The sequence below is a fragment of the Oryx dammah genome, unplaced genomic scaffold (assembly GCF_014754425.2).
Source record: "Oryx dammah isolate SB20612 unplaced genomic scaffold, SCBI_Odam_1.1 HiC_scaffold_22, whole genome shotgun sequence".
Classification (NCBI taxonomy): domain Eukaryota; kingdom Metazoa; phylum Chordata; class Mammalia; order Artiodactyla; family Bovidae; genus Oryx; species Oryx dammah.
In genome coordinates, this window is record NW_024070206.1 from 22,415,132 (window position 1) to 22,487,220 (window position 72,089).

General features: G+C 45.5%; 1 protein-coding gene and 1 long non-coding RNA gene across 2 annotated transcripts; one reads left to right on the forward strand and one right to left on the reverse strand.

The window, feature by feature from the left end:
- Nucleotides 1-3,709: 3,709 nt before the first annotated feature.
- Nucleotides 3,710-58,844, reverse strand: LOC120881084. The gene is made up of 4 exons (XR_005725209.1): nucleotides 58,486-58,844; nucleotides 14,910-15,177; nucleotides 13,617-13,715; nucleotides 3,710-4,990 (listed from the first exon to the last, which is right to left on the reverse strand). It is a non-coding gene; the product is annotated as an uncharacterized LOC120881084 (long non-coding RNA).
- Nucleotides 58,845-61,324: 2,480 nt separating this feature from the next.
- Nucleotides 61,325-65,001, forward strand: TMEM200C (transmembrane protein 200C). Its single transcript, XM_040264655.1, has one exon. The coding sequence runs from the start codon at nucleotides 62,478-62,480 to the stop codon at nucleotides 64,266-64,268; it is 1,791 nt and encodes a 596-aa protein (XP_040120589.1). The 5' UTR covers nucleotides 61,325-62,477; the 3' UTR covers nucleotides 64,269-65,001.
- Nucleotides 65,002-72,089: the final 7,088 nt, after the last annotated feature.

Here is a 72,089-nt window from a genome sequence, read left to right on the forward strand (position 1 = left end):
CTGAGTAGCAATATTGAGTGATGATGCCAAATGATGATCCAAGCTTTTGGATATTTTAAATGCTAGTCAGAAAAGTCTGCCTCATTAGATTTCATTGAACTTGTTCTTTCCTTTGGAAAAAGGTAGGTTGAGTAGCATCAGAATCTCTGTCCAGAAAGAGAGAATTTCAGACGCAAGAAAGATGGGAAGGAGAGCGTGAGGCTGTGCAGGCTGGGCCACCTGCCTGCAGTGAGGCTCTGTTTACTCTTTGCTTCAGCACATCATTTATACCCATTTAAAAACCCAATCTACCTCTGACATGGACAGTGCTTTCTTGGCTCACAGTACTAAGAACAGGGAATGTGATCCTTTTTTTAAATATGTATTTGTTTGTCCAGAAGAGGACATTTTAACCTCTGAAAACCATCACAGCAATACTTCAGCTCCTTTTGGAGAACAGTAGTTGCTGGAGCGTGTGTTTACAAGAGACTGTCTCTGGGGCACATCCTTAAGCCTGGGGTGAGTGCCCAGGGACCCTGGTGCTAGCGTGGCTTCCCCAGGCAGCCAGGAATTGAGACACAACCAGGGTGTGTCTTAGCTAATTCCTGGTCCCGCTTTTCTATGTATATTTCCCTACTGTGGCCCCAGCCCTCACCTGGCACAGAGCCTTCCCGGGAGAGCCCTCCTTCCTCGCCATGGCTCTTACCCACTGACATCGGCAACACCTGGACTCATTTCTCGTTGTCACAGTTGTGCGTGTTTGGGGTGTTCCTGTCACTTAGCTGGCAGAAGGCAGGGATGTCGCTGAACATCCTGCAGTTGGCAGGGCAGCCCCACAGCAGGAAGGATCAGCCCAGTGTGGGAGTAACGCTGGGGTAGGAAGGCGGTCCTTGAGCATTGTCCCGCGGTCAGCAACATCTCCTTCAGCCCCACCCCCAGTCTATGGGTGGAGCCTCAGGATTCACCCCCAGCATCTCCTGCCTCCAGCTCTGGGCTCAGCCCCAGTGGAATGTCCAGCCCCCAGAATTCTCTGAGGGGGAGAGGCTGCAGGCTGCCCCCCAGAGACACCCAGGTCTCCTCCTCCCAGACGTCCTCTCACCTAGAGTCCCTGGCCCTGACTGCACATTAGGATCAACCTGGGAGTCTAATCCGTGCCCAACTCTTGGGCAGATCCAGCACCGCTGATTTGGAATCTGCAGCATGAGCCTGGCCTGAGATGGTGTTTAAAGCTCTCCAGGTGGCTCTGCAAGCTCCAGGAGTTGGTGACGGACAGGGAGGCCTGGCTTGCTGCAGTCCATGGGGTCACAAAGAGTCGGACACAACTGAGTGACTGAATGACTGATTGGGCTTCAGCTTCCTCCTTATTTTCCTGGGAATTCTCTCAGCAGAGAGTTCCCAAGTCCCTGTTGCTGGCCAGGCCCCAGAGGAGGCCCTGGAGACTCAGGTGAGAGAGAGGGGTCTGGAAAGGGCAGGCGGGCAGCCCTCAGCTCCTGACTGTCCCTTCATTACTGATGTGTGCGGCCACTGCCCCCTGCCCTCCTGACCATGCAGGCCAGATGATAGAAGGTTCTAGAATGCCAGGGCCCCACCGAGATGGAGGCTGCCATTGCACCATGGTGACTGTCACCCTACGTAGGTCGGCCTAGAACAAGAAGCCAGAAAAGACAGTAGGAGCTGGTGCCACTTCCGAGCTGGCGCGAACTAATGTGGCTGGATGGTTACTGTTTAAACCCCCAGCGTGTGAGGGATGTGAAGTGTGTTTTACTCAAACATCAAAGGACTACAACCCAAGGTGTTATTTCCAGTGAGTGTTTTGAATCAGGCTTTTCACGTCACGCTGCGGGTGGCTGAGTTTGTGGCATCTCTGCTGGGCGGTTAGGAGCGTGCCTAGTACTTCAGGAGGGAGGTAGGAAACGGGAAAATTATATGTATCCAGCCCAGACCCAGGAGTTCTCTGCTTCCGTTTACTTAAGTGTAAATAAGAGCGGTGTGGAGGGGGCAAGAGGAGGAGGTGCAGGCAGGAGGGGTCTCAGGGCAGCCTCTGTCTGGGCTGCTGACGTGAGCTGTGCTTTGTGACTTGCACCTGGAGCTGGTGGCCTCGGCTCTGCAGCCACTCGAGGAAGGGACAGTTGGAACACATCCCTCAGTCACTCCCTGGGGTGCCCCTGAGCCCCTGTACCCTGGGGTCAGGGGGGCCTGCAACGGACCTGCATCCAGGAAACGAGATACACTTTTCTGCTCCAAAGTGGAAGTAGGGCCATCCTGTTTGTCCCCACCCAGCCTCTGCTCAGAGGGTCACAGAGAAGCCGCACGCTCCATCTACAGGGCTTCCCCTTCCAGACCCAGAGGGCAGGGCAGTTTGCCAATGGGTGAGCAGGGGCCTCGTGAGCAAAGGTTCATCCCGTACCAGTCTGATCCCTGAGCCTCTGCCATTGATCTAGAACTCTTGAGAAAACCATGCTCATGGACAGGGTGCAGCTCACACTCCGTTTCTGGGTTCAGGGCACCCGTGGGGCAGGGGAGGTGCTCTCTGAGTTGTGGGTCCCCAGCCCCTCTGATCCCCCCAGGCCCTCCACCTGCAAGGAGCTCAGCATCAGGGCCACGGTCTGGAGCTGCTGCTGGGAATGTGGAAGGGGGAGCCCCTACCCCCCAGCCCAGCCTCACATGAATAGGTGTCCTCTGTCTGCCACGTCCAGGACCTCCTTGTCCACAGGCTCCTTGAGGTCCAGCTGCTCCAGTGTGCCTGTTAAGACCTGCAGTCACCATGAGCAGCTTGCCTCGCTTCTCTCCTCCCCACTCTGGAAACACAGACTGATGGGAGAGGACCTGCAAGGGTTACGGTTAGTGTGTCTATAGCGCTGGCCCAGGCTTGTCCCAGGGCAGGGGCTCCATGACTGGCACCGATGCAGAGCAGAGGGGCCCCTGCTGGAGGTCAGCAACTTGCCCACAGCCACAGTGTGGCCCTCTATGACCTGCGGCAGGTTGTGCATGCGTGCAGTCACTTCAATCATGTCTGACTCTTTGTGACCCTATGGACTATAGCCCACCAGGCTCCTCTGTCCATGGGATTCTTCAGGCTAGAATACTGGAGTGGGTTGCCATGCCCTCCTCCAGGGGATCTTCCTGACCTAGGGATCAAAACTGTGTCTCTTATGTCTTCTGCATTGGCAAGCAGATTCTTTACCATCTGAGCCACCAGGGAAGCCCATGGAAGCTTTTAAAACTAACACCCTATCTGGGGTCCTCGGGGATCTCTCCTTCCTCAGGGGGACACTGACACGGGGGTTGTGTTGTGAACTAAAAGGGTTAGAACCACAGGGCTGGGTTCCTGGATGGGTATTACTCCAGCAAACTCCATTCTGTCTTCTTGGTTCTGGACCCAGGACTCCTCCTGGGCCCGCCCATGTGAATAGGTAGTGTGGCTATGGGCCTGTCCACGTCCCTGAGACTCGAACTCTGAAACCATCCTGGGGCTTCTAGAAGCTGGAAACACAACCTGCACAGTGGCTCCAGCCATCATGCAGTCTCAGGAAAGCCAAGACATTCCAGACCACGACATGTTTTCAAAGTTAATAAATAGCACATTCGTTTTGAATGTACTTCTGCTTATAATGGTGTTTGTCACAAAAAGCATTTTAAGTAAGGTTAAAGGAAAAAACACAAACCAAACATCTGGCCAAAGATCACTTCACATTTGCTGTAAAGACTTCAAATATTTCAACTCCGTGTATGTTTACAGCGATCACACACATTTAATTTTACAAATGAAAAGAAATCTTTCTAGGTCATCAGCTCATGTTCCCTTGCTTCACAGCTCACAAAAAGTTTCCCAAGTCATTACCTATTACACTGAGACGTGAATTTTGGTGACTGCTGGTCCCCCATCCTCGGTGACACCGTAATTTCTTTCCTTCTGCTGTTCCTGGTATGTCCAGTTGTTTGCAGTATTTCACTGCATAAATAACACCAGCGTGTCCTCACCACTCATCATGTTCATGTGAAGTATTCCTGGAGATTCACTTGGTATATGAAAGCAGGTTATTTTTAAGGCCCTTGATACAAATTCAGTCCAAAAATTTTAAAATGTAACAGTAGAAATTTAGCCTAATTTGTGTACGCTGAGTTCACATTTAACAGAATGAACACCTTTTAATGTAACTTAGCTTCAGGGTTCTGGGGAGAACTTACTGTCGAGAGCAGTTGGACTAAGATGCCGCTGTGCTCCGTGGTCCCCCGAGCTCTGCACCCAGGGGCTCCTGGCAGTGGGGGGGGAGGTTGGAGGGGGGCAAACAGACTGGAGGAGTAGGCTATGTTTATTTGTGTGCATTTATTTACTGACAGCACATCGACGGCAGAGTCTTCCTGCTGCTAACAGACGGACATTGTCCAGGTGAATGAAGGTCGAGCTGGGTCCAGCCCTGAAGGTTTACAACTCCATCCTCGTGTTCAGGAGCTCCCAGGACCTCACAGGGGAGGACGCCGTCTCAGGCCAGGAAGCCATGGGAGGACGCTGTACCTGAGGGACCAAGGCCACGGCCGCGCCTTGTTCTTTCAGCAGGAACCTCAGCCAAGGAACTTGATTTCAGTGTTTCCATGGTCATGCCCAAGTATGAACGGGACCTGGTAAAGCAGCCGTGGCTTTTACGGTTGGAAGATTTGATGGCTGATCCAGCGCCAGCGATGCAGAAGCCCCTAGGCCCAGCAGGACGCTGACCGTCACCACCGCAGCTCTGATGTATGACAGGAACAGACCCAAGAAGCCGACGGCATGCATCTTTATCCTTGTCCCTCGCCGTCCAAGAAGCCACTTTTCATTTTGCAAGAACAAAACTCTCTAGTGTGGGATATGAGAAACACGGTTTTCAGACACACACTGTTAATGTTTTCGTCAGCACAGCATCTGAGCTTGGCTGTGATTTGCCCTCTGGGTGTAGGGAGTCTAAGAGGCAGAGGCCTGGTGCTTTAATGACTTCATATGAGACATGTGTGCTTTACTCAGGAAAGTGCAGATCTTAAAAAAAAAAAAATTAGTAATAAGCACATGTTTTCATGATCCATTCATTCTTATCTAGGTTCCACAAACCGTTTCTCAGCTGTGCCGCCAGGTCTCCGGGAGCATGCCTGGGTCCCATGAGGACAGCCAGCAGGATACTTGGCAGAAACTGGGAGGACCCTCCTGAGGACCCTCTGCCTGTGGTGCCATTACTGCCAGGGACCCAAGTCCTGACACAAACGCCCCCCCATCCCCCCATCCACATCCTCACAGCTTCCACTCGGGGCCACCTGGGAGGCTGACATCCCGCCGGCCACCTGCTTGTCAGGAGGAGCCGTGTTCACCGGGGCCCTGGGTACCTGTCTACAGACAGAGGCTTCATCAAGGGATGAGGTCTAGAGCTGGGTGTCTAGTACTCATTTAAACAAGTCTTTTTTTGTTATGAGAGCGTATTTGTTTTGTGTAAGTGACTATATTTGAGGCTGAACCTATGCAAAGTCAGCCTCACAGTTTTGAAAGACAAGCACCTCCTTTCTTATACCAAACAGTAAGAGCTACCCACGCCCTGTGGAATGGAGGCGCCACTGTTTTGGTTGGGTTTAGGGGGCGGTGCGGTTTGTTTTTTATTTTTGCTGGTGGGAGAGAAAAGAAATAAATAGAATCAATCCTATGGTATCCATTTGCTTCAATTAAGAGTCTTAGGGTTTAAGAAAGTTGCTTGGAGAGTTTATCAAACTTCAAGTCACTGAAGAAAAGAGAAATTCTTCTCTCAGAGATGTGCTTAGATTCCATTTAGAGTCTCACTTTGTCTACATGGCGTTTTACTATATTATTGGTTAATGTGCATTTTTTCTGTTTGGTTTTTCTTTTTTAAATTGCCACATACAGTTAAAATTCCTGCTTCTGCTTCGTCACAACTGTAATATATTTTAAATGATAGTAAACAGATAAAATAAAAACCCCTGCCTCACTGCCTTCATGAATATGATAGCCTGGAGCCTGCCCTCCTCCCATCCCCTGAAGGACCGCACAGAATAACCCTGCACCCTGGAGCCAGCAGAGAAGACAGCCCTTATTGAACGGTGGAGGTGTGTTTCCTCAGGGATGGTGTTAATGATTTGAGAGGTTATTTAATTAAAAAGCATCTCAAAATGGCTTTTATGTAGGCTCCATGGAAGACAGGAGATTTGCAGTTTGCGTATTTAATACGTGTCATTTCCACAGAAGGACTGAGAACAGGACAGAAGATTCCAAGCCAGATTAGGGTTGAACTTTGTGTCCCTCTAAGACGGAACGGACGTGGGGTAGCTCCTCTCGGGCCGGCCGTCGCAGCCGCTTGCGCTGAGTGCGACGCTGAGTGCACCGGCTGTCGCAGCCGTTTGCGATGCAGAGTACATCAGGAGAAACGCTGGACTGGAAGAAACAAGCTGGAATCAAGATTGCCTAGAGAAATATCAATAACTTCAGATATGCAGATGACACCACTCTTATGGCAGAAAGTGAAGAGGAGCTAAAAAGCCTCTTGATGAATGTGAAAGAGGAGAGTGAAAAAGCTGGCTTAAAGCTCAACATTAAGAAAACGAAGATCAGGGCATCTGGTCCCATCACTTCATGGCAAATAGATGGGAAACAGTGGAAACAGTGGCAGACTTTATTTTTTGGGGCTCCAAAATCACTGCAGATGGGGATTGCAGCCATGAAATTCAAAGACGCTTACTCCTTGGAAGAAAAGTTATGACCAACCTAGACAGCATATTCAAAAGCAGAGACTAAGGTCCGTCTAGTCAAGGCTATGGTTTTTCCAGTGGTCATGTATGGATGTGAGAGTTGGACTGTGAAGAAGGCTGAGCGCTGAAGAATTGATGCTTTTGAACTGTGGTGTTGGAGAAGACTCTTGAGAGTCCCTTGGACTGCAAGGAGATCCAACCAGTCCATTCTGAAGGAGATCAGCCCTGGGATTTCTTTGGAAGGAATGATGCTAAAGCTGAAGCTCCAGTACTTTGGCCACCTCATGCGAAGAGTTCACTCATTGGAAAAGACTCTGATGCTGGCAGGGATTGGGGGCAGGAGGAGAAGGGGACGAGTGAGGATGAGATGGCTGGATGGCATCACTGACTCGACGGACGTGAGTCTGAGTGAACTCCGGGAGTTGGTGATGGACAGGGAGGCCTGATGTGCTGCAGTTCATGGGGTCGCAAAGAGTCGGACATGACTGAGCAACTGAACTGAACTGAACTGAAGACAGAACGATTAGACAGAACGAACCTGATCCAAGCTCAACTTGAATCAAGCTGTTTTAAATTTGGTTTTGAGCATGTGCGCATGCGTGAATGTAACCGACGCAACACATGTGTAAGCTGCCGGACACCTAACAGTAGCCATTAAATAGGTCTCAGAAAAGCAACCGCAATCCATTTTCTGAACAATCCCGCAGGAATCTCCCACATATATACTCAAGTTTGCACCAAACCTGACCCCAAGGGACCCACTCTTAGCGTGGCTCATGTCGGGGGCCCAGGAGCAGGTGTGGCAGACCCTAGGATTGTCCTGGACATGAGTCCACCATGCCCAGAACCAGCTCTAGCCAGCTCCCTCCCCTGTCCCTGTGGTCTCCCGAAGGGCTTGGAACGGGAATGTTAGGAAGTGAGCTCCTCTGCTCTGCCAGGAACCACCCCCTACCTTCACCACCCTTAGCTGTCAGGCAGCATCCAGAAATATCCAGATGCTGTGAAGGCCTCCACCGCCCTGGGTACCAGCCTCACCCTCACTCCCCTTTTCTCTTCCTGAGTCCCACCCGGAACATGAGTGAGTCGAGGACAAAGCAAACACCTGCCACCAGGGCATCAAGAGATACAGGCTTCTAGGATGTTAGAGTTCCCACAAAGGAGCCCTCATATGTATTGCAATGCTGGAAACTAGATCATTAGCAAGAATCCTAAGGGGGCTGGCACTTCTGAGACCACGGTCTTTAAACATCTGTAGTTTGAGGTAATTTCTGCAAAAATAAAATTTTCCTCCCTCTGGGATTAGATGCTAACCTTGTATAACCAGGAGTTTGGAATGGATATGTATCCTCTACTATATTTAAAATGGATAGCCGACAAGGACCTATTGTATTAGACAAGGAACTCTGCTCAATGTTATCTAGCAGTCTGGATGGGAGGGGAGTTTGCGGGAGAATGGATGCATGTATATATATGGCTGAGTCCCTTCGCTGTTCACTTGAAATTATCACAACATTGTTCATTAATCAGTTATGCCCCAATACAAAATAAAAAATGTAAAAAGAAAATTGATTAATACATAATGGATGTGTTAATTAAAAAAAAAGAAATGAACTTATTTACAAAATAAATACATTCACAGGCATAGAAAACAAATTTATGGTTCCCAGAGGGGAAGAATGGGGGGAAGGGATAGTTAGGGAATTTGGGATGGACATGTACACTCTGCTATATTTAAAATGGATCACCAACAAGAACCTACTGTACATAGCACATGGAACTCTGCTCAATGTTATGTGGCAGCTTGGATGGGAGGGGAGTTTGGATACATGTAAATCCCTTCGCTGTTCACCTGAAACTATCACAACATTGTTAACTGGCTATGAAGTGAAAAAGTGAAAGTGTTAGTCACTCAGTCATGTCCAACTCTTTGTAATCCCACGGACTGCTGTAGGCCACCAGCCTCCTCGGTCCATGGGATTTTCCAGGCAAGAATACTGGAGTGGGTAGCCATCCCTTTCACCAGGGGATCTTCATGACCTAGGGACTGAACCTGGGTCTTCTGCATTTCAGGCAGGTTCTTTAAGTTAAAAAAAAAAAAGTGACAATGCAGGAAATTGACTCCTATTTAGGACAGGGCTCTGAGCTGAGACTGCCTCCCCTGGCTGACGTTGACTCTCAGACATCCTTGGGATTCCTTGGTTGAATCACCTTGGTCTATGGAATCTCCATCTGTTGGGTGAGGGCTGGAAGCAGGGACATAGAGGGAAAAGTACTTGGGCTTTGGAGCCAGACCCAGGCTTGAATCCTGAGTCCTGTATCTAACCAGGTGCCTGCTCTGGAAACATTTCTCAAACACCCAGCATGTAACCAACTTCCACACTCACTCGTTCCTTTTGAAATACTGTGTTTTGATTGCATTACATTTTGCTCCATATCATTTTGAAGAATATTCAGTTTGTCTTTCCAACTCCTAGGGCATAAAAATGTATTCTTGAATACGAAGTGTTCCTATGAATACATTCTTAATATTCAAGAATATATTCATCATGAATATATTTTCTTATAAATACATTCTTCTTAAAAACTGATTTCTCCTTGTAAATATATTCATGAAGAATCTATTTGTTAATAGATTTTTGAATATTCAGAATCCTTATAAATATATTCTCCCTATGAATAAACATATTAATGAATAATATATTCACAGGAAATCTTTCTTCAAAAATACATACTGCTCTACACTCTGTCTCTATCTTTCTCTGCCCTTCAGTTTCTAGCTGTGGCAGGAAGCTAGCACAGCCCAGCTCCTTAATATACTGCTGGGAAGACAGAGTGAAAACTGATCAAATAGAATTCAAGAGTTAAACAAGTGGGCTTCCCTGGTAGTCCAGGGGATAAGAATCCACCTAACCAACATGGATGGACCTTGAGATTGTCATACCGAGTGAAGTCAGACAGAGAAGGAGAAATATCATATGACATCCCTTGTATGTGGAATCTAAAAAGAAATGATACAAGTGAACTTACTTACAAAACTGAAACAGACTCATAGAGAAGGAACTTATGGTTGCCAGGGGGAAGGATGAGGGGAAGAGATAGGGATCTGGGGATGAACATATACACACTGCTGTATTTATTATAGAATAGCTAAACCAACAAGGACCTACTGCACAGCACAGGGAACTGATCAATGTTATGTGGCAGCCTGCATGGGAGGGGAGTTTGGGGGAGAGTGGGTACATGTATATGTATGGCAGAGTCCATTCTCTGTTCACCTGAAATTGTCACAACGTTTTTAATCAGCTATACACCAACACAAAATAAAAAGGGTTTTTTGTTGTTGTTGTTGTTTTTAAAGAATCTGCCTGCTGATGCAGGGGACACAGGTTTAATCCCTGGTCTGGAAAGATTCCACATGCCTCAAAGGAGCTAAGGCTGTGTACCACAGCTACTAAAGCCTGTGCTGTCTAGGGCCCATGTTCTGCAACAAGAGAAACCATCCCAGTGAGAGGCCCACACATCACAACTGGAGAATGGCCTCCACTCATCACAACTCAAGAAAGCTGGTGCAGCAACCAAGACCCAGCAGAGCTAAACAGAGTAATTAAAAAAAAAAAAATCAAACAAGTAACCATTGATGAGCCACTTGGTGAACTGGTGCTTACACTTGGATTTCTCGGTGAGACTGCCTGCACATGTACCCCTTCAGGCAGATGACGGATGTTGAATCTGGTGATCAATAAAACACAGCCCAGCCACTCCCACCAAAAGCCCAGGGGCCCAGGCTAAGGCTAGGATGCACCAGGAGGTCCTTAAAGGCAGCAGTGAAACTTGGTGATGGGCGCAGGGGGCGGCGGGCAGGCAGACGCCATGTGGACACCTTGGGCTGTCCCTCCCTCAGGACCTCAGAACTTTTAGGGGCAAAGCGCTGCATTGGATCACTGTCTGTTGATGGCGGTTGCAGGCGTGACACAGAGATGGAGAAAATTCAGGGAAAAGGGATATGGGGTTAAAAAAGAACAAGCCAAAACCACCATTTAAAAGAAAAGGCAAACTCAAAGGTTGGAGAAATGAGACTGAGTTTAAAATAGTAAGTTTTTCTCCAAATGGTTCTGGGAGTCAGGCTGAGTTGTTCTGTGCAATTTTGCTTACAGGCACCACCCATCTATTTCCCCATTTACTTCAGCTTGAAATCAGATCTTGTTCCCTTTGATTGCGGAATCCAGCATCAAGGCAAATTGATTCGTGATGTATACAAAGTAGTAAGAAATCCCAGGTCAAACTTGGAAAAATTTGAGTCTAAAATTCTTAAAAAATGTTTTTAGTTTAAAATTCTTAAAAAAAATTTTTTTTTTTTTAAAGAATGTGCCCACAATGGCTTTTTCACAATCCTTGAACTGCAACTGATAGCAACTATGTTAAACACACGGGGCCTATTTGGACATGTAGGAGTTAGTGGTTTACTGTGAAATGCTGGGTCCTCAAGGGTCTTTTAGTAGGAAAAAAAAAAAATCAAGAACTACAGGCTAATACTAGTTTCATTTAAAAAAATAAAGAAATAGGAAGCATGTTTATAGGATCTGGTTCCCAAAGATGCGTGAGTAGCTTCACCAGCTTGTGGTGAGAAGGGTCAGGTGTGAGTGACATGTGCTTCCACTAATGCGGTTGTTTTTTCTATAAACTGGTTCAGGATTTGTTCTGAAGATGCTTGCAAACACTGTACTTCAGAGAGCAGCCCAGGTTTTATTTGTCCAAGAAGAAGCAATTCGAATTTCATTTGGCCTGGCCTCTCCAACAAAGAGAGTGAAGCCAGTCAAAAAATACTTTACCAAAGGAAGCTTGGGACTTCCCTGGTGATCCAGTGGCTAAGACTCCACACTCCCCAATGCAGGAAGCCCAGGTTCGATCCCTAGTCAGGGAACTAGATCCTGCATGCCGCAACTAAAAGTCCACACATTTCAACGAAGACCCAGTGCAGCCAATTAAATAAATAGTTCTTTTACAAAAGCAAGTGCACTCAGACAGATTCCTTGGTGTTAGTGACTGAATATTTTTCTTTCATTTTTTTTCAACGAGTTTGTACAGTTTTCCTCCAGAATCGTCAGCTTACTCTTTTTTTCCTTTTCATTTCTCTCCTTAAGAATAGATCTGTTTTTCTCTAGCCTTATCAGTTTGAAATTTGAGGTTGTCCTTCTGGGTTTCTAGAAAGTTTTACTGCCAAGCCTTTGAAAATGAAGTCAAAGAATAGAAGGAAATATCCCAGAATTGCATCAACATTGATTCAGAAATTTTCTTTAAATGAATCAACAAATGCACCTGAACAGAGAGGCCCTTATCTTCATCCACTGTGGAAATGACTGCGTTCATTCATTCAACAATTATTTATTGGAAGCCTTATATGTGCCTGGGTTGGGAAGATCCTCTAGAGGAAGAAAGGGCAACCCACTGCAGTATTCTTGCCTGGGAAATCCCATGGACGGAGGAGCCTGGTGGGCTACAGTTCATGTAGTCACAAAGTCAGATGGGACCTGAGCAACTGAGCACACACACCATGACGTCCCAGGTGGAATGAGCACTGGAAATGTATCTGCAGACAAATAAATAAAAATCTCTCCTTCCGTGGACTTTAAATTCAAGTGGGTGGAGACAGACAGTAAAAATATGAGGAGGAGGGAAGAAAAGGAGAAAGGTCTAGGGTCTCGTGTAATGGAAATGGTACCTTGCTGGTCCACGGATCTCATGGACATGCTATCAGGCAGCACCAGTGGATGGAGGCCCCTGGCACCCAGGTCCACATGGCATCCACACGACACACACCTGCACAGACCCAGGTGTTGCTGTTTTTCTGCCTAGGCCTTTCTTCTTGTTCTGCTGTAGTAAATAGCAGACATGCCCTCATATCTCCCCACAGGATCTAAAACAATTTTCCACCAGAGGTGCCATCGCCCACACACATTGCTGACTGGCTGGGTCAAGGAAGGCAATGTTATTTTGAGTGCCAGGTTGATGTTAGCAATTAAGTAATCTGTTACTTGGAAATTTCTGGACCTTTTTCCCTCCAGAATGGAAGTAGCAATTAACAAGAAGTAATCAGAGATACTTGTAATGTGATTAAGCAAAATTGTCATCAGGCAGGTAATTTTAAATACAGCCATGCTTCAAATACAGACTCATTAATTTCAGCTCAGTGGTGTTCTAGTATTTATTATGCATACAGAAGCATTTAAAATGTGAATATGTTTTCATATCGCTATGCTCAGTGGTTCTGCCACTCCCCACCAAAAAAATTATCCAACCAATTAATTTCCTCCCGGGGGGAAGCTAAAGGTTAATAATGTGATTGTCGAGTGCAATGCTAAAATAAAAAGGATAACAATTCTTGATGAAACGGGTCTAATAAGAAGGTGGAAGGACTTGACCTTCTATGGATGCCAACACAACATTCCAAGAGTAGGTCCTATGTCACAGCGGTTTTCAGTGTCCCCACTTATCAAATTAATCATTTGGGTGCATGTTAATTTGAAAACTGATTAGCCTTAGAGGATGTGCCATTTTAGGAAAAGCAATATTTAGTGATTTATTTCATTCTAGGCAAGTTCTCTTAACCTGAAAATTCTGAAACTGTGTGTTAAGATCTGAATTGGAATCATGAACTTTGTGGGGGAAAGATCAGTTTTTCCACCTCTGGGTAGCTGTTGGACACTTGAAGAGTCCTTTGAAACTTGGGATCACTCTCAGTCAACTTGGGTTATAGAAACTTCTTTCAAAATCCTGTCTACATTCTGGGCAGACATTGGAAATATCTGTCTTCAAGAGGAAACAATAAAGAACTTGCTGATTTCAAAAGCTCAAGCTCAAAGTTTCAAAGATCCATTTTTTTACTGGTATACTGGTAACAGGTATTTGATTCCACAAACCTGGTTAGCCCCATTTCCATTTCTTCAGAGACAGGAAACCATCACACGCACACCCATCCTCAGCAGCAACTTCATGACTTTCTAGACTTCAGTGAGAATCTGAAAATAAAGTAATAGATGAATGGAATACAGAACCATGGAACAGAACAGAACAATTGGGTCATGCAACTACTCTTTCCTTCATTATCTCCTTCCCAAAACTCCCTAGTAAAGCAAGTATCTAATATGCTGCATAGCCTCACTCGAGACCTCTTTGGAAAAAATGATGACTCCTATAAAATCCTCCACACCTCTCAAGGCTTACCCAGAGCCCTACATACACAGGTCAATTGAATTTAATATTTAACAACTGGAAGGTGAGGAAGAGGCATTCGAGAACTAAAAGTAGAAACAAAGATGCACTTTTTCAGAAGGAGCCTCAATGATGCAAAGTTCAGCTTAAGATTTAAAACAGCTAGTTCTCCAGTCCCTATAAAATCATTTTTCGTATATTTTTGAAGATCCTAATGAGATCACTCGTCAGTCTTCTCTTTGGGGGATTAAATCCTCCCTGCTTCTGGTCTGTTTTCATAGATTAATTTTGAAATGTTCAAGTTTCGCTTCTACTATTAATTCTGTTTTTTTCTAATCTTCGTCCATGTACCTTCTCAGCTGTTTGCTTCTAGAAAGGCCTTCCCTTTAGTATCTCTGGATGGTTATTGAGAAGCCAGCTGATGTCACTCTGACCTGTGATTCATTTCTGCTAAAGTTAACCATGACGTAGATCTATTCAACCTCCTCCCTGTCAACCCTCAAAATAGTGTGACCTGGGAGGCACAAGGTGGAACAGCCCAGAAATCCATTGAGTCATGGAGTGATGCATTGACTCCTGGAATGAGTGAAGGAGGCCTGCCATCCTGGAAAAGAATTCCTGGAGGCTGTCATCTCGCTAATGGTTTATAAAACATTACACAACACAAGCACCTAATGAAGAGGCCTTAGGCAAATTAGAATCAGTTTTCAGGCTTCAGGATGTTACCTGAGCACTTCTCTTGTGCTTCCTACAGTTCCTGTCCTATATGTCTTGCTGTTCGATCTACAGACTTTCTTGTTCGGTGCATTTCATTTGGTTTCTGCCCAACCTGAATTTCCTTCTCACTTAAAATTGTCATCTCCTGGTTAAAACAACTCTGATACTGTCTCATATTTCTTGCAGCACCTTGCTCAGGGCTGAGACTGTGGTCACATGATGCCTTTCTCAGTTACGTGAGGTCAGTTGTATAGTGAATTGGAACTTTTTCCCAAAGACCTCACCTTCAGAAGACACAATTTGTTTTGAATAAAGCACATCCATTTCAGCCAAATTCTTCCTGGTTCTGTCTTTTATGAATATCTATGTCCTGCCCACAGATCCAGGCTTTGATTGTGATAAGATGGATGTGACCACGGTCCCCGTGGTCAGGGTGGTCCAGTGCAAGCCAAGCACTGTCCTCACTTGGGTGAGTGTGTCAGCAAAGAACGAAGTCCCACCTCAGCCTTCACGTTGAACTTGGGATGTCTGCCCAAGTATTCCTGGTTTATTCTATCCAGAAAAAATTATTTAGGAGCATGTGGTTAGAAGGGAGAAGAGAAACAAGTTTATAAAAAAATAACTGGAAAGATGAGGCAAAGCATTACCTAATAATTCATTATAATTCAATGAATAATTTCATTCATTCTTCCATTTTCATATTTTTTTAGCATCTACTTAAGTCAGACACTGTGTTCATCATATAAGCACCAGTGTTATATATAGAATTTTTTATCTTTGGACTGTCATCAATGAATGACTGAATCAATGAACAAAAGCCAGAATTAGAGTATAATTTTTAGGCTGTGGAAAGCCTTTAATATTAGTTCACACCAACTCTGATACAGTGTTTTAGAAGGTCTGAAGTGTTTGAGTCACATGTGGCAGTAGCTTTCTGAATTTTTAAAATTTCATTCCACAGAAAGAGATGCTTTAGATCACAGCCCAGTGTGTAAACACACACACACATTTCTGTCAATAGCAGGTTTTTTTTAAAAAATTGTTGATCCCAGCCCACTGAGCCTCTTGATAAAAGTGAAAGAGGACAGTAAAAAAGTTAGCTTAAAACTCAACATTCAGAAAACTAAGATCATGACATCCGGTCCCATCACTTCATGACAAATAGATGGGGAAACAATGGAAACAGTGTGAAACTTTATTTTGGGGGGCCCCAAAATCACTGCAGATGGTGACTGCAGCCATGAAATTAAAAGACGCTTGTACCTTAGAAGAAAAGTTACGACCAACCTAGACAGCATATTAAAAAGTAGAGACATTACTTTGCCAACAAAGGTCCGTCTAGTCAAGGCAATGGTTTTTCCAGTAGTCATGTATGGATGTGAGAGTTGGACTATAAAGAAAGCTAAACACTGAAGAACTGATGCTTTTTAACTGTGGTATTGGAGAAGACTCTTGAGAGTCCCTTGGACTGCAAGGAGATCCAACCAGTCCATCCTAAAGGAAACCAGTCCTGAATATTTATTGCAAGGACTGATGCTGAAGCTGAAACTCCAATACTTTGGCCACCTGATGCAAAAAACTGACTCATTGGAAAAGACCCTGATGCTGGGAAAGATTGAAGGTGGGAGGAGAAGGAGACAACAGAGGATGAGATGGTTGGATGGCATCACCGACTCAATAGGCATGAGTTGGATAAACTCTGAGAGTTGGCGATGGACAGGGAGGCCTGGCATGCTGCAGTCCATTGGGTCGCAAAGAGTCAGACATGACTGAGTGACTGAACTGAACTAAACCCATTAAATTGGTCTCATGACCTTGGGTTGTGACCACAGCTGGCATGACACCACTGTGGGCCACCAAAGCAGCAACCCTCTGCCCTGGCTTCACAGGGGAGTCACTGGGAGCTTTCTAAAAAAAAAATACAGGGAATTCCCTGGTGGTCCACTGGTTAAGAACTTACCTTCCAATCCTGGGGACATGGATTTGATCCCTGGTTAGGGAACTAAGATCCCACATGCCTCAGGACAACTAAGCCTGCTCACCACAACTAGAGAGAAGCTCAAGTGCCTCATCTAAGACCCAACAGAGCCACATAAATAAACAAATAAAATACACATATAATGATAAATAAAAATTTAAAAATACAGATGCCTGGTCCCCTAACCCCAGACCAACTGAACCCAAATCTGGAGGTGAGATCTGAGCTTTGCTATTAAACTCCCTGTCTGATTCCCATGAGCAGGAAGGGTTAGTATCACCACTCTGCATCATGGAAAATGTCCTTTTAAAATACACAATTACCACCTTAATCATACAAGTGACACATGGGCCTACTGAAAATTTCAATAGCATAGATGTTTATGAAATAAAAACTGAGGTGCTGGATCAATGCCTTACCTCTCACTTCTGCTGTCTATAGATAAACATTATTAACACTTCCTTCCCCAAAACTCTTGTTGCATATTCGGGAATTCATTGAGATATAGTTTCCACACGTTTACATTTCCAAATAACTTTAATAATAGGTTTCCAAGTTATAAAAGTTACTGATGGTATTTTGATGAAGATTACTTTGGATTTATGAATTAGTTCAGTTCAGTTCAGTTCAGCCACTTAGTCATATCCAATTCTTGGACTGCAGCACACCAGGCTTCCTCATCCACCACCAACTCCCAGAGCTTGCTCAAACTCATGTCCATTGAGTAGGCAATGCCATCCAACCATTTAATCCTCTGTCATCCCTTTCTCCTCCTGCCTTCAATCTTTCCCAGCATTAGGGTCTTTTGCAATGAGTCAGTTCTTCACATCAGGTGGCCAAAGTATTGGAGTTTCAGCTTCAGCATCAGTCCTTCCAATGAATACTCAGGACTGGTTTCCTTTAGGATGGACTGGTTGGATCTCCTTGCAGTCCAAGGGACTCTCAATAGTGTTCTCCAACACCACAGTTCAAAAGCATCAATTCTTTGGCACTCAGTTTTCTTTATAATCCAGTTCTCACATCCACAATCCACACATGACTACTGGAAAAATCATAGCTTTGATTAGATGGACCTTTGTTGGTAAAGCAATGTCTCTACTTTTTAATATGCTATCTAGGTTGGTCATAACTTTTCTTCCAAGGTGCAAATGTCCTTTAATTTCATGGCTGCAGTCATCATCTGCAGTGATTTGGGGAGCCCCCCAAAATAAAGTTTCTCACTGTTTCCATTGTTTCCCCATCTATTTGCCATGAAGTGATGGGTCTGGATGCCATGATCTTAGTTTTCTGAATGTTGAGCTTTAAGCCAACTGTTTCACTCTCCTCTTTCATTTTCATCAAGAGGCTCTTTAGTTCTTCTTCACTTTCTGCCATAAGCGTGGTGTCATCTGCATATCTGAGGTTATTGATATTTCTCCCGGCAATCTTGATTCCAGCTTCTGCTTCCTCCAGCCCAGCATTTCTCATGATGTATTCTGCATATAAGTTAAATAAGTAGGGTGACAATATACAGACTTGACGTACTCCTTTCCAGATTTGGAACCAGTCTGTTGTTCCATGTCCAGAATAATTTCGGGTAAATTGATCTGTTTACAGTATTAAGAAAAAAAATAGATCTTTTTATTTATTCAATTATATTTTTATGTCCTTCAAGAAAATATTACAGTTTTAAAAATATATCAGTGTACATATTTCTTATTAAGTTCATTCTAGGTGTTCTTTTTTTTTACACTCTTACTAATGAGGTAGATTGCCTCATTACATTTTATAGCTAAATACTGCCTGTTTATTGAAATGCTGCTGAATGTAGATATTAATTTTGAAATCAGTCCACCTAGCTGAATTACCATCTGTTGTTACAGAATTTCACCCAATTGATTCTTTTGCACTTTCTATGTAAACAACTACATTGTCTGAAAATAGTAATAACTTTTTATCCTCAATTGAGATATCGATGCCTCATATTTTTCTCTAATTACATGACCAATGTTTTCAAAACAACAAATTTTAATTTGAGATGATTCCAGAAAGTAACATCTATTATAATGACCTATTATTTAATGACATAGCAAAGAATTATATACACTATATATATATATATATATATATATAGGCATATTGAGACTGAAGAAAGATAAAACTTGGTAAAATCACTTTCAATAATTTTTTTCAGTTACCTTTTTCTTTAAAAGACTGTCAACTTTAAAGAAAAATATTATCATTTTCCCATATTTGTTATTATCACAGCTGAGATTTTATCATATATCCATATAACAGGGGCTTCCCAAGTGGCTCAATGGTAACAAATGTACCTGTCAATGCAGGAGACTTGGGTTTGATCCCTGAATAGGGAAGATCTCCTGGAAAAGGGAGTGGCTACTCACTCCAGTATTCTGGCCTGGAGAATCCCATAGATAGAGGAGCCTGGTGGGCTACCGTCCATGGGTCACAAAGAGTTGGACACGACTGAGCAACTAACACTTTCACACCTGCAACTAATATAATGTGACAAGTCAGTGAAAGTCACTCAGTCGTGTCCAACTCTTGGTGACACCATGGACTATACAGTCCATGGAATTCTCCAGGCCAGAATACTGGAGTGGATAGCTTTTCCCTTCTCCAGGGAATCTTCCCAACCCAGGGATCGAACCCAGGTCTTCCGCATTGCAGGCAAATTCTTTACCAGCTGAGCCATGTTAATTATGCCTCAAAACAAAACCCAAACCAACAACTCAGCTTCTCACTAGCCACAGGGCTGGTCGCTGCTGTGGGCTCAGCATGGATCCCACACCACTTGCATCGCTGCAGAAAGTTCTACTGGGCAGCAGTGGCCGAGCCATCACTTCCGCCACAGAGCCTAGAACTTGACACAGTCACCCTCAGAAAAGCAAAGTCAGGCAGACTTGACTCCACCTCTTCCCGGGCCGGCGCTCCCTATTTCCAGGAGTGACAGCAGTTCTCTGCTGCTGGAGATGGACAGCCTCAAGGTGCCAATCCAGGAAACAGTCTTTTATGCAACATATTTCCATGACAAAAGGAAGCAGTCATGTGGCTGGAGTTGTCCACACTATGGGTTCAGGGGTCTTTTTATATTTTGTAAAGACAAAACGAAAGAGGCAATAACTGTTTTCCCTTCCATTCAGTTCCTTCAGGGTCCTTGAGCTCCAAGGCAGTATGGGAACCATGCCATTCTCCTTGCATCCAGCCCACCACCCAGCAGCTCCCAGGATGGGAGGGGAAGAAAATGACACTGTCACCTTGGCAGGCTGGAGTGCACCAGCTGGCCAGGTGAGGGCCCATGAAGCCAAGGGCCACAGGTGCAAAGGTGGGGGCAACTCAGCTACCCGTCCCCGCTCCTCACACACCCCACCCCCCTTCTCTTCTGCAGATGGAGAGCTGGCCAAGATCCTTCCCTAGGAACACTGAACTCCTGGGCTCAGCCTCCAGCTCCTGCTCAGAGCCCAGTGTCATCACTGAACTGAGGTCTGAGGGCAACCCAGCAGCCACTTGCTCTGTCCCTTAAAGAAAACAAAAATAGCAGAGACTTCCACTCCAGAACCTATGCGTGGAGCCGAGCCACTGCCTACCTTGGGCCTGGGATGAAGCCGTGGGGAAAAGTCCTGATTGCATGACTGCCCAGAGCTTCTGGAGACCAGAGCTGTGACCTCCTGGAGTTCACAGGACCATCTTCCTTCCATGGAGGCTCTTAGGAAGGAGAATTAGCCTAGTATAAGCTGCAGCTGCTGCTGCTTACAGTAACAACAACAATAATAATATAGTGGTACTTTTCACTTTTCCTTCATCAGCTTCCTTAATTCTCACAGCAACCCTCCCTGGAAGTTCTTCTCCTACCTTCATCCTGCAGATGGGGAGACTGGCTTTGTTGTTGTTTAGTCACTCGGTCGTGTCCAACTCTTTGGGACCCCATGGACTGTAGATCACCAGGCTCCTGTGCCCGTGGGATTCTCCAGGCAAGAATACTGGAGTGAGTTGCCATTTCCCCCTCCAGGGGATCTTCCTGACCCAGGGATTGAACCTGCATCTCCTGTGACTCCAGCATTGGCAGGTGGATTCTTTACCACTGAGCCACCTGGGAAGCCCCCTATAAATAATTGCTCGATATTTATTTGAAGGTAAGGTTTTCATGGCCCAAACAAAAGAACCAAAACCCATACAGTTGAGCAGACAATCCTCTTCAGAAAGCAGACTGTTAATTGTATGGGAAATTTTTTACCACTGTTTCCCCCCCAAATTTATCTATGTCAAAGAAACCGTAATAATGTGCCATGATGACAATACTACTTGAATTTGGGGGCAACGTAAGAGAAGCTCGGAGAAAATGAATAATCATGTTAAGAAAACCCCCAATGCTTTTGCATGTCACTCATCCTAAAAATGCTACAAAAGATACCTGAGAACTGACCTTGAAAGCCAGCTCCTGGGGGCAGCATGTGATTCACTGTGGTCTTACTATTCTCATCAGCCAGGAGGATCTAAGTTATTAATACACTGGAGGGAGCTTTCTGGCTTCCAAGTGATGTCTTCGGTATTAGCTAATCTGGATGTTCAGAAAAGCCTGGGAAGATGCGCGATGTGACCTTAGTTCAATCAGAAGGTGATAAAACAGGTTCAGGAGAGCGTTAAACAACTCACTCAAGGTCATGTGGTCGGGAGGAGCTGCTGCTGCGGATAGAAAAAGCATCCAGAATCCAGATAAGCCAACCATCCCTGACGCCCTGGTGAGATGCGGTTCAATGACTCAAGTGTCTTTGATGCTGTCAGAAAGTGAGAGTGCTTCTGAGCTGATTGTTAGCAGGAAAGAGGCTATTTAGATTATTACAGATGTTCAGGCCTGAAAATGAAGGAAATCAGGTAGCTGTGAATTTAACGACTGCATACAGAAATTCCATAATGCCTCAGACTCCCTAGGTCCCAGGCTCACAACTCTTATCATCACAAAGACAAAGGAAGGTGTGAGATTCACCAAGAATCTTTGGGTCCTCATAACTATGGGTCCTCATAATGACTCACAGGGCTTCCCTGGTGGCTCAGACAGTAAAGAATCTGGCAAGAGACCTGGGCTTGATTCCTGGGTCGGGAAGATTCTCTGAAAGAGTAAGTGGCAACCCGCTCCAGTATTCTTGCCTAGAGGATCTCATGGACAGAGGAGCCCAGTGGGCTACAGTCCATGGGATTGCAAAGAGCAACTAACACTTTCACTTTTCAATGACTCATAACTGTGGAGTGAGATTCCATAACAAATCAACCAGGCTGGAAGGAGGAGGCTGAAAATTCTCAAGCCAGGAACTTTGCAAACTTGCTGACAACAAAGTTCACGGCCAAGTTCCCTCTTTACCCCAAAGTCACTGGAGTCTGCATGGACAAGAAGAGCAAACACTGATCTAAAACGTTTTCTAGTCAATTGACTAAACAAAGAAAAGTACCATTGAATTTGGTAGCTGACATTTTGTGACCTGAACAGGCTGGTGGCACCACTGCCCGGCCAGTTCCTGAGGTTTGTTTGTAAAACTGGGCACAGCAGAGGAGAAGACACTGCGACCCTAATGCTATTTGGAAAACCTCTTCCACTCAGTACATGAGCACTTGAAAGTGAAGTCGCTCAGTCATGTCCAACTCTTTGTGACCCCATGGACTACAACCTACCAGGCTTCTCCACCCATGGGATTCTCCAGGCAAGAGTACCGGAGTGGGTTGCCGTTTCATTCTCCAGGAGATCTTCCCAACCCAGGGATCGAAGCCGGGTCTCCCGCATTGTTGCTGCTGCTGCTAAGTTGCTTCAGTCGTGTCCAACTCTGTGCGACCCCATAGACGGCAGCCCACCAAGCTCCCCCGTCCCTGGGATTCTCCAGACAAGAACACTGGAGTGGGTTGCCATTTCCTTCTCCAGTGCATGAAAGTGAAAAGTGAAAGGGAAGTCGCTCAGTCGTATCCGACTCTTAGCGACCCCATGGACTGCAGCCCACCAGGCTCCTCCATCCATGGGATTTTCCAGGCAAGAGTACTGGAGTGGGGTGCCATTGCCTTCTCCGCTCCCACATTGCAGGCAGACGCTTTACCATCTGAGCCACCAGGGAAGACTCGAGTGAAAGTGAAATCACTCAGTCATGTCCGACTCTTTGTGACCCCATGGACTGTAGCCTACCAGTCTCCTCAGTCTATGGAATTTTCCAGGCAAGAATACTGGAGTGTGCTGCCACACCCTCCTCCAGGGGATCTTCCTGACCCAGGGATCAAACCCACGTCTCTTCTGTCTCCTGCATTGGCAGGGGGTTCTTTACCACTCGTGCCAGTTGTGTGGCCTGGGAGGAGGAGAAAAAGAAAGGCAGAGAAGGAAGGGGAGGAGAAGACATAGATGGATCTCTAGGGGTCATTTTTGGGGAAAGAGGAAAAATATTCAAAGAAGAATTTTAGAAATCTTTGCTTTATAATGTAAGATGCAATTCCCACCTTTGTCTTCTGGCATCCAAACTTTTTTATAAGAATCTTCAATGGGATCTTGTGTGTGTGTGTGTGTGTGTGTGTGTGTCTGTGTGTTGATATAACAATGTACTGAGACTGACCTTGAGATGAAGACTTAGTGGATACATTCAAATTATATGTGTTGTAGAAGTTCTCTTACATAATTTTCACATGTGTGTGTCTTGTCTTACTCTAAATTATGTATCCATACTTCCTGAGAGGATAACTGAGGCCACATAATTATCCTTTGTATCTAGCATATAGCCTATCAGCGTCTTACATATGAGAAAGTGAAAAGTTAAAGTGTCAGTAGCTCAATCATGTCCAACTCTTTGTGACCCCTGGACTCTAGCCCGCCAGGCTCCTCTGTCCATGGAATTCTCCAGGCAAGAATACTGGAGTGGGTAAGCCATTCCCTTCTCCAGGGGATCTTCCCAACTCAGGGATCAAACCTGGGTCTCCTGCAGAGCAGACAGATTCTTTACTGTCTGAGCCACCAGGGAAGCCCCTTATATATGAGAAATACCCATTAAATATTTCATTGCTTGATTGATAGGAAGAGCATGTTTGCCAAGTACTTTATTTATAATATATAATTATAATTATTACAATTATTCTGAAATGACAATGAGGAGCCAATATTTTACAACAGAAGAGAATCAAGGATGTCAGCAAAAGGAAACATTTTGGTTGGGATTTTTTAAAAAGATACTCTATTTGGTGAGGCATAACCACGTTCCTATTAACTTTGGAAAGAAACACTTCATACTCAGTCTTAAGCTAAGAGAAACAGGACTGCCTCTAAGCCACTGGGTGCAATTGCTGGCATGACTTTCCAGTCAAATTTCCAAGCAGAACAGTCTCTAAGAGGACCCTACCTCAGGCTTTGGAAGGTTATCTTAGGGGAAATGAACTGTGGTCTAAGAGGACACTGAGCAGATGGATGCTGGTAAATCTTTAACAACTGACTTCAGGAAAAAAAAAAAAAAAAAGTCCTGGTCTGCACTGTGTACGAACCCCCTGATGTTCAAGCTGGTTTTAGAAAAGGCAGAGGAACCAGAGATCAAATTGCCAGCATCCGCTGGATCATGGAAAAAGCAAGAGAGTTCCAGAAAAACATCTATTTCTGCTTTGTTGACTATGCCAAAGCCTTTGACTGTGTGGATCACAATAAACTGTGGGAAATTCTGAAAGAGATGGGAATACCAGACCACCTGACCTGCCTCTTGAGAAATCTGTATGCAGATCAGGAAGCAACGGTTAGAACTGGACATGGAACAACAGACTGGTTCCAAATAGGAAAAGGAGTACGTCAAGGCTGTATATTGTCACCCTGCTTATTTAACTTCTACGCAGAGTACATCATGAGAAACGCTGGACTGGAAAAAACACAAGCTGGAATCAAGACTGCCAGAAGAAATATCAATAACCTCAGGTATGCAGATGATACCACCCTTATGGCAGAAAGTGAAGAGGAACTAAAAAGCCTCTTGATGAAAGTGAAAGAGGAGAGTGAAAAAGTTGGCTTAAAGCTCAACATTCAGAAAATGAAGATCATGGCATCCGGTCCCATCACTTCATGGGAAATAGACGGGGAAACAGTGGAAACAGTGGCAGACTTTATTTTTGGGGGCTCCAAAATCACTGCAGATGGTGATTGCAGCCATGAAATTAAAAGACGCTTACTCCTTGGAAGAAAAGTTACGAGCAACCTAGATAGCATATTCAAAAGCAGAGACATTACTTTGCCAACTAAGGTCCGTCTAGTCAAGGCTATGGTTTTTCCAGTGGTCATGTATGGATGTGAGAGTTGGACTGTGAAGAAGGCTGAGCACCGAAGAATTGATGCTTTTGAACTGTGGTGTTGGAGAAGACTGTTAAGAGTCCCTTGGACTGCAAGGAGATCCAACCAGTCCATTCTGAAGGAGATCAACCCTGGGATTTCTTTGGAAGGACTGATGCTGAAGCTGAAGCTCCAGTACTTTGGCCACCTCATGCGAAGAGTTGACTCACTGGAAAAGACTCTGATGCTGGGAAGGATTGGGGGCAGGAGGAGAAGGGGACAACAGAGGATGAGATGGCTGGATGGCATCACGGACTCGATGGACGTGAGTCTGAGTGAACTCCGGGAGATGGTGATGGACAGGGAGGCCTGGCGTGCTGCGATTCATGGGGTCGCAAAGAGTCGGACACGACTGAGCGACTGAACTGAACTGAATTGAAGAACTGTCAAAATGGCAGATCTCAAGCTGCCCACATGGCATCGCCGAGTATAGAACTAGAAAGAAAACAGGCAAAATGAGCTCTCGGATCCAGTACAAGCGAGCTCCAGGGCCCACCAATTCTGAGGCTGTCCCCACGGGGATGACCAAAGAGCAGTTCTACAAACTACAGAGGAAGGTGGGGATTTTGTGTGTGTGTGTGTGTTTTCTTTCAGAAACATGAGACTGAGATCAGAAAAGTTACACAAGCCACCAAGAACTATTTTCAAAGCATTACAGAAAGAAAAAAATATATGAATACACACACCAGGCCATTCAGCCAGCTGACAAAGCATCCTTTCATACAGTATTAGGGGTTGCAAAAACGTCTCAAATTTCATTACTGCACCGGGCTAATATGAGTACTAGGAGAGCCAGAACAGCACAATTACACATGGTTAAGACCTTGCAGGTCGTCCACTGGCTCCTTCGAGGCAGGAGGTTTTATTCTGATGAGCATAGAATGAGGCGTGCGCCAGCATCTGCACTTAGGTCAATCATCTGAAGATTTCTCATCCGCCTCGCCACATCCTTTTGCATCTGACATGCCGTTAGAGCATTGGAATGCTCTTCTGTGCCGGTTCCCCCAGGGCCCAACTAAGCTGTGCTGACATGTGTGTGCCCGGTGACCCGCAAATCGGTGAACAAGCTTCAAACAACAAAGAGCTTGTTGTAAATCACCGCAGTTTGTTTAAAGCAATCTCCTCGTTTCAAGTGGTGTGACTGCGTGAGCAGGCACGCACCTGCACACCTGCTCTCCATCCCCAAAGCCCACCCCCATCTACTGCCTGAAACCACAGAGAGGAGAGAAACAGATGGGGGCCCCCAAAGGGCTCCTCTTCATTTCCATCAACTGATCTTCTTTTCCTAAATCTTAAGAACAATATTCCCCAGGAATCTGAAAACAAAGACTAGATTCCAAAATAATTACTGTGAATGTATATGGCAAACCTCTCTCTTTCAATGAAGCCCAAAGAATTTCATGATGTGAAATATGCTGTGCTACTGGAAATTACATATATTTTACTTGGGGGAAACTTTACAGAGCAGGATGTTGCAGCTTCCTGGTGTCAACTATTTTCTCTTTTAAAATTCTGTGTGTGTGTGCGTGCGTGTGCAGTGCCAGCTTTATTTGTGTGTGTGTGCAGGCTCTGACTCTTTGAGACCACATGGACTGTAGCCCACCAGGCTCCTCTGTCCATGGGATTCTCCAGGCAAGCATACTGGAGTGGGTAGCCATTCCCTTCTCCAGGGGATCCTCCCGACCCAGGAATCGAACCCACGTCATCGCTTACGTGTCCTGCATTAACAGGTAGGTTCTTCACCACTGAGCCACCTGGGAAACCCTTATGAAGGTGAAAAAAAACCTAATCAAAAACCACGTTTAAAAAATATGAAATACATATTTTATCATATTTTATATTGATTCTAAGCTTCTTTTCTTATATTGAAACCAAGAGGTATCATAAGCCAAGTTTATATTATTTCCGCTGAATATACTGCTTTAACTCACCCACGTTAGAGCTCATTTGCTATTTCTCTACCCACTCATGAAATCTCCCAAGATCGTACTACGGTTTATCCCTGTCAGTTTGACATTTCACTTCCATCTTTAATTTCAGAGATGTCACTGTGTACTTTCTGATCCAAATCACTCATAGAACTATTAAATAAACTCGTAACATGTTTCCATCTGGAGGAGCAAATATTTTCCCATGCTTTTGATTTCCTATTAAGCCAATTCTTTATTTACAGCAAAACAAAATACGACCCCCATTTGCCCTCTGACTGGTGGCAAATGACTCTTCTACGGTTTTTCATCAGCATTCTTTCTCTTATAAAGAGAGAAACATCATGTAGTGGAAAGACTAGCTTATGAAGCTAAACCACATGTGTGGGTGTTCACCAGAGGCCTGACCCAGCATCACTGAGCTGCAGTTTCCTCATCTGTAAAGTAAAGGTAACATACCAATCCTTAGAAAGGAGACAATGATCCTTTAAGATCAAGCATAATCAATATCGGTTTCCCAGGTGGCGCTAGTGGTCAAGAGCCTGCTTGCCAATGCAGGAGACTTTAGAGACGCAGGTTCCATCCCTGGGTCAGGAAGATCCCCTGGAGAAGGAAATGGCAACCCACTCCAGTGTTCTTGCCAGGAGAATCCCATGGGCAGAGGGGCTTGGCAGGCTACAGTCCAAAGGGTCCCAAAGAGCTGGACGCAACTGAAGTGACTTAGCACAGCACGGCACATAATGAATGTCAAGCTGTGTATCTTACGGTGCATTTTCTACATCTTACAGTAGATTTTCAATACATACAAACTATCCTTATAAATATCTGAAGCCCGGAAGCATTAATTTGCTGCAGACTTCTTGGAAATAAAATACATGGACAATGTTAACCATACTCCAAATGTTAAAAAAAGTAAAAACCATGCTCCAGCGACCCAAATAACTTGCTTCTTTTTTTCACTTTTATTGCACTGTCAGATTCGATAAAGCAGCAACATACTTTAAAGTTCAAAACTGGTAGATAATGATGGCACGTTTCAAACTCCAACAAACATGCAGGCTTCATTCTCCACAGGAGCAGTGGTCCCTTTTAGGGAGTCTTTGAGATCTTTGATAGGAAAGAAGTGTGGGGTCCCGAGTGGTGATGGTGAGGGTGATGAAGCCGGCAGGAGGGTCCATTCCAAGCCTGCACACCATCAGCGTTGTCCTTTACAAACCACAGACAAGCTGTTGGTGTGACTCGGTGGTGACAACGTGCCGTCTGACGTGCGGATCTGTCTCAGGGAACGCACTGCCCGGCTCCAGTGGAGATCAGCTACTGGTCTGGAAGGAGTTTCACATTCTTTGCGATCATGGGTCATAACCTGAAAAGAGCTTTAGACGTTCTCTGGCTGGGGATTTCTTAAGCGGAGTAAATGCGTGTGTGGCGTGGAGGGTCGCAGGGGGCGAGGGGCGGGGGGGGCATCCAATTAATCAGGGAAAATGGAACTAACTAGGGGAAGGGAGGGTTTCCCTAATAGCTCAGCAGTAAAGAATCTACCTGCAGTGTAGGAGACACAGGAGACTCAGGTTCAATCCCCGGGTCAGGAATATCCCCCGGGGGAGAGAATGGCAACCCACTCCAGTATTCCTGCCTGGGAATCCCATGGACAGAGAGTAGCCTGGCGGGCTGCAGTCCATGGTCGCAAAGAGTCAGATGTGACTAAGCACATGCACCCAGGGGAAGGGGAAGACTGATGTGAGAGAAGGAGGGGCGGCGGTGTGTGTGGTGTGTTAGTCAATCAGTCGTGTCTCTTGGGACTACATGGACTGTAGCCTGCCAGGCTCCTCTGTCCATGGGATTCTCTAGGCAAGAATACTGGAGTGGGTTGCCACTGCCTTCTCCAAAAGATCTTCTGGACCCAGGGATCGAGTCCAGAAGATAACCCGGGTCTCTTGTATTAAAGGCAGATTCTTTACCATCTGAGACACCAGAGAAGCCCTAGGTGGGACGGAGGAACCAAGGGAATGTCATCACTATCTCCTTTCTCTTCCTCTTTTTTTTTGTTTTAATTTTTCACTATTTTTTAAAAGATTTTTTTGATGTGGACCATTTAAAAAATCTTTATTGGATTTGTGACAATATTGCTTCTGCTTTATGTTTTGGCTTTTTAGCCACAAGGTATGGCGGATCTTAGCTCCCCGATCCAGAGAAGGCAATGGCACTCCACTCCAGCACTCTTGCCTGGAAAATCCCATGGATGGAGGAGCCTGGTGGGCTGCAGTCCATGGGGTCACTAAAAGTCGGACACGACTGAGCGACTTCACTTTCACTTTTCACTTTCATGCATTGGAGAAGGAAATGGCAACCCACTCCAGTGTTCTTGCCTGGAGAATCCCAGGGACAGGGGAGCCTGGTGGGCTGCCGTCTATGGGGTCGCACAGAGTTGGACACAAGTGAAGCAATTTAGCAGCAGCAGCAGCTCCCCAGCCAGGGACTGAACGCTCACCCCCTGCACTGGAAGGCAAAGTATTAGCCACTGGACTGCCAGGGAAGTCCCCACTCTCCCTTCCTCTTGAAGAAGTTTCCCATCATCACTTATGTGCTATCTTGCTAGCTGCCTATTTCCAGAAAGTTGCACTGTCAGGTTTGATAAAGTAACAGCATTCTCTAATTTTCACTGTTGATAGAAGATGATGACTCATTTCAAACTCCAACCAACACGCAAGCTTCATTCTCCATATAGGCGATGGTCCCTTTTAAGGCTAACGTGCCAGCTGCATATTTCTGCCTATTTTCAGACCCTTGCACAGACTCCTATAATTGTCATCAGATCCTAAAGGACATAGAAGGATTTCTTCCTAGAGGAAAGGAGATAGAACTGCAGCCAGTTCTTTCAGGACTATATTTGTTTGCGCAGCAGTAGATTTCTCTCCAAGTCACTGAGTCATCTTCCCAGACACAGAACTGAAACCTTCTTTTCTTTTTATTTGGAGATTGACATTCTCATATACCGTTTCATAATAATGTGTTCAAAGGGCACATTTAAAATATATGAAATGTGTATGAAATAAAGTCACTGAGAACTGGAGATATTAGGAGCCTCAAGCCAACAGCCTGGCTTAATAAAGAATTTACAATAACTTGCAAAATAGAAATTCAGACTAGAGCCCAAAAGGAGTCCCTCTCTCACTCTTATCCGCCTGAGTTCTAATATTTTCAGGTGCTGCCACAGGGAAGAATCTTTAACTAGATCATTTCAAAATTATTTTTCCCCTCTTAAAAATGTGCTGTGTGGCATAAACTGCATCGAATTCAAAATAACAGTGACTTCATATCTGTGGTGGCTGCCTCTTTTACCACGCTGAGGCTGGCACAGCATCAACAATTCTGATGGCTTCTTGGAAGACCAACATTTCTCTTCGAGGCACTTACTGTTACTTTTCGAATGTTTGTGAAACCATTAGCCTATCATGCGTGCTAAGTCGCTTCAGTCGTGTCCAACTCTTTGCGCCCCATGGACTGTAGTCTGCCAGGATGCTCTGTCCGTGGGATTCTCCAGGCGAGAACACTGCACCTTAGGGAATTTTCTTCAGTGAAACTAAATTTATGTTTCTATTATCCCCAAACATGTGCCTTGGTAGGAATCCACGAAAAGGAGAATGAAAAGTGTTCCAGGGGTGGTGTGCAGCATGGGAGTCTGTCCTCCAAATGCTGTTGTTCCGTCACTAAGTGGTTTCGACTCTTTGCGACCCCATGGACTGAAGTACACCAGGCTTCCCTGTCCTTCACTATCTCCTGGAGCTTGCTCAAACTCATGTCCGTCAAGTTGGTGATGCCATCCAACCATCTCATCCTCTGTCGTCCCCTTCTCCTCCCGCCTTCAATCTTTCCCAGAATCAGGGTCTTCTCCAATGAGTCGACTCTCTGCATCAGGTGGCCAAATCATTGGAGCTGCAGCTTCAGCATCAGTCCTTCCAACAAATATTCAGGGTTGATTTCCTTTAGGATTAACTGGTTAGATCTCCTTGCAGTCCAAGGAACGCTTGAGAATCTTCTCCAGCACCACAATTTGAAAGCGTCTATTCTTCGGCACTCAACCTTCTTTATGGTCCAACTCTCACAAATAAAGATTTGTAAACAATAAGAAAAAAGCTCTGACTTTCCAGTTAAAAATTACAATCGGTGAAGCACCCACAGCTTTCATTACAAGGAGGCACTAAAATGAATCCTTCACTGCTTTTTCCCACCCACAAGCCCCTGGAAGCTTTAAAGGGGTCATAACACAGAGGTCACTGTGGCTTCCTAAACTCTTAGGAACCACATCAGACCAAGCTAAACTCTTGATGGAAGTTAACCTTGAATTTCTGTTTTCGTGGCCACTTTTTCACTCAGTGTCTTGAGAAACGGATGAGAAATTCAGCTTCTGACTCAACACTCACACACACACACACCACTATACAAAGCCAGCCCTATTGAAGGCTGGAGGATCATAAGAAAAGGTCACATATTCAACATACGTCAAGTGACAGAGCATCCCACAGTACATGTTCCTGTCCTTAAATACGCTTTTGGCCATTCTTTGTCCAGCATCTCCACTGAGGAGGCTTCTCACCACCCTTTCCTCATGTCTTACCCGGCCCCCTCTCCCCATTCCCACCCTCTCGACTTCCTGGACCGTCGTCTGAATTCTTCCCCTCAACTCTTCCTGCATGAGTGCAGGGTGGTTCCACCCTCTCCAGGTCCTGCCCCCACATGCACAGAGGTGCCAGACACACACAACAGTATCACAGGCACAGGGACCCATTCCCTCCTGACAATGTGGTTGCACACATCACTGTCCCATCACACAGTACACATTTTCCCTAAGTTTGGGTGTTTTTAATCTTTTTAAAAACATTCTGCCTCTTTTTGCCAGAGACCATCCAGTACTTTTGCAGCTTATAAGGCTTCAGTTTCACATTTCATTGACAGAACAAATAAACTTATTTGCTCCCCAAATGGAAATTTTATAGAAGGATACATTTTCCCTCTCACCATTTGACTGATCGATAAATTGCTTGCAGTAAGACTGATAGTAATTTTCTCTTCTTTATAGACCCTGATTGTGTTGCCATGAAGCTCTGATGAATAAAGGTAGAGTCTCAGGTAGCTTTGAGAAGCTTAGAAAAACACACGGTCCCATAGTTGAGGGTCAAGGAACTACCATTAATCCATGCCTGACTCTGTGCTAGGTATTTATATCTATATCCTTAAAGTCACAATGTAATTAGTATTCTGTAAAGCAATTATCCTTCAATAAAAAAATAAATTAAAAGGAAAAAAAAAGAAATGTTCTAAAATATATGCTTAATAACTATCTCAGGTTATACTAGTGGCATCATTTTTAGTATCAAGTGGCTTTTTAAAAAATATTGTGTTCCTATTTAATAGTTATATCTTCTGTCATGCTGGAATTTATCCTTTTTACAACTTTTCAAGTATCAGGACCAAATTTTAATGCCAAACACTTTCATGGACTACTGTAAATTGAGGGGGAAAGTCCAAATGGCCAAAACCCATAGTACCCTTAAGAACATGTTCAAATTAATGTGCATTTTTGAATCACGACTGTGCTCACATCAGTCCTCCAGTCTCTTAGAGTGGACTGTTAGGAGAAGACTCAAAGGAGGTGACATCTGAGCTGAGATGGGAAGAAGATCAGAGCAACAGCCAGTGTAAAGGTCGGAAGGTGAGAATGGGCTGGCAATGATCAAAGCTGAGAAAAAGGCCAGTGTAAATGAGCAGGGTCAGCTTTCAAGAGGTGGCTGGGCCCAGACATCGCAGGGCTTTGAAGTCCAAGTGAGGAGACTGACCTTGATGGTAAGTGCAATGCGGACCATTGGGGGATATCAATAGGGGGATGGCATTGATCTGATTTCAGATTTTACAAGATTGCTCCAGCTGCTGTGAGGCAAGAGAGTGCAGGATTGGGGGGCAGCAGGAGGTCTGTCAGAAGGTCCCCCCACCACCTGCCCTGGTCCAGGGGAGAAAAATGGTGTGTGGCCTAGAGGAGGAGCAGCTGAGGAGAAAGGAGGGCTACCTGGCGTGGGTAACACCGGGTATTCAGTGTACACACGATGAGACCACATGCATGACAAGAGTCTGTCTCTAGGGGACACTGGGGTGCCATGTATGGAAGCATGGTCTCCTTTCAGTAACGCCAGCTTTAAAACGCTGCAGAGGGCCTGTGGGAGACACATGGCTCCTTTGCATTTAGAGGCAAACTTGCCGAAGTCTCACATGAACTATTTTCATCTGCAGAATACTGGAAGTAATTTTTTCACCTTGGTGCCTGAGGAGGCTCAATTAGTGAATGCTTATAGGGTGGTTGAAAAGGAAAAATGAAAAAATGTTTAAATGTCAACTGTGACTCTGTCTAATTGTACTGGAAGTACCTAACTCTGAAGCTTGCTGAGACTTCCTCCTCCAACCAACAGCTATTCTCCAGGGATGGTGAGAAGGCAGGAGCGGCCTTTTCTAACTGCAATCAAAAGTCCATTTGCCACTTCACGCCATTTTCAGGGAAGAGTACAGGAATCAAGTCCCGTAGAGAAGCGCTTCTTTATCGTCTAGAAAACCATGTTAGATGATCATTTTTATGAGAAAAAGAGATATGCGACAAAATACCACAGTCTTCAATATCATTAGAGAATTCCTTCCAGATAAGTGGCTGCCTTGAAACATCTGTTTAGTTGCTCAGTCGTGTTCGACTCTCTTTAACCCCATGGACTGTGGCCCACCAGGCTTCTCTGTCCATGGAGTTTTCCAGGCAAGAATACTGGAGCGGGTTGCCATTTCCTCCTCCAGGGGATCTTCCCGACCCAGGGATCAAACCCACGTCTCCTACATCGCCTGCACTAGCAGGCAGATTCCTTGCCTTAAAGCATCAAAGTAGTTTTATTTTAACTACCGATGATGGATATCTTTCAAATGTAGGGCACACACCTCCCCACACATGGGGAGGTGTCTTAGATATGACTGAACCTTTTCTCCACCTTTCAGGGTCACAAGTCACACGGTGAGTCATGACTCATGATGTTGCTGAGTGCTTCTCCTCCACAAGCTGTCACATTTCTCAGCATCCTCTACTGCTAAGCACTTGCCTCTTGCGGCCTCTTTGTGAGTCTTCTATCTTTTCCCTTGCAGCCAGGTCATCCATCATCACAGACTGTAACCGTCATTATTTTTGCTCCGAAAACTCCTCATTTGTTATTTTAAATCTGCTGCAGACTGGATAACTAGTTCACAAAGCTGTGAGCATTGTGTGCGACATCAAGAGTGAGCGGGCTCTGAGTGAGGGATGAGGCAGCTCTGTTTTGAGTTAAATAAAGTGCTTTGAACTTTAGCACGCATCATTTCACAAACCAAAAAACACGAAGAAGTGATGCGTCTTCACCAGCCACTCTCACTATATTTGTTTCCTGTGGTTGCTGTTCCCGCAATTTACTGTCATCATATTGGCTTAGAACTACACAAATCTATTACCCTACAGTTCCGGAGATGGTGTGAAATGGGTCTCACCGCACACGGGTCGAGGGGACAGCAGAGTTGGTATTCCTTTCAGAAGATGCTGCTTCCCTAGGCTCACAGCTTCCTTCCATCTTTAAAGTCAGCAGGGAGGCAGCTTTGAATCTCTCTGACTCTCACACCCTGCCTTTATCGTCACCTCTCCTTTTCTGAGCCTATTGAGGACTGTAGTGATGATGTTGGGCCCATTCGGGTAATTCAGGATAATCTCCTTGGCAAGGGGTCCTTAACCTCATCTGCCAGGTGAGGTACCAAAATCACACAGTCTGGAGGGAATCAGGGTGCGCACATTTCCCATCAACTTTCACGTGTTGCTGAAGCTGCTGGTTCTCCGTTCACACTCTGAGCAGCAAAGGAAAAGGCTCAACCTGCCATCCTTCTGTTTCATTGGGCAAACTTGCAGGAAGTGGACACGATTAAGTGGGCAAGGCTTCCGTGACCAGTGTGATCGTGCAGACTGCTGTCTCTGTGAACTTCTACAGCAGTTACTTTTTGTCTTCTTGTTTGACACTCAATAAATATTGCCCTATACGATCAGTTAGCATTCTATGCTATCTTATTTTCCAAACAAAACTACAAATGCCTAGAGATCTAGGACAAACCTTGATCAATTTCTTCATATACTTAGTTCCCAAATTCCAACTCTGTACCTTGTACCAGGTAACTGTCCAAGAAATATTTGTTGACTATTCATGGATTTCCTTAGTAGGGGCTGTGGACCTATTAAAATTAGTTAGAATCACAAAGAGATGGAAATATGACTTTTGCTATGAAGCTAAAAATTTAAATCAAGTAAGTTTATAATTAGGTTTACATTCAATAAAGAGACAGAATGTGTATGTCTGTGTTAATAAACTGGATTAATTACATAATGGGATTCTTTTAAAAGTTGGATAATTGAATAAAGGAGAATTTCAGAGCACCTGGACCTCTAAACTGCTTCACAATTACAGGATTACATAAAACTGTATATTCCTATTAAAAACAAATTAAACAATAATCATGAATATTATCCAAAATAATAAAAGAACAGTGAGTAGCTGCTTGATGCGAATTATCAGGAACATTTTCATGATTGTTCTTTAATTAATTGCTCCATAATCTGAAAGCTTTCTCTGCCTCTCAGCATGCAATGCAGCCTAATACAGAGTTTCCTTCCCCGAACTCACTAACAGTCAGCTTGATACATCATGGCAATGAAAAGAGTACTGAGTTACATAGGAAAATCACCTACGTGTGACCGCCCCTTGTAATTCAGTACGGAATTACATCCTGCAATTAATATGAAGACCGCTGTCTGAATGACCACCATCTCTCCAGGGGCCATCACTCCCCATCTGTGCTCCCTGGGAAGAGAGTTCCTGGCACAGCCCCTGAGGCAAGGCTGAGGACCCGCCCAGCTCTGGTCTCGCTCCAGCAGCACATTGAGGAGATGCTGCTCCACGCGGCGTCCCGGTCCCAGTGCCAGCAGAGAGGAAGTCTAACCACAGCTGACTTTTCACTTTGCAGAAGTGTCAATTACCCAGTCATTCTTTAATAAACACCGTTAAGCATCTCTTCTAGGTTAAGTGCCATGCTGGGCTCTAGAAGGGGTTGCATGGACAGGATCTCCATCTTTGAGAACCCAAACTCCACTAAAATGAGGCTGTGAAGGGGCTGGGGCTTCATCTGGCCTGCTCACACTGGATCCCCACATCCAGGCGAGTGTTTGGCTTATCATAGCTGGATGGAGGGAGGGATGGATGGATGGATGGATGGATGGGTTAGTGGGGAGCACAGATGCATACATCATTAACTTCTGGTTAATACAGAACTTCTTATAAACTCACACCAAAGCTACAATTTATGGAGCCCTCACAAAGCTATGTGCCAAGTACTGTCCTACAACCTCTCTGCAAGTTACCTATTTTAATTCTGACACGCACCTCTGAGTGGCTATGATTATCACACCATTGCTTGTGTAAGGAGCTGGTGTGAAGAGCAGCCATGCCTTGTGCCCGAGCTCACACCCTCAGCGATAAAGTGATGACTCAAACTTAGGTCTTCTGACTCTAGGTCTCTTAACTGCCTCACTATACTGGCCTCTCCCAGCTTTCACAAAAGCCAGAGGCTTCCAAATTGTGGCTCAAAATTTAAAAGGGGGAGAAAGGTGAGTAATTTGCTGCCATGGGGCATGCTATATAAACATCATAGCAAAAGCAACCTTCATTGTGTTGTGAGATCGTGCTGCTTTCCTTGGGGTTTGCCTACAGTCTGAGCCCACGGAACAACCAGGATGAGGATCTAGGCTGACTTATCTATTGGTTAGAAGAGTCAAGATGCCACAGTATTTCTTGGAGAAAATTGTTATTTCCATGAGTTGGCAGGAGCCTGGTGGTGCTCCTTCTTCAAGACAAGCTACAAAAGAAAACTTTACCTTCAGCAGTTTTTAATACCGAAAATCCGCTATTGACAGCAGAGCTGTAGAGTCGGGGCAAGAAAAGGGTCAACATTTCTTTAAAAGTGACATTTTTCAGTGCAATCATTTCCAAATAATATTACAACCTACAATTGTATGTGGTCAGTCAAGTCCGACTCTTTGCAGCCCTGTGGACTGTAGCCAGGCTCCTCTTCCCATGTAATTTTCCATGCAAGAACACTGGAGTGGCTTCCCATTTCTTATTCTAGGGGATCTTCCCAATCCAGGGATTGCTCCTGCATTGACAGGCAGATACTTTACCATTTGAGCCACCTAGGAAGCCCCTATAATTGTATATTAAAGGACAGAAAAGGCCAGCATATGTGCCACAAACACTTGAAATGAATCAAGAGATTTACAAATTCGGAAGATTTACTCTACAGACTATGTACCCACCACTTAGCTTGGGAGGTGATTATAGAGCTGTGGTTGTGGGGTCTGCAGGGGGGAGGTCCGCATAAAGAGAAGAGGGCTGGGGACCTTGAACAGTCAGAAAATCCCCAGAGTACCAAGCTCTTGAGATGCCAAGGAGGCAAGGCTTATAGAAAGAAGTGGGATGGCACCCAAGACAAATTTCTCCTCCCTTAAAATCTGCTGAGCTAAAGGCTGTATTTTTTTGAATCCCTCTTCTCTTCTCTTCTGTACAAACGCTAAGGCATTTGCCACTTTGCTTGGCCCCACAGCTTCCCTGCCTGGGGCGGAACAATAAGCACCGAGGAGTGTGTCTCTGGACATTGTGTGATGGCCAGGGCAGGCTATGCCAGGGAGCAGGAGGGATGTTTAGTTAAATCAGTTGGGAGCAGTGGTCCTCAACGTCATTCCCAGATCCGCAGCCTCTGCTAGACCAGGGAGCTGCAAATATTTTCTGTGAAGAGCCAGAGAGCAAATATTTTAAGCTTTTTGGGCCAAGAGACAAAACTGAGGATATTATGTGAGTACTTATATAACAAGGGAGGAAATCAGCATCCTCAGTTTGACTGATGAAATTCAAGCCATCACGTTGGCTATACATTTTTATAATCTAGATCCATTAATACTAATGAGAAGAATGAAATCATTTTTGCAGGAAACAGCATTTTGCTTAATTGGGGTTCAAAGATAGTGTCCCCTGTCAGGGAGTCAATTGCAAAAGTTCATCCATAAGAACCATTACTAGATTGCTCCTGTTCAGTCCTGTCCAACTCTTCCCAATCCCAGGGACTGTAGTCCACCAGGCTCCTCTGTCCACAGGATTCTCCAGCCTAGGATGCTGGTGTGGGTTGCCATTTCCTTCTCCAGGGGACCTTCCCAACCTTTCTGAACCCAGACGCATCTCCCGAGTCTCCTGCATTGCAGGCAGATTCTCTACACCTGAGCCATAGGTGCCTTGCCAAAGGAGGGGGCAAAACAGATCTGGCCTTTGGGCTAGACCTGCGAACTTCTTAGAGACGCAAATTAGAAGGTCCTACTGAATTAGCAAATGTGGAGGTGGGGCCAGATACCTGCCTCTTAACAAGCCCTTCAAGTAATTCTGAGGCCTCCTAGCATTTGAGAACCAGTGGTGCACATGTTGAAGGGCCAGAATTAGCCCCGCCCACTCTGTTATTACCATGGTAACAGCCATTTCTCAGTCATTCAGTCATTGCCTTCTGCCCTACTTTTCCTTTGCCATTATTTTAATGAGTTTGGGTGTATATTTTTATTTTAAAACAACCTTTTGAGTCTTAGGCAACTCATTTAGGAAACATGGCATGCCCATGTCTGCTCAGAGATATCTAAGCAGAGGAGCAGGAAGTCCTCTGGGAAAAGGCTCAGAGCCCAGGAGGAAGAAGCATCTCTAACCAAAGCCAGAAGAAGGTCTCAGACATTTTGCTCTCAGTAGGTAACCCGAGAGATTGGTGATGGAAGTGCTGACTTTTCACCTTTTCGATTGTCGCTCCAAGCCACCTCTGCTCAGTTAAAAATAAACGGGGCTACAACATAGGTGCTGTGTTTTGACTGAAGGGGTGGTCTCAGTGTGATCATTTCATACAATCCATAAATGTTTTTGTAGCAAACTCAGAAGGAAGAAATACACAGACTGTCACCTGGGTTCATTCTCACTCTGACTCATCTTTTTCTCTCTCCGATGCTGCCTTGATTTCTCCATTTTTACAATGGAAATAATCCATCAAAGCGCACTGATGGGGCTGCCTTGAAAATAAACCCAGGTGTGTAAAGATCTCTGCCACTGACATTCTGAGAATTATTATTAGGTTGTATTGTCCTAACAGACTGACAAGATGATGTCTAGGCTGACAAAAGGAGGGCACAGCACCCTATTGCTCATGCGGTGTTTCTCCCGGGGTTGCGCAGACTGCTCCGTGGTCCATCTGGCACCTCTCCGGCATACTGCATCTTTTGCTGAACAGTCAAATAGCTCTTTAGACCCACTGGCCAGGATGCATCTGTCAACATTTGAATTAGGTTCCCTACCCCTGAAATTCAGGTTAGTTGAGTGACTTGGGGGTAGGGGTCCAGAGGGGAAGGGGGAGGGATGTTACCTCCATAAAGCTTTGGTCAGTCTTCCAAGACCCACATCCAGGTGTTTTCTATTAATACTGATTGACTGATCAAATACACTGGATGAAACCTAGAAAGTCCCAAAGAGCCAAACCCAAGTGGATAAGGGGTGTATTTTTAGGATACTCACTTTCCTAGTTTAGAATTATGGGTGTAAAGCCAGGAAGACTGTAGCTGTAAGAAGGGAGCCCTGTATTCTCCGGCTTTAAAGGTTTTGCCCAAGACAAGGAAGGAACTTAATACGCTTTCAGAAGCTCAGAATCCTGCTCTTTCTCAGGAATCTTCCTGGAGCCTAAACTTCAGTACAAATGATGCCAAGGAAATACATACACACCCACAAGGACTGGCCATGTTGGTGGATCAATTGAAGGCACTTTAAAAAGAGAAGCAGGAGGAGGAAAGTTTAGGATGTGTATCCTAAGGCAAATGCTCAGTTCTGCATCCCCTTTAAAATTCAAGTCCTCAGAGGACCCCTTGTTTTGACTAACAAATGCAGAAGGAGTCAACACACACAAAAAAACACCAATGGTTGGAAGAAAGCAAGCCTTGTAAAGATCTCCATAGAATCGAGAGGACTACAAAATACTTTTAAAACAATAAAGAGAAAATGTATATAGGGAAGAATCCATTGCTGTCTCAAAAGCTTCACCTTTTGAGATGACACTGTTGAGTGTTAGGCAATGGCAACCCACTCCAGTGCTCTTGCCTGGAAAATCCCATGAATGGAGGAGCCTGGTGGGCTGCAGTCCATGGGGTGGCTGAGGGTCGGACATGACTGAGCGACTTCACTTTCACTTTTCATTTTCATGCATTGGAGAAGGAAATGGCAACCCACTCCAGTGTTATTGCTTGGAGAATCCCAGGGACGGGGAGCCTGGTGGCCTGCCGTCTATGGGGTTGCACAGAGTCAGACACGACTGAAGCGACTTAGCAGTAGCAGCAGCTGTATGGTACTTAGATTGTATAGAGACAGACAGGTGATTGGTAGACAGACATTCGTCTTCTATTCTTTTGTTATGAAGCCAAGAATTCTAAAAGGAAAAGGATTACACAAGGAAAGAAGTGAAAGAAACATCACCTATGAAGCCCCTTCACTGAAGAGGTGACTGTGTGTGTGTTACTTGCTCAGTCGTGTCCGACTCTTTGCAACCCCATCGACTGTAGCCTGCCAGGCTCCTCTGTCCATGGGATTTTCCAGGCAAGAATACTGGAGTGGGTTGCCATGCATGATCCAGGGGATCAGCCCACCCAGGGATAGAACCCGCGTCTCCTAAGTCTCCTGCATTGGCAGCCAGGTTCTTTACCACTAGCGCCACCTGGAAAGCCCCACTGAAGAGCTGAAAGTGAAAGTGAAGTCAATCAGTCATGTCCGACTCTTTGCGACCCTGTGGACTGTAGCCCACCAGGCTCCTCTGTCCATAGGATTCTCCAGGCAAGAATTCTGGAGTGGGTTGCCATTTCCTTCTCCAGGGGATCTTCCCAACCCAGCCATCAAACCCAGGTCTCCCGCATTGCAGGCAGACGCTTTAACCTCTGAGCCATCAGGGAAGCCTCTGTCCAATTCTAATAGGTTTCTCCACACTGTCCTTCATTCTAGGTTCCATCAAGTAGAAAACTGAAGTTCTGAGAGGTCAGGGCTTGTCTGAAGCAAAACTGTTAATGGTTAATTTCCCTTCCATTTTATATGAGTTAAGGATGCTTCTGAGTGCTCATTACAAAAGCCCAACCAATAAAAGCTTTATCAAATGAAGGGGGATTTTTTGCTTCTCACATGCAAGGAGTTGGCAGGGCAGGACTAGGGCACTGGCTCAGGGGTACACTGGGGACTCAGGCTCTTTTTTGGGCTCTATTATCCTGAGCAAGCCGGACAGCATCTCCAGGCTTGTAGGTGCCCTTTCATCAAGCACATGAAAGCTTTTTCAGACACCATCCTGAATCTCACTGGTCCCCATGGTGTCTGCACGCCCTAGTGCTGCAAAGCCAGACTGGAGAACTTTGACAGCAACCATATGGCCAGCAAGGTCAATGTCCCCACTACGTGGCTCTTGAGAGGAAAATTTGCCAGCCTAACTTGACAGCATTATTTCTAATGGAGGCTGGTTTTCAATACAATGGATAGATAAAACTCCTCAATTAGCTAACCGATTTTCTACTTTTCTATATTGAAGTTACTCTCGTGTTCACCACTGTAAAGAAAATGCTGATAAACATCCATGTATTATACATACATACATCTTTGCATGGATCTCTAAGTATTTTTATAGGAAGATGGGGAGTATGGTTCAGTAGTTAACAGCACATCCTCTGGAGCTTGGCTGCTGGGTTCAAATCCGGGTTCTGCCCATCAGCAGCTGTGTGACCTTGAGTGAATGATTTTGCTTTCAGGAACCTCAGTTTTCTCACCTCGGTGAGGTTAACATGAGTTAAAACATGCATAGATTGGAAAAATGACTGCACATAGTAAATGCCACCTGTATTAGCTATTATTGATTTTGAAAAAATTTTTTGACCATTGTTATTATTAGCAGTAGGTTAAATCCCTAAAAAAGGACCTCCCCGGTGGTCCAGTGGTTGGGAATCTCCCCTTCCAGTGCAGAGGACACAGGTTCGATCCCTGGTCAGAAAACTAAGATCCCACATCCCACAGGGCAACTAAGTCTGAGAGCCACAACTAGAGAGCCCTCAAACCCCAGCGAAGACCCAGAGCAGCCTCTCATCCCCACAAAAAATTTAGAAAATAAACAAAATCCCTAAAAGTGAAACTGCCGAGGATACAGTTTTTAACACATATTAATTACATTTCACACAAATAGGTTTTACTAATTTCTGAGAAACAGTGAATATTATCCTTTATGAAAAACAGGAATTTTTTTGCTGTTTTGAAAGTGAATGATTGTACTGAACTACAATTAATAATTAATTATAAAATAAATAAAATTATATTCTTAAATTTGTTATTTTTGTTACTAGTGAAATTATTTTTGATATTTGAAATTTTAATTTTAGGAATTGCCAGGTTTTTTTCTCTTTATCCCCTATTTCTAATTAAGATTTTTTTTTAGATATTGGAAACTTTTATATGTTAAGGATATCAACTCTTTGGTGACTATATTGAAACTCTTTCCCTCATTTTTTGTTTTTGAATTTTCTTTTTGGTATTCATTAATTAAAATGCTAAAATTTTATATAGTGCAAACTATCCATTTTTTCTCTTTATGACTTTGATCTTTGATTCCTGGTTAAAAGGAATCTTGCTGTCCTGTGATCCAATATATATTCATTCACATTTTCTTTAATTTTTTAATGGTCTAATTTTTTTCACTTTTAACTGTTCAATCCATTTGGAATTCACTCTAGAGTACAGTGAAAAGCAGGAACCTAACTTCTTTTTTTAAAACTGAATAACTCCTGCTGCTGTTAAGTCGCTTCAGTTGTGTCCAACTCTGCAACCCCATAGACGGCAGCCCACCAGCCTCCCCTGTGCCTGGGATTCTCCAGGCAAGAATACTGGAGTGGGTTGCCATTCCTTCTCCAGTGCATGAAAGTGGAAAGTCAAAGTGAAGTTGCTCAGTCATGTCTGACTCTGTGCGACCTCATGGACTGCAGCCTACCAGGCTCCTCCCTCCATTCAATTCTCCAGGCAAGAGTACTGGAGTGGGGTGCCATTGCCTTCTCCAAATAACTCCTAGCAACATTTAGTTAAAGAATCTTGACTTGCTCACAAAAGTTATCATTTTTGACATGTTAAAAATCTTTCATTGATTTATCCATCTATATATTTTAAATTATTTATATTAGTTATTATAAATTTAATAATTTACTCTAATTGTAATTTTATAATACATTTGTATCTGCACACATTTTTTCTTTACCAACTTTCTAAACTTTTAATTTAAAAATAATTATACATTCACAGAAAGTTACATACATAGTTCAGAGAGGTCCCATGTACCTTTCACCCTGTATTTCCCTGTGGTTCTATCTTACACAGGGCTTCCCAGGTGGCTCAGTGGTAAAGAATCCACCTGCCAAACAGAAGATGTGGGTTTGATCCCTGGGTTGGGAAGAATTCCTGGAGAAACAAGTAGCTACCTATTCCAGCATTCTTGCCTGGGAAACCCCGTGGACAGAGGAGCCTGGTGGGCTACAGTCCATGGAGTCATAAAGAGTGAAACACAACTTAGCCACTAAACAACAGTAACAACATCTTACATAACTATAGTACAATATCAACACCAGGAAATCGCCACTGATACAGTATGTGTATAGAGTTGCATTAATGCAATCAAGTTACAAAACTAGTCTATAGCCCCAGAGATCTCCCTTCTTCTAGCATTTCATAGTTACACACAGCTCCCTCCTTCTTCACCTTCCCCACCCCATCACCATCCATAATCCATGACTATCACTAACCTGTTTTCCACCTCTGTAATACTAACATTTAGAGAGGCTCCTGAAAATGGATTACACAATAGGAGCCCTTCAGGATTGGCTTTAGAAGCTTGCCCTGGAGACTCATCCAAGTTGTTGCCTCTCTAAAAAGTTTGTTCTGTTTTGTTGCTAAGTCATCTTCCATGGTGTGGATGTATGAAGATCTAGTTAGCCATTCACTTGAGGGATATTTTGTTGTTTCCAATTTTTGGCTATTACATATGAAGCTGCTATAAACAATTGTATCCAGGATTTTGTGTGGCTGTAAGTTTTTATGTCTCTGGGATAAATGCCCAGATTTATGAGTGCTGGGTCATATGTTAAGAGTGTGTTAAATTTTTGTAAAAGCCACTAAATAATTTTAAGAGTGACTGTACCATTTTATAGTCACAGCAGCAATGTATGAGACTTCTATTCATCTCATTATAACAAACATTTGATGTTGTCATTTTTTTAAATTTCATTTGTTCTAGTGGAAATGTAGTGATAGTTCATCATGACTTTAATTAGCATTTTCCTACTGGTTAGTGAGGTTGAACATCTTTTTGTGGGCTTATTTGTCATCCAGACATCCTCTTTGGTGAAATATCTGTTCATCTCTATTGCCCATTTTCTAAGTGGATTTCATTTTTTTAACTGTTGAGTTCTGAGTTCTTTAGATATTATAGGTATGGGTCCTTTGTCAGCTAGGTAATTTACAAATATTGTTTCCCAGTCTGTAGCTTATTTTTTCATACTCATATTATTTCTTTCTTATTTTTTCATACTCAGGATTGGTCTTTCACAGAGCAAAAGATTTTAATTTTGACAAGGCCTAGTTTACTGATTTTTTAATTCTTGTGTGTATTATGCATGTTTAAGAACACTTCATTAAGCCCAAAAGTAACCCACAGATTTTTTCCTATGTTTGCTTTAAACATGTTATAATTATACATTTTACTTTAAACTCTAATATATTTTAGATCACATTTTATTTAAGGTGTGAAGTTTGACCCTGGGTTGTTTATTATCAATATGCATGCATGGTATTCAACTACTGTTATTATTCACTTTGTGTGTATCCTTTAATCCAGAAATTCTCCTTCTAAGGCTTTTCCCAAAGGAAATAATTAATGTCCTGTCACAGCTTTCCTTTTTCCCTAAAAGTGCTTTGGCTCTGCATACCTCTCTCTCCATTCTTATTAAACACTTAAGTAGAAAAACCTTTGCTTTATGGATACATAATTTACATAATAAAAAGTAGGTCCATTTTGGGTATCCAATTCAATGGTTTTCAGTGTTATTTGCAGAGTTGTACAACCATCACCACAGTCTAGTTTTGGAATATTCCCAACCCCTTCAAAGAAACTTTGTACCTATTTCCAATCACTCCTCAATTCCCAGGGTGAGGCAACCACAAATTTATTTTCTATCTCTATAGATTTGCTTTTCCAGACTTTTAATATTAAACATAGTGATAGTGCCTACTGTATGATCTTTTACACGTGGTTTCTTCCACTGAACATAATGGTTTTGAGCTCATCCCTGTTGCAGCATGTATAGTTCCTTTTTATTGCTGAGTGGTATTTCATTGTGTGGATGCACCACACTTTGGTTGCCCATTTACAACTTGATGGGTGTGTGAGATGTTTCCACTTTTGAGCTGTTATGAATAATGCTGCCGTGAACATTCACATCCAAGTTTTATGTGCAAATGTGTTTTCATGTTTCTTGAGTAGACCCCTAGAATAATGTTGATATATTAAAAAGAAAAGTCAGATTTTTATTGGAATTGCATTCAGCTAAGGGAATAACTGGCTCCCTGGATGGCTCACCAGGTAGAGAATCTGCCTGCGATGAAGAAAACACAGGTTTGATCCCTGGATCAGGAAGAGCCCCTGAAGATGGAAATGGTAACCCGCTCCAGTATTCTTGCCTGGGAAATTCCATGGACAGAGGAGCCTAGGCTACAGTCCAAAGGGTCACAGAGTCAGACAGGACTGAGAAACTGAGCACACAAGGTAATAATTGGCATCTTTACCATATTGATCTTGGCATCCAGAAAAATGGTGCTCCTGCACTTGTTCAAACATTAGAACCTCCTTCCAATTTTTCTACTTAGGTTAACGGGATGCTAATATTTCCATTTCATTTTTGTACACCTCTCATTTGCCCACAAATCCATCAACTGTCTTGTACAGGGAAAGTCCCTGATGATCCAGAGGCTAAGACTCTGCACTCCTGTACTCCCTCGCTCCAGGCCTGGGTTTGATCGTTGGTCAGGAAACTAGATCCCACATCCCACCTCATACAGCAATCCTGTGATGAAAACTAGTGGAGTTCACAAGCCGCCACTAAAGATCCCACATACCCCAACAAAGATCAAAGATCCTCATGCAGCAGCTGAGACCCCAGCACAGCCAAACAAATAAATAAAAGTACATGACAGATGCTTGCCGGTCACTTTCTTTGGTGTTAAGGGCATGGCAATGGACAAGAGCTAGTAGCTGCTCTCTTAAGCTACTTTCTAGTTGAAGGAAGGGCTGATTTGCCCAAAAGCTTTGAATAGCTGATGGATCGGTAGAGCAGGGACAGCGCTGAGAGTGAGACGTGAAGGAATCAGTGTTTTAGGTGGACGCAGGGAGGATCTTTCCAACCCAGAAGGCCTCCGAGATGCGACCAACCCATTTTATTCAGACAAGCCTGCACCTAAGGTTCTGTCCTGACTCGTCTGGTCTGCGGAGCCAGGAAGAGGGGCACCGACAGAGTACGGATGGATCTGTGCCTCTTTGCTAACCTGAGGCCAGGAGGGGACAATGGGTGACCAAGCGCTCAGAGATAAAACGCCTTGTGATGAAGCCAACAGGACTTCCATTACGATCTCAGCGGTTTGTTAGATCCTGTAAATCCCTGTATATTCTTCACGTGTGTTATTCATATAAAGCAGGTGCTCGGCCCACATGATTGACAGCAGAACTCTCAGCAGAGCTGGCACATTTGTTTGTAGAGTGTAAAAAAGGTGGCAGCCAGGAAGAAACATCCCACATGGAGAAGGAGTTTGGGGAGAGAAAACCGCACCCCCCCAGAAGGACAGTGGGGGGATGGCGGAGGCTACTTCCCAAGAGGAGAAGGTGAGCGGCACCCCGGGGGTCTGCTGAGAAGAGCAGGGGGCCAGAGAGACTGAACAGTGAGGAAGGGCCTCTGGGAAGAAGGGCTTCCCTGCAGAAGCTGAAGAGCTCAGAGTCTGTCTGAGATTCCTGTGAGAGTGGGGGCGGGGCATAGGGACACCCCCAGCCCACCACCCCACCCCCACCCACCACTCTCCCAGCCCCTGAAAGCCTGCTAGAGATTTCTACAGTTAGGCCCCCATTGTCCACCTCATAGAGCAATCCTGTGATGAAAACGTGTTAGACCATCTAGGGGCTGAACACTCCTGACACAATCCTGCAGCTGGAAACTGACAGTTGTCAGAACTCAACGGGAGTTGGTTACCTGATTTAGGTAAGTAGAGAGAGACATTTCAGGAAATTGTTTCTACAAAGGTGGACTCAGAGTGGGTTGAACCTTTTCTCTGTCTTCAAACGATCCTTCTGAGGATAGGGAGGGATTGAATACAAATAACCAGAAGAGCAATTCCCCTGGTGATCTGGAACCTTCTGCAAGTTCACTAACGATCAGAGGAAGGGAGTAAACAGTACCCTCCCTAATGGTGAGACCCAGTGAATGAGCTACGAGGACAACGGCAAGGATAAAGAAATGATGGCAGAGGATTTGCTTGGATAAAGAAAATGTGCTGGGGGGGAAATAAAAGAGAGTCAACTGGGGAAAACTGCCAACTATACCCCTGGGGAATTGTCCAGAGAAACAAGGGAGTTAATGAGCTAAGGAAACCTGAAAAGCAGTGCTGCTGAAAGAGGCCACAGCAGAGGGAGAATAAGAAACAGGGATGTGTTTGCAGGGTGAGCCTGAAGGCCAAAGAGGCAAAAGCAAAAATAATAGCTGAAGACAAAGAGTCTTAGTTATCTAAGCATCAAGATCACTAAACCCATGTTTTTAAAATTACTTTCTGGGAGAATACACTGGTGTTTGTAACTAGGTCAAAATGTCCCATGGTGCAAATAAATGATTGTGTTCTTGCCCAATTTTTAGGGGGAAAAAATGTTATCAGAGATTCACAGTTTTAAGGTTTTCTTCCATAAGTATTTCTTCAGTATTTGATGCTTACTCAATTCTTATGTAAGACTCTAATGTTAGACGGTTCGTGATTCAATCGAAAAGCAAACATGAATTAATTTTGTTTGCTACCTGAAAATATTCCAAGAGGAAGTCTGAGATGTTCAAACATCCCATCTCCTGAAGTAGTCTGAGAATTGAATCCAAGTGAGGCCAAAATCTAGAACAGTATAAAACCAAACACAGTAGCTTCTGTTTGTGGACATTGTAATTTTACTATCTTTTGTACAGACCAGAGTTTCTAGAAAACGCGTGGCTGAATGAATATTGCAAAAATGACTGATCCCCTGTCTCCACAGCTTGAAATAAGAATAAGATAAACCAGAAGACAGGATGGAGTCTTTAAAAGCCAGCTAGTGCTTTCTTCAAATCCCGTTGTTCAATACCAACTATTCAATATGATGCATCATTTAAATACTGCATTAATATGTATAGTGTCCAAGAGGTTATGCAACGTGTCCTTGAGATTTTTTTTTTACGGCTGCAAAAGCAAAGAGGGAATCAAATTATCCAGTTTGACTTTATACATCCTTTAAATAAATAGCACACTGAAGGATCACCCAGGAAAAGGGTACAAAAAGTATCATTTCAAAGTGGCTTAGAATCCCATCTTGCTCAGAGCCCAAAAGGCTAGCTGACATTTCCATGTCTCTATGTGTTGGTAGAGACAGGCACAGAAAACCAGAAAGCTGGCTCCACTGATGGAACCCTTGGAGCTTTGTTAACTTCCTCTGACTTGAGATCCACGATTCTGTGTACCACCCTGGCCCCCCACTCCCCCTTCACCTCTGCCCTCAGCCTTTGCAGATTCCTGGAGAGATTCCTTCACTGCCTACTAGGGGAAGCCATAGAGAGTCTATAAGTTCTAAAACTTCTAAAGTCAGCCATTAAATGCACATTCTGATGTGTACCCTCTTAAAGTGATTGCTGCAAATGACCATCTTTTCTAATCCTCCTCCTATGGTTTGTGAATTCTGTCTTGATGATAATATACTTATTTCTGTAAATGGGAAAAACATCATTTCCTTGGCAAAAAAAAAAGGTAGAGCTGTAACACTGATTGGTATTTAATTTCCATAAAGTATAATTTTTCTATCATTTCATTCATATTAATGTCATCAAAAGCCAGAAGTTATAAGTGATTGGGAGGCATTGAAAGGCAATCTGTGACACAGGTTCCCTTTGGTGAGCGGAATAAATGAAGCTCTTATATGATATGCTGGAAACAGTCAGAATGCTACAGGCCCAACCCTAATCGTGGAAGGAAGTGGCTTTGGAGAATAATAAAAAACAGGAATATTTTGAAGCATTACCTCTGTTTTCTCTGTGTATCATTTTCTAGTATAACATATGTTTCCCCTCTGTAAAAAGCTGTGTAATCACTTTATTTTGCCTGTCAAGAAATCATGGTGGCATCTTTCTTGCTGGAAAATAACTTCTTGTGATACTTTTCTGACATCGTGGTATTTCTGTCTTCTTCAATATAAAGAAGACAGCTGAAATTGTTGTCAGTAAGATTTTATAGAAATTCAAAACTAAATTAAGTGTGGGAAAATACTGCATGCTTTCTCCCTTCAGAAAAAAATTTATATTAATATTACTTTGAGCCTACTTTAATCATGTAACTCTTCTGTGATTCTGACAAGAGTTTCACTGGGTAAAAATACTCTTTCAAGGCTGATTTACTGGCTTTATATGTTAGATATCTATGTATTCTGTGATGGTCATTTGGGGCAGGCAGTTTTCTCCTTTGCTCTGACTGTATTTATATTCTAAAAGGAATATGAGTGTATTATAGTTGTTACAATGGGGTCATCCGAAAGGGGTGTGCATTAAGAAATTAACTATAAACTGCAAAATTAATTGTTCATTGTGATTGTTCGGCTTCCAATGATTTGGAGCCCCAAATATGCAGATTCTATCATTACACGATCAGTAAGTCAACAGCGGGGATTCCAGCACTGTGAGGTTATGTGAGGCCACCATATAACCTGAACAGTGGAGCAAAGCCTGGGGCTCACAAGATGGCTGCAATGGCCCAGGTGTGAGACTAAGGAAACCCAAGCCCACTTCAAAACATAATTAATTTTAAAATATCTGACCCATTTTCCAAGTGTAGATACATTTTATCTTAATATTTTGAATAAAATGATATAGGTTTATAATATCAACTTCTCTCCTGACATAACATGCATAATTTTTCCCCATTCTTTTGTTTCAGAAAGGAAGCAATGATCTAAGTTTCCAATATGACCTTGAGATATATTCTAGTGAGGACTCCTTTCATAGTGATACTTAAGATGATCAACCTCCAAAATACACAAGCAGCTCATGCAGCTCAATATCAGAAAAACAAACAACCCAATCAGAAGTGAGCAGAAGACCCAAACAGACATTTCTCCCAAGAAGACGTACAGGTGACGACCAAGAGGCATATGAAAAGAGGCTCAACATAGCTCTGCTGCTGCTGCTGCTAAGTCGCTTCAGTCGTGTCTGACTCTGTGCGACCCCACAGACAGCAGTCCACCAGCCTCCCCCGTCCCTGGGATTCTCTAGGCAAGAACACTGGAGTGGGTTGCCATTTCCTTCTCCAATGCATAAAAGTGAAAAGTGAAAGTGAAGTCGCTCAGCCATATCCGACCCTTATCGACCCCATGCACTGCAGCCCACCAGGCTCCTCCATCCATGGGATTTTCCAGGCAAGAGTACTGGAGTGGGGTGCCATTGCCTTCTCCCAACATAGCTCTAGAGAAAAGCAAATCAAAACCACAATGAGGTATCTACATCTCACAGCAGTCAGAATGGCCATCATCAGAAAATCTGCAAAAAAATAAATGCTGGAGAGGGTGTGGAGAAAAGGGAACCCTCTTGCTTTGTTGGTGGAAATGTAAATTGATACAGCCCCTATTCAATACAGCCCCTATGGAGAAAAGTACAGAGAGTCCTTTAAAAAACGAACAACAAAAATTACCATATGACCCAGCAATTCCATTACTGGGCATCTACCCTGAGAAAACCACAATTCAAAAAGATACTTAAAATGTTGGACAGGTATAATAAAGGTCTCCTAAGTCACCCTAGTCAGTCAATTTAATTTCACAAGTCCATAGTCACATGCATAAAACATATATATAAGTTTGCATTATTCCAAACATACGACAAGAACAATATCCGGCACCCACACAAGTAGTTAGTTGTTCAGCTTCTGTTTTTGCAGGACGGGAGGGGGGCTGGCTTTGATGAGAATTAAGTTGGAAAGTGGAGAACAGAAGTAAAAGGGTTCCAGACCCTGCCTTCTGAGACAACAAACAGGAGATATGCATATGAAAATACCATTGGCTTCCATCAGAAAGAAAGTGAAAACATTTATCTCACGCTTTACAAGTACAATTAAAGCCATTTCCAGTCCCTTCTAGGGAGGAAGTGATCCTCTTGCTGAGGCTCAGCAACCGAAGGCAAAGGAAAAGCACGCTTCAGGAAATACCCACAAACAAACCAAGACACAAAGGCTACAGGAGCCGCGTGGGGCTCCGAAGATGAGACGAGCATGTCAGTCACCACTCCCTGCCGCAAGGCACTCTGGGAAACTCTTCTCTGTCTTTGGATCAGACCCAAACCTCGCAGGTGGCTTCTGCCCTCCACTGTGTCTCCAGGACCCACAATGAGTCCTGTAAAGATTCCCCACCATTATCACCAGCACTAACACCTGACTAAGACTGCACAGATATCAATGCCTGTATCCCAAGCAACACTTACAGCTGCTGCTGCTAAGTCACTTCAGTCGTGTCCGACTCTGTGCAACCCCATAGATGGCAGCCCACCAGGCTCCCCGTCCCTGGCAGCAGCCCCAAAATTTCCACATAGAGCAGGTTTAGTGATAGGATGGTATGAGTAACCTTTCCATAGCAAGTACTCAGTTTTCACTTCTATATATTCATTTAGAGGTGTTCTGGGGAATGACAGAGATGATGGGGGACAAGAGGATCTCTTCTTCCCCAAGCTGCCCCCGACTATCTCATTTCCTTCCCACAACCATCTTGCAAGAGAGGAGTCAGACAATCAGACACTTGGGTATCTAATAATGTATCTAACATCCCATAACTAGAAGGGGCAGGACTACCTGAGTGTAAAGGGTCTGAACCCAAAGAGTAGTCCCAGAGTAGAGTGAACTTGATCTTTCAGAAAACTAGATTCAAGCCTCACCTCCACCAAACCTATTTCCTAGACAGATACAGACACCTCCAAAGGACATAGGTTTTAATTTCTTCTTTCATTTGAGCTAAAAAACATGCTGCTGCCCCATGTAAGAAACTCATATTTGGTCACAGGCTTTATGTACATCAGTGCGCACTTTGTGAAATAAAGAGTTAAAGGCAAAATTCTTTCTCTCACACCTGGATGCCTGTAAAGATGGGAGATGAGGTGAATCCCAGGTAGTGCTGATGTTGCTGGTCCATGGACCACACGAGAGAAGCAAGGAACTAGAGCGTCCGAAGGGCTCTTCCCATTCTGAGCATCTTAACATCAATGGCATGCTTGGCCCCTACTCCTGGGCCTCTTATACTCATCAGAGAGGTTATGTTCATGTCCCGACTGCTCACATGTCCAGTTCTATGCCTTCCCTCCACTGACGCAAATCTACCCCAGGTCAAGGGCAGGAGCCACGAGGTAGTCCTGACCTAGCTTTCTCTCCCCAGTGATCGTTATCTTCTAAAGTCCTCCAGCGCTTAGAGATTTTGTCCTCTTGCCCTGCATTGGTCACTAGTTATTTTTTGATGACTCTGACTAAATTATAGGCTAACAGGGCCATGTCCCTTATTTTTTCCTGGGGAATACTCTCAAATGGTCAGCTCCTTTTCAGCCTTCAGCTCTCAGTACAAACACCACTCCTTGGCAAGATCTTCCCTGAATATCCGATCTAAGTTATTCTCTCCTGCTGCTGCTTCTCACCAGTCACAGCGCCCTCTTTTAATTTCTTCATAACACTCATCAAGCTTTGAAATTTTCTCAGTTGTTTGCTTCAAACTTTTCTATTACCTACCTGCCCCCTTCCCAGAGAGGGACTTTGTTTACCTGTTCATCACCCTACCCCCAGTGCCTAGAAGACTAACTATAACCTAGTAACTGCTCAGTAAATATTTGTTAAGTGAATAAATGCAAGAATCTAAAAGCTGGGTACACAAGAGGCACTTGAAAAAAAAATGTTTGCAGGATGAGTCAGAGACTTGTCACCCAAGCTCTAGTCTTGAAATCTTATGTTTCTTTGTTTACCTGTTCATCACTCTACCCCCAGTGCCTAGAAGAATAACTATAACCTAGTAACTGCTCAGTAAATATTTGTTGAGTGAATAAATGCAAGAATCAAAAAGCTGGGTACACAAGAGGCACTTTAAAAAAAATATTTGCAGGATGAATCTGAGATTGTCACCCAAGCTCTAGTCTTGGTTTCTTTACTTTTGGAAAGGAGTTCCGTGTCCGTGTGTTTCTCCCTTCCTGCTGGGAACTCACAGCAGCTCACATCACAGTTAATTTTGAAAGGAGCTCCGACATGCGAGTTTCTATTAGTTCTCAGTAGGACAAGTCTTCTACCTGAAGTGCTCGTGGATTATTAGAAATAATGGGGACAGCCTTGGTGTAGACGTTTGGGATATGTTTTGGGAACACAGAGCACATTTAGTTGTGAGCTTCTTCTTGGCTATTCTGTTGTTCGTGCCCTCTCTGCAAAGCCCTTTCCAAGCTCGGCTTTGACGTGCTTTCAGCTGTGCCAACACACCCTGGTTTCTCATTTCAGACCTCAATTATCTTATGAGGCACACAATCCAGCTTTGATGGTGTCCATGGAAAATGATAGAAAATACAGGCCATCGGGGGAAAGTGAATGTACAGAAAGGAACCTTCTTATTAGAGAAGACAACCCCCAGTCAGTCTCTTGGTGACTTGGAAAATTAAGAATGAATGGGGCTGGAGGCAGAAAGTGAAGGCTGTCTCTGCCACACGCCCCGTTTGTCTGAAACGGAGGTAGAGGTGCCTGGCCAATATGTTTCATCATCTCCTTTCCTCTGTGGTGGAAGTGTTCAGGCTTCAACTCTGACATGTTTCAGAAACACAAGAGAACAGGCTGGATCGTGACCTTGACAACAGCATGAATTCACCCCTAGTTTCCAAGCAGAAGTTCTCGAAAGTGATGCCGAGTTCCTTCTCCCAGAGGTTCATTTGTGGGCCTCTGGGGAATGGAGGCAGAGGCAAATGCCTGTCCCTCTGGGACAGCAGCGTCACTGGGGAAGGGCTGGAAACACAAACCGTGTAATCTGGAACTGTGAGAAACCAAGGGTTTCCCACCCTTGGGCTTCCAAGTTCTGCTTCATCCAGGCTCTGCCGGATGTCTTCTTGCCTATTCTGTTCCAAAAGAAATCTAACGGAGCTTTATCCCACTGTTGCATTTCCTATTTTCTGTTTTATCAAACTCTATTATCCTTTGTGTGTGCCATGACAAAAAAGCCTGAGGCTAACGATGTATGTAATGGAGGGATGCAGATCAAAGACTGTGCGTTGTGAAACCTACATTTCAGGTAAAGAACAGAGAGTTTCTGTGTGTATGTTCCACCTAAGATTTTATTTGCTAAATCTGGTGCTTGGTTTATTGTTTTCTCTGATTGGGTTTTTGTTTGTCATGTTTTTTTATTGGCTGGGGTATGGAGAAGGAAGTAGGAAAGAGGAGGAGTGAGATATCTGGTGTCCCATGCTCAACCTTGGGATAGTGGTTTTTTCCCTTCTGTGGCTATGCCAGAAAAAGGCTTTAAAGTCCCTTCTGTGAATCCCTGAAACGTCCAGTCTGAAGAATGTCCTCTTGGTTGTGTTTCTGCAAACTCCTAAGCTGACTCTAGAGTGACTTGAGTTTGCAATCTGGGTTCTCCAGCACTGAAATGAAAGGGCCCTAGTAACTGCAAAATGAGTGAGGTGGCAATGGGGAAAGGGTTTTCAGCCCCGCCCCTCTAGAGAGTGGGCTTCTTGAGTGACACTGAGCCAAGGCCACGTGGGCCATGAGGGCAACGTTGCTCAGTTACAATAGCCAATCCTGTAACCACATTTCAGAGTGATTAAGGGTAGGCACCTCCCACGTCAATGTTGGTGAATGTGAACAGAACTTGAGAGGGAGGGTAACAAGGTGGGAGAAGAGGTTCAGACTACCAAGGAGGATGGCTAAATGCAATGAGTGTTAAGGTGAAGGTGAAAGTCGCTCAGTCGTGTCCAACTCTTTGAGACCCCATGGACTATACAGTCCATGGAATTCTCCAGGCCAGAATACTGGAGTGGGTAGTATCTCCCTTCTCCAGGGGATCTTCCCAACCCAGGGATCGAAGCCAGGTCTCCTGCATTGCAGGAGGATTCTTTATCAGCTGAGCTACCAGGGAAGCCCAATGAGTGTTAACCACATGCTAAACATTAGTGAGAAGGAAATGGTAACTCACTCCAGTGTTCTTGCCTGGAGAATCCCACGGGGGAGCCTGGTGGGCTGCCATCTATGGGGTCGCACAGAGTCAGACACGACTGAAGCGACTTAGCAGTAGCAGCAGCAAACATTAGTGAACGTGAACTAACCTTGCTTAATCCTCACAATAATGCTATGAGGCAAGCGTGTGTCATGATCCTAATATATATGGGGAAACTGAGGCAGAGAAGCCAACACCACTGACTTATTTGATTAAATTCCATACTGTGTATATGGAGGATACAAACTGGTTCCAGAACACACACCTCCAAACTATCTGTTTCTGCGACTGAAAAACCTGACGGATGAGAGCGTGGGGAGAGGCAGGGATTGCGGGGCTGCTGGCACGGGCAAGCTTCCCCCGCTGCACTCTGTTATCCTCTCTCTCCTGTTCTGTTCACATTCACCACCAAGGGCCCCGGCAGGCTGCCCACCACCACATCTCCTCCTGAGCCACCCGGCAAACACAGGCAGGTGAGCCAGTCCAGGTTGAGGACATGACCAAGGGAAGTAAATGGAAATGGATTGTGAATTACATATATCACATAAGCATTGTTTTTAAGAAAGAACAGACGAAAGGCTTCAGTTTAGAGTTTAATCCAACTAATCTAAGCTCATACTGTTCTTAGTTTAGTTAGTTAAAACTAGTCAATCCTAGACCAGGAAATCAACCCTGAATATTCATTGGAAGGACTGATGTTGAAGCTGAAGCTCCAATACTTTGGCCACCTGATGTGAAGAACTGACTTACTGGAAAAGACCCTAATGCTAGGAAAGATTGAAGGCTGGAGCAGAAAGGGACAACAGAGGATGAGATGGTTGGATGGCATCACCGACTCAACGGACATGAGTTTGAGTAAGCTCCAGGAGATGGTAAACGACAGGGAAGCGGGGCATGCTGCAGTCCATGTGGTCACAAACCCTAAGTCGAACACGACTTAGCAACTGAACAACAAAACTAAGCTCATCTTTTTCCTCTTTTTTCCCAAGGCCCTCATTTCTCTCCTGCTGCCACATGTTCTGAATGCCCGGCTGAGCCCTCAGCTCTACAAACACTGGAGAACTGTTATAAGTAGGTAGTCTTCACCCTTCAGTATCCAGCAGGGAGAAAGAGGGGGTGTCCCACAACCTCTGAAATCACCCCAACTGAATGGCCAGTGAAATCAGAAAGAAAATAACTCCAGAAGGGCCAAGAGCATCATTGTTCCTTTCAAAATAACCACATCACTTGCAAACCAGTGGGAATGTATGTTGATATGATATTATTACAGAGAGGATAAAGGACTGCACTGGAAACAGATGTGATCTTATTTCCTCTGATACCCTGAGCTGAAAACAAAGAAAATAACTGAAGATGATACACTCAGGTGAAACGTAACAGTTCAAAGTTTCAAAGAACTCCAGTTTGGAAGGAAGCCTTTGAATAATAAACCATGAATCTTACTGCAGTCATCCACAGAAGAAATGTATGTCCCAAGGCCTGTTTGTCTAGAAAAGCATTCTATTCCTTTCTCCTTAAATCCCTCAGATGAATTTTAACTGTCCCAATGATGGCTATCATTTCTGCTGAAATTTGAAACTGCTAATGGCTTAATCCACCTCAGACCCGAATGAAGTTCTGCAAAGCCATTCCTGTTTACGCAGCTCAGCAGAAGCCAATGAGGACAGGAGTTGCCACTCGTGGGCCCTGGCAGCCAGTTGTGTAATGAAATGAGATCTCAGATCCAGTCTTTGTGCAAATCACCAGATTATTATAGGGATTCAAGAAGTCTAGAGGGCTTCTCTGATGGTTCAGTGGGTAAAGAATCTGCCTGAAGTCTAGACGTTCCGAGCCAAAAAAAAACAAACCAAAAACACCTTGAAAGTGACTACTAGACCAGGTGATTTCTCCTTTGCAGTGATTTCTCTAAAAGGAAACACTCTATTGTGGAACTGGGAACTTTCCCTTCATTTTGACTTGTTTTCTAGTGTCTGAGTAGGAACAGAGGTAGAAGGAGGTGGGCTCTGATCACCCCATCATTATCCAGCTTCAATATTTGCTTGGAAAGGGAGATGGATGCCACCTTCCAAATATGCAGATGCGTGGTTTCCTTTGAGGAAATATTTCCCCTCCACCCCCTCCTGCCTCCCCACCGTCTCCACACCCACCTCACACATCAAGTGTCCACATTTCTGCCTTTAAACCCGTAAATGTTTGGTCTTTATTGTTCTCTTTTGCAAAGTGCAAGCTCTAGCGGTAACCACAAGAGGATGCCGTGTACCTTGAGGAACAATCTTGTCCCTGACACTGCGGGTTGCAAGGTCCTCCCTGGTGGGCTTCCTGAACCCTTGAACAGGCAAACTCAGAATACACAACAGTCTCCACCACCACCACTCCCCCTGCCCCACAGCAATATATTTTGTCTGGGCCCCAAAGTTCAGACAGCACCTGCTCTTCTGTTGCTTTCTTCTTGAACCCTGGCTGTCCTATTTCAATAGATAATTGAAATCTTACTTTCTTCTCAATTCTCCACGGGTAAATTCCACTCTGAAATGCTCGCTTTCCTGTCATTTTTACTTTACAGTTGAGAGGGCAGGGATGAGCCAGGAAACAGGACTCCTCTCTCCCTCTTCGCTTTCTTAAAAATGACGTAGGGAGTTTGGACGGCCTCCCTCCCCCCACCTCCCTTCTCTGATGCTAACCCTGATTCCTGGAGAATTGTAGTTTTCCTTTGCAAGCTTGCTGATGAGCGCGCGGGTCGGAGCAGGAAGGGCTGCCAAGCGAGAGCCCCGATGCCGATTCTAATCTCCGATGAGTCCCAGCTGCCCAAGTCCGGGGGAGCGGCCACAAAAGCCCGGCGGGGCTGGAGCGCGTGGACAGCGGACAGCGGCGGCCACGAGCCCCGCGGGGCGCGCGGCGCGGCGGGGGCGGTTCCCCTCCGCCCGGCCTGACTTCGCTGGGGGACAACTTACTGTGTTCGCTGTGCGTCCACACTGCCAACTCCCGAGTGGGAGGGGGGAGACAGCCCAGGCTGTGTCCTGTACAGGAGTAGAGGCAACAAAAGAGGAAGAGAGGAGAGGGGAGGCGGGGACGCAGGGAAGCAGGGAGACGCGGGCGCTACCCTCAGATGTTGATGGGGAGCCCCTCCGGGAGCAGCGGCCCTTCCTTTGGGGCCCCTCCGGCCCGCGGCTCAGACAGGTAGCTGGGAGGGAAAGAACAAAGCTCCAGCCCCGGGCAGGCGGCGGTCCCGGGGCGCCCCAGGGGCGGGGAGGACTGGGGCTGAGGCGCCCCGCGCCCTGCCCTCCCCGCGCGCCCCCGGCCCGGGCCCCCTCCTCCGCCTCCCCTCGCGCCTCCTGGTTCCTGGGGAAGCGGTTCTTCCGAAGGGACGCGCGCCGGCGGGAGAGGAAGTGTGGTGGGGGAGAACGGCGAGGCTAGGGGACTGGAGCCGGGGAGGAGGCGGGAGGCGGGGCGGGGGGCGGGTGCGTCCCCGAGCCGCCGAGCCGGGCTGGGTACCGACTGCCATCCTGCAGCGATTTCCCTGTGTCATGGCTCCGGTCTCTTAGCAACCGCCGCGGGTCCGGCCGCCCCGAGCCGCTCTCGCCGCTGCCGCCGCCGCCGCCGCCGCCGCCGCGGGCTCAACTCCACCCGGCGGTGCCCGGCGCGCAGCAGCCGCACAAAGAGACGCGGAGCCGACCGGCAGGCAGGGTCGGACTAGGGGCCGGGGTGGCGGGGGAGCGGCTCCGGGCGGGATGCGGGATGCAGAAGATCTGACACTTGAAAACTCCGGGAAATGGCTCCCGCCCCGGCGCCGGAGAGGGATGCGCACCCGGGGCTGACGCTCGCCCCCGCCGGGATGCTGAGCCGCGCTCGCACCGAGGGCCCCGCGGCGCTGGCCCCGCGCTCCGCCGGCGGCTCTGGCTCGAAAAGTTTCTCCATGGTTCCTTTGTGTCGCCCGAGCGCCCGTTCGCCGGCCCCGAGCTGCCCCCGTCTTCCCGGGTAAGTGAGCGATATTCTTGGCTTCCAGCGCTGCCATCTTGAGCCGTTCTGTCCGTCCCCTCGGGCGCCCCCTCCCCAGCCCCCGGCCCCAGCCCGGGTCCCCCGCGCGGGTGTTCGGGACACTCGTGTTCCTGGGCGGGCTACGCGGCACGCGCTGCCCGGATACAAGCGAGTTCAGGATTGCCCTCACTTCGCTCGCGCCTGGCTTCGTTCCAGAGGCGGACTCCCAGCTGCTGCACTCATGTGACTCCAACATAAATAAGCAGATCTAAAGGGAAGGGCCAGGGGGGCTCGCTGCCCTGCCGGGGAGGGCCCGGGGGTATTGGGGACCCGGGCAGGGCAGGGCGCTCCCAGTCCTGTGGGCTCGGAGCCGCAGACACCGAGTGGGGCTTAATCCATCACGAGCCGAGAACTTGAACGTCTCTCTTAGAAGCAGTTGTATTTTTAGACATCCCTCCTTTCTTTTCCCCCAGCCTCCATTCCTTTGCCGCGGAAAGACCAGCACCAGGCAGTAAATTGTTAGGGCAGCCGAGCTCGAATGCTAAGTTTGTTTTCCTTCATTATGCACGAAGAAAGCCTCCAAGGTGGTTCTTCCTCGCCATCTGACCTTTGTCAGTATTTCCCCGTCAGATGGAGACACGTTATAAAGGAGTTCAGGCTTCAGCAGAGCTGAAGGAATAATAAACTAGGGAGTTAATTACTAGCTATTAAACTAATTTTAAAGATCTTCTGTAAACGATTGTTGAAATCCATTCCAGTCTTCCTTACTTTGTACCCAGAGCCAAAACTGCCTTGTGAGGAGAAAAAACATGTGTGGACCTTCCTTCTCCAAGACGTCCAGCGTCCCCATCAGTGCCCAACAAAATGTTAGCCCTTCTCTTTTTTCTGGGAGAGCCACCTGGCCAATTGAGGCTGCCTTTGCTTCTAAAATGTCTGGCTCCCCAATCCTTCTTAAGACAATCACTCATCTCCAGATCATTACATTAAAGATGCTGGAGTTTGGGTATCACTTAAAAAAGCAGTCTTTGCAGTTACAACTACAAATAAATGTGCTTATTTAGGGGGAAGAATGGACAGTAAGCTACTCTGGTTTCTGTTTTGTTTTGTTTTTTTTTTTCCACCAGTCTCTGCTTACTGGTGCAGCTCCTACTTAAAAACAAAATTCAAAGGGTTTGTAAATGTATTCTCTCCACTAAGCCCTCTCTCACCTACCCAGTGTTTAACCCCTCTCTAGCTCACCTCGCATTTCTGCTTACTGAAAGCCAACCAAGTTCCAAGGAGATATTGATTTGCAAGCATTGTAAATAGCTGATTGCCATTTGCTTTTCCATCAGTGGAGAAATGCTCCTGTCTTGGTATGATAGAGGGGCTCGATGAGCAAAGCTGTTCACCCAGGCACCAACTAAAAGCAAAATTCTACCTGAGCAACCCCCCATTTTCAAAGGGTAGTTTATTCTAAAACATGAATTATTTTATAAAGGATATAATTCCCAAAGGCTTGTGAGTGATATCTAAGCCTTTCAATTTCAAACAATGCCCTTAATTTTAGCATCTCTATTATAGGAGGGAACACAACCAGTGGAACAAAAAATGTGTTACTCTGGGGATCCAGCAGGACTGAAAATTTTTCGAAGCTTACAGATATCCACAGAGTTGCATCTGTGCTGTTTATCTACCCAGGCTTTATTATAAACCACTAAACTTCCTGTAAGATAGTCCACTGATTGTTGTCCCCCCTCCTTTCCTAAAAATGACCTCATGAGAAAAACATGGGAACAGCTCTCCCTTGGGAGATCCTACAAGCCATCATTATTATGTAGACTGCTGTACCTAGTTAATTGCCTCCTCATTTGAATATTTGGATTCTTCAGAATGTACTGTTGGCACATTAATAAGGGGTCAGAAAGCTATGATGGCAGGTCTCTCTCTCTCTCTCTTTTTTTAAGATTGGAATTTTCCCACATGAGAGAAAGATCCTGGGAGGACTGCTTAAATGCCCTGATGGGCTCTGGCACAGGATACCTTTAAGGGGGTTCCTCTGAGGGAGGAGAAGAGGCCAGAGAGAAGAGCGCAGTTACATAACCTGTTACCTAAAACTAACTATTCCACCCCAAGAAGCTGTCCAGATGTTGCAGGAATGAGATGAGGGAAGGGGTTGTGAGAGGGATCAGCTTGCTTGAGAACAATGATGGCTTGGAGACAAGTTGGTGGAGGGATTCATGGTCGGAGTACCGAACCTAGCTCCCCGGGTTCCCCAGCCGCGAACTCTTTATTAATTACATGAGGTAAATAAACCGTCTGCCAGGATATGACTTTTAACTTCTGTCCAGTGAAAGGACTTCCTTTTGTCTTTATGAATCGGTAACTTCTGTGACTTTCAGGGACTTTGAAGGCCCCACAGACAAACAGACCCTCCTTTCAGTTAAGAGACTTGGAAGTCTGGGGCGCCCCCCCTTGGGAGGCCAGGAGAGCCCGTGCCCACGAGCGCTGAGTCCCACGTTAGTTTTCACTCATGGTCAGAACTCCGTTGGCTGTCAGCCTGGAGCTTTTGAATTGAGCCCTGCTGGAATAGTACCTACAGTGTTTGGGGGATGGGGGAAAAAAGAAGACGTCCTCTCCAAGTGTGTTTAACCGTCTCGGATCAGTTACGGCAACAGCGCTTCTCGTCCCTAATCCACTGCCCGTACCCCTTGGTCTCCACGTAGGGCACTCCTGTTAGCGGGTCACGGCCCCGGGATGTGGGATGGAGTGGTGGGGTGGGGGCGCGCACATGTGGTGGGATCCTGGAGCCGGACTATGGCAGAGCGCGTGGGATGTTGCCGCAGCCAAGCCTACACCCTCTGACTGTCTTCCTCTGCTTTGCAGCAGGAGGAGGTGGAGGAGCGGCTAGTGGGCAGCTGGTGCCCACCCCCCCCCGCCCCCCTACAGGCCTCCGGCCCCGGGTTAGCCCCACTCTCCACCGCTCGCTATGATCGCCACCGGCGGCCTCCTGAGGATCTCCGCCCGGAAGCAGGACCCCCTCCGGCCCCCGGGCCAGGTCCCCAAGCGCAAGCGGAAAGCCAAGAAGAGGCGCAAGAACGACGTGGTGGTGGTGAAGGGCAAGCTGAAGCTGTGCTCCGTCTCCGGGCTCATCGCCCTCTGCGGGATCGTGGTGCTGCTAGTGGGCATCGCCCTGGCGGTGGTGGGCTACTGGCCCAAGGCCAACGGAGCCCACCGGGAGGGGGCTAAGCAGCCGCCGCCGCCGCCGCCGCCGCCCGGGGACAGCGGCTACCGTATCCCCTCCATGACCAACAGCAGCAGCGGGGGCAGCAGAAACCGGTCCAGGACCCAGCCGGGGCCTCCGGAAGGTGTCACCGCCAGTTCGGTGGGCGCGCCCAGGAGCACGCCCCCAGCGCGGTCCCCCGCCCCCTCTCCGTCGTCCTCCACGTCGGTGGGCTTCTTCTTCCGCGTCTTCTCGGGCTACCTGCACTCCGACAAGCTCAAAGTCTTCGGGCCCCTCATCATGGGCATTGGCATCTTCCTCTTCATCTGCGCCAACGCCGTGCTCCACGAGAACAGGGACAAGGAGACCAAGATCATCAACCTGCGGGACCTCTACTCCACCGTCATCGACGTGCACAGCCTCCGCGCCAAAGACCTGGCGGCCGCCGCCTCGTCCTCCGGCCCCGCCTCGGCGCCCCCCGGGGCCGCGCCGCTCAACGGCTTCCTGGGCTACGTGCAGTCGCGGGGCCTGGAGCTGAAGCCCGGGACCCGCGGCGGCGCCGCCGGGGACGCCTTCGGGGCGGCAGCGATGCTGGCCCGCGGCGCCTGGCCCCACCCCGCGGCCCGGAGCAGAGGTGGCGGGGGGACCCCAGGCGCCGCGTCCCCGCCCGACCTGGCCTCGTCCCCGCGCCGCCCGCGGGAGCCCACGAGCCTGGCGGAGGCCGTGTACAGCATCTACCGCGAGCGCCCGGGCGTGGCCGGCCGTCGCCGGGCCGCGAGCAGCGGCAGCAGCCCGGCCCCCGGCAGCCCCCCCGAAACTTGGGGGCGCCCGAGCACTGCCAGCTCCCTCTTGGGCTCGTCGCTGAGCGCCTTCGCGCTGCTGCCTCTGCCAGGAGACCGCGACGGGGCCGCGGGGGCCGCGAGCCACGGCTGGCAGCGGCCGCCCGGGGAGCGCGGCGCCCGGGAGATCCCGCTCGACCTGAGCCTCGCCGACCTCCGGGGCGGTGCCCCGGGCGGCGCGCGCTGGGCGCCTCGCGAGCCGGAGGAGCCGGCGGCCGCGCGCACCGCCAGAGGGCAGGGTGGCCGCCTACCCAGGACCGGCAGGCACGCGGCCCTGCGGCGCCGCAGCACCAGCGGGCTGCCGGACTACCGGGCGGCCCAGTCCTCCGAGCCCCCGCCCGCCTCGCTCAGCGCGGACCTGGACTCCAGCCTCCCGGAGCTCGCGGCCTCCCCGGAGCCCCCAGCCCGGCCGGACTCGCCGAGTTCCCAGTCTGATGACCCGTCCTGCAGCAATAAGGGCTACACCCCCCTGCGGGAGACGGGCACCTCCCTGGAGTCGATGGGGGACCCGGGGGCCTGTAGAAACCCAGACGGGGAGGCCACCACCGCCCCGGAGCCGGAGCAGAGACCCCCGGAGGATCCCGGCCAGGAGGCCCCCGAGGCCGAGCCCTCCCATCCGGTGCAGAGGCAGTTTACAAACAAGGAGAAACTCTACATGATTTCCAGGTCTCACGCCTCAGGGGTCGAGGACAGAGAACTGGAGAGTGCTGGCATTTAGGAAGAGAGAGAGAGAAGATAGAAATGCCCGCAGGAAGTAGGGGGTTTATCCGCGGAAATCGCCCACTACCCAAAGAGCTGCAGAATGTTAGCCTTGAATTGCATTCTCGAGATTCCTGTAGATAATTCCAAGCAACTTTTTTTCAAAGCAAACTAGTCTTATAGGTCCGATGGTGATTGTATGTTCTCTGAAAACCAAATGTATTAAAAGGTCAACAATCTAGTTCCTTAGATAAAATTCTCTTAATTTTCTTAGGATCAAAATAATATATTTTTGACAGTAACTGTGCACTTTACTCCAACTTTTTTTTTGATCTCTTAATTCCCCTGACCTGTACTCTGCCGCTGGTTTTGTCCCTAGCTGCTCGTGAATGACAAGCTTTCTTCCTTCTGTGCTTTTGGGGAGCATAGAAGGGTTTGTCTCAGTTCTCTGAGAACTGATTTTACTCAGTGAAGTCAAAGCCAAAAGCATGTTTGAAGAGATCACGGTTCCCTGCCCCACCTCTGTCTGCTCATCCCACCACCCAAAGGCCTCTTTATTTTTGAAAAGGGTATTTACATTTTGCTACTAGGGTATCTCATGGAGATTAGAGGCCAGCATCCAGTGGGACTGTTATCTTCCTCAATTCACTATATCAAGTACACAATACTTTATGGAGTATTATCACACCTGTACTGAAAATAGCATTACCATGAAAAAAATCTTTTTTTAATAAAACAAGTTTCCAAACAAACAGTTAAACATTACAGTGCCTCATTTTGCCTCGGAACTAATACTTTAACACATGTAAAGCATGGGGCAGTTCAGCTGGTAAACCTAAGATATTTTGCTATGACATGACTACTGTGATTCAGTGCCATCTTCAGTCATTTCAAGCATATTTTTAACTTAAATACAGAGTAGAATTGAACATTTGGGAGCGTCTCTTTCAAATGAAATATTAAATAAACAGTAATTTTCAACAATGCTTCTAGTTTACCTGTAGGATTAATCTACAGAGCACCCAGGCTTCATGTTCTTCTGCCATCCTTTGGCAATTGACTATTTGATTTTGCTTTTAAATTCAAGATCTTGAATCCATGTCCTACAAAGGCTAGCAGGTCATGTTTTAATAATGTAGGTTGTTTATGCTTGATATTATTAAAAGTCAATTAGTTAGTTTTCAAGACCAGTAGACAAACACAGTAATTAGTATACCAGTCTGATGTCCTCTCCCATGGAGTGTGAGCTGAGCCTCATGTATGACTTTTTTCAGCTTCTCAGAAACAGGTTCTCTAGTTACGGGTAGCTGAGGCTAACATTGCAGGAATTTAAAATATTGATTTTCAAGGAAAATCTTGTCAAAGATGCAGTCCTCTTGACCCCCAGGGGTGAAACAGTGGGTCCCAGAGACAGAATGCAGATTCAGGGGTGAAGCTGGACCCCAGCTTTGGGCATTTGCTGGCTGTGTAGCCATGAACAAGTCACAAATGTTGGGTTTCTGTGATCTCATCTATAAAAGGGGGATAACTAGACATACCAAGGGCTTCCCAATGGCTCAATGGGTGAAAAATCTGCCTGCAATGCAGGAGACACAGGAGACGAGGGTTGGATCCCTGAGTTGGGAAGATCCCCTGGAAAAGGAAATGGCAAGCCACTCCAGTATTCTTGCCTGGAGGATCCCATGGACAGAGGAGCCTGGGGGGCTGTAGTCCGTGGGGTCGCAGAGTCGGACATGACTGAGCGACTAAAAACCACCAGACATTCCACATAGAGCTATGAGGGGTGGGACAAGGAGGTTATGTGGACAGAGCCTGACTGAAAGCTTGGTTCAGAGCAGTACTCAAAGACAGTCGTTACTGAGACTGTTATGATAACAGTGTCTGAATGCATGCTGCAGGAGAGTGGGCCTCCCTCCCACTAAGCTCTAGAAAGCCTGGGCTCAAATCTGGAAGATTCACTTACTATCTGTGTAACCTTGGGTAAATCGCTTAATTCCTCTGGGCCTCTGGTGGATGATATAATCTCTATGATTGCCTTCAGCTCTAAAGGCTTTACTTAAATCAGGGTATTTGTTTTGTCCCGGATACAATCCTCTCATATTTGCACAGACAACTTTGCCAAGTGAACATAATACTTCGTCAACTCCATTTAGTGTCACATTCTGTGATCAGTTTTTAAAGGGCCTAATTTACTCCCAGATTGAATCTGCATTATGCTCATAACACACTTTAAAGCTGAGGATTAATTTGTTTGACTCATCCATAGAGCAAAAGTGAGTTTCCACTAGTAAGAGTGACAAAACCATACCGTCAGGTAGTGTTAAATTTCAAGTCTCAATTATTTTATAGCCCTTAACCAAAGTATTTAAAAATCTCCTCATTTTTCTTCTCAATTATCTTGCACACAGGGTACTTGATATACTGAGAGAATCTGATGAGTTGTCTAAAAGGAAAAACATTCTAGTGCTCTAAAATGCTGTTCCTATTCCTCAAAAAATACACTATCAGATGTTTAGCAAATAATAAACCCACAGCCGCTTAGTTTGACTATGTAAGGGTGGGCAGAACATTCATATCTTACAAACTTCAGAAAATTTAGTCCCACCAATTGCCTGGACTTAACAATGCTGATTGCCTCATGATATTAATCAGATTAAATAAAAACTTCTAGCTCACATTGATCTAGATACAGGCCCTCTGAAATTGAGCAAACTAATTTAGCTCAGTATCAAGTCACATCTCTCTTAACTACTGAGCAATTTAAATGGATTTTTTTTAACCTGGAAATAAAGGATGAGCCCAATTTTCCAAATCTTGGGAGGACCTAGGCTGTCATCAGACCTCAGAAGGAATCCTCTGCAGTTATGATCATAGTGGTACATGATCCTTCCTGTTCACAGGAGCAGAGATCTTCTCCAATAATGTTAAATGTTTACTTACTACTTTCTATGGATCAAGTTATCTTCTGCACACTCTAGACATGATCTCAATAACTCCCCACTCAGCCCTCACTCAGCTCTATGGAGATAGGGTTATTACTATACCCTCTTTACAGAGAAAGACACAAGGCATGATGGAGTACTCACCCAGGTTACATAGCTGGTGCACGGTGGAGCCAGGATTTACACAGTGTTGAGGATTATCTGTACATGTTGGCATATGCCAGACTGAAGCTGGCATTTCTAGAGACCATCAAAATATTGTCTACGTTTTTAGCATCCTGCTTGATTCCTTTCCAGAAAGCACTGTTGGGGATATCCAGGGAAGAATCAGAATGCACAGCCAGTTAAAATCTGGACTTTGCATTTAAGTCTTCAGACTGGGAGAGACAAAGCTGTTTTAAAGTCAACTTTGCAGCGTTTGTTGAAGAGATCTTAGAGATGACAGAATCAGCCCCACTCCTTTATTTATACATGAGGTCACTAAGAACTAGAAAGATAGAGTCATTTGTTCGAAGGCAAACAGCACTGGCAGGACTAGAATGTTAAAAAGAATTGCAATAATTGGCATATGCGTTGCCCCACATCCTGAATTTCTATCAGATTACTCAGCATCTCTGGGTCTCTATTTCCTTCTTCAGACAGTGGGAATAACAATTGTGCACCCCCCTCACAGGACTGGATTACCCCACCTGTGCAGAGGGCTTACAACCAGCTTGGAAAGTAGAGAGTATTATAAAAAGTTTTTAGAGCTTTATTTAAAATAGAATCAATGGCTAAACTGAATGATTTCATATGACCTTCCTGTTTATTAACAGAATAATGTTAGGTTTGAAATCTAGATAGTAAGGCAACACGGCATGGTGGCTGGAAGCCTGACTTGGGGTTTGGTTCGGAACACGGGACCTGGGGTCCACATCTGTTTAATGGAAATACTCTTGGAATTAATTATTTCATTAAACTACATAAACTAACATCCGTGAAGGACTTAGAACAACTCCTGGCACAAATAAACCTTTGGTAAATGTTAACGACTGTTATTAAAGGCAAAATAGAAAAAAGTAATTAGTAGGCTAAATTTACTGCTCAGTTGTTAGGGACAACCATATAAACTTACTATACTGGGAAAAAAAAAATCTGTATAATTTAGACATGTTAAAAAAAGAGAATGTAAAAAGTGAGAATGGAGGCCCCTGCAATGGCCCCCAGTAGACCATGGGATGAATGAGCACTGGATGTGTATTCCTCACAGTCCAGCATCATAATATTTTATAACAAGCAGTGACTATGCAAGCCAGCTTACTTGGCTGGTTTTGGCCACCATTATTTCATTTCTGTTTATGGTGGGCTGGTGACATCAAAGAGGCCGAGCCAGCTCCTTCCCACCCTTCCCAACCCCCACTCCCACCCCCATGGTCCCAGTCCCTTTCTGTGAGGGGAGCCAGCATGGGAGAAAATAAGGAGCCGGTGCTTGTGAATTTTCAGAACCATGTCAACAATAGTTCTTTATATACTAGTTTTTCTTGAGTCATTTTGTGTAGTTTTTAATGATGGAATTTTGAAACTTTTTAGAGAACTTAAAAAAAAAAATCTCCTGCCAATTACATTAAATTAGAAACAACGTATGAACTTGCATTTTAATCAGAACAGTATTTTTGCCAAGATATTAAAATATAAATATATACAAATACATTTTACAGTCACACAAGGAACAGGATTGATCTTCGTGGAATTTGTTTTCTTTAGACTCAGGCCATTGTCTGATTGATTGATTTAGGACACAGAATTATGGGTGAATATTTAAATTTTTGAATGACAAACTCTGAAAAGCATTCTAAGGCTTTTCTCTCTTCATTTCTCTTAGGGAAATCATCTTTTAGGTCCTCTCTTCAAAAAGAATGACTTCCATTTACCAGATATGAAAATTCTATGTGATTTAAGTCACCAGCTTCCCTGGTGCAGAATCTGCCCGCAATGCAAGAGATTGCATTGCGTCTCCCATGCTGGCTCCCCTCACAGAAAGGGCCTGGGACCATGGGGGTGGGGGTCGGGGTTGGGAAGGGTGGGAAGGAGCTAGCTTGGCCTCTTTGATGTCACCATTCCATTCCCAGGTTGGGAAGATCCCCCGGAGAAGAGAATGGCAACCCACTTCAGTATTCTTGCCTGGAGAATTCCATGGACAGAGGAGCCTAGTAGGCTACAGTCCATGGGGTCTTAAAGAGTTGGAAACAACTGAGCAACTAACGCTTTCAGTTAAGTCACCACAAACTGGGGAGTCCATTTGTACTAATAATTTTAGTCAAACAGCTGCCTGACACCTCCAGGGACCTGGGGAGCAACCTCTTCCGGTGTGCTAGTTTTCTGCAGTGGCAGAAAAGCCCTGGGCTGGTGATGGGTCCCTCTGCACAAGAACCACAGCAGGAGCTATAAATGGTCCAACCCTGGGAATTTAGGTTGCATCCCTGAGCCAGGGTTCTTTCATGTTTCTAGAATCTCAGATATATTTATTCAAGTTTAAATGGGCTTCCAAAAACCCTCACCCCAGCAACAGTGCCAGCCTGGAATATAGCCCTGTATGGCAAACAGAATGTTTGGCTAAACCAATACTAAGATAATAGTTTTTGGTTTTTTTTTCCTATGCTCATAATGTTACTGTCAAAAGACTAAAAAAGCTTAAGCACATCCACCTAGAGCATCATAAAGCCCATGCCCCTTCTCAGCACCTGTGTCACTTTACCTGAGCTTCTGATCCTACACTGTGGCCAAGGCCACTAAGGGTGAGACGGTTGACTGTCAACCACAAGAGAGAAAAAAAAGTGGGCAGATCAAGGTGTGGAAGAGCTGACATCTTGCAAAAAGACAGAAAAGATAAAGTTAAGCTGGGAAAGCTTTTTTGTTTCACAAACAAGCACTTAGTTACACTTGTTTACAGATTATTTGTATGGAGACAAGTGTTTTAAAATGAAACATACGGTAACTTTTCAGTTCAGTTCAGTTGCTCAGTGGTATCCCACTCTTAGGGACCCCATGGATTACAGCATACCAGGCTTCCCTGTCCATCACCAACTCCCAGAGTTTACTCAAACTCATGCTCATTGAGTCGGTGATGCCATCCAACCATCTCATCCTCTGTCATCCCTTTTTCCTCCCGCCTTCAATCTTTCCCAGCATCAGGGTCTTTTCCAATGAGTCAGTTCTTCGAATCAGGTGGCCAAAGTATTGGGGTTTCAGCTTCAGCATCATTCCTTCCAAAGAATATTCAGGACTGATTTCCTTTAGGATGGACTGGGTGGATCTCCTTGCAGTCCAAGGGACTCTTAAGAGTCTTCTCCAACACCACAGTTCAATTCTTCAGTGCTCACCTTTCTTTATAAGACAAGTGTTTTAAAATGAAACATTATGATAACTTTTAGTCCTTAGAAAATACCATTTCAGCAAATGTGTAGCTGAATATTTTCCAATATTTAAGAAATTCAAACTAACTATGTATTATTTAAATTAATCTGCTTGATACTAGGGACTGCTAAATGTTTAATAATGTTTAATAATGGAAGGAGAGGAATTTATCTGCATATTTACAAAGAATTGTTTTCTGATGAGAAACTCAAGTACCTTTAAACTATATCCATGCTTTGAAAGGGAGAAAGTACACAAGTTGCTATAACTGGTCTGTTAGGTCCATCAAAGGCAGACAGGCCAAAAAACTACTATGTCTCAATGTAGGACTTTGACCATTGCTTTACGTGATAATTGCCTGACTCCATTTTACGTAGCTTATAACTCAAGAGAAAACAATTTCACCTGTAGGAACAAACAACTTCAGCTGAAGCCGCTGTCCTCTGGGTAACCAAATTCATTTTCAGATCAGTTCAGATTTTTAGGGCCTCTATGGTCCTCAGATGGTAAAGAATCTACCTGAAATGCAGGAGACCTGGGTTCCATCCCTGGGTCAGGAAGATCCCCTGGAGAAGGGAATGGCAACCCACTTCAGTATTCTTGCCTGGAAAATCCCACGGACAGAGGAGCCTGGGGGGCTATAGTCCATAGGTTGCAAAGAGTCTAACACACACACACACATAGGAGGCAGTTTAGGCACGGTGCAAGGTGGGAAGGCTGGAACTTATGAAGCAAACACAGTTCCAGACCACAGGGTTTGCGATTGTGTTGTTGATACAGGCACGTGACCAGTTTCAGTATAATGTAAGAAATATGAGCGCTATGACATGGACCTTGCAGCTGAATCTCAAGAAATGAGGAAAGTGCCAGCTGGTGCAAAAAGGTGCAATAGGTGTATCAAACAGCAGAACCAGCCTGAGCAACTGTGTGAAGGCAAAAATGCAACTGAACAAGCTAGACTGTCATAACACAACATCATAACATAATATGTCTTTTCCAGAGAATCCCCCAAATTGCAGAGAGCAACCTGTTTCAAAAACAACAACAAAACTATATATCTATGTATGGGATAGGCTGACAGAGAGAGATATCCTTCTATAAGTAGTAGAAGCATTTTGGGGATCAAGATTAAAGTGATTTGGGCATTAAAGTACTCAAAAAGTATATTCTATACCATTTGGTATTTATTAGACATTTAAATGGCACCCCACTCCAGTACTCTTGCCTGGAGAATCCCATGGATGCAGGAGCCTAGTGGGCTGCAGTCCATGGGGTCTCTAGGAGTCGGCTACAACTGAGTGACTTCACTTTCACTTTTTACTTTCATGCATTGGAGAAGGAAATGGCAACCCACTCCAGTGTTCTTGCCTGGAGAATCCCAGGGATGGGGGGAGCCTGGTGGGCTGCCGTCTATGGGGTTGCACAGAGTCGGACATGACTGAAGCGACTTAGCAGCAACTTAGCAGCAGACATTTAATTTGGTTCCCTGGTGGCTCAGATGGTAA

Bases quoted from the DNA above. Each gene is read 5' to 3' on its own strand.
- TMEM200C (XM_040264655.1), top strand. From the start codon at position 62,478: ATGATCGCCACCGGCGGCCTCCTGAGGATCTCCGCCCGGAAGCAGGAC.